The sequence below is a fragment of the Zea mays genome, chromosome 1 (assembly GCF_902167145.1).
Source record: "Zea mays cultivar B73 chromosome 1, Zm-B73-REFERENCE-NAM-5.0, whole genome shotgun sequence".
In the NCBI taxonomy this organism is placed as follows: Eukaryota; Viridiplantae; Streptophyta; class Magnoliopsida; order Poales; family Poaceae; genus Zea; species Zea mays.
This window is the reverse complement of record NC_050096.1, coordinates 248,344,313-248,416,401: the sequence shown is the minus strand read 5'-3', so window position 1 is coordinate 248,416,401 and position 72,089 is coordinate 248,344,313. Positions and strand designations below refer to the sequence as shown.

Sequence of the window (72,089 nt, the reverse complement as noted above, 5' to 3'; positions counted from 1 at the left end):
CTACTTTGGATGAGGCAAACCCTCCGGGACTTTGGCTACAATCTGAGCAAAGTCCCACTCCTATGTGACAATGAGAGTGCTATCCGAATAGCAGAAAATCCTGTTGAGCACAGCCGCACAAAGCACATTGACATCCGGCATCACTTTTTGAGAGACCACCAGCAAAAGGGAGATATCGAAGTGTTTCATGTTAGCACCGAGAACCAGCTAGCCGATATCTTCACTAAGCCTTTAGATGAAAAGACCTTTTGCAGGCTGCGTAGTGAGCTAAATGTCCTGGATTCGTGGAACTTGGATTGATTTATAGCATACATGTGTTTATGCCTTTGATCATGTTCCTTATGCATTTGTTGCTTATGTATGGCGCTCAAGTTGTACAATCACTCCCCGGACCTCACAAGTCCTTTTTGCAAGTGATGCACATATTTAGGGGGAGTTGTGTTACAACTTGACCCTTTGAGACTAACCGTTTGCTTGAGTTTGCTTGATTTAGTCTCAAAGGAGATTTGAAAGGGAAAAGGTGGACTTGGACCATGAAAGACTTCCACTGCACTTCGATGAGAGGGTAATTTATTCCAAGTTCATCTACTCTTATTGCCTTTGTATTCTTATTTGAAGATTTTGGTGAGGCAATGGGGTTAAAGGGCCAAGATTGATCCTGTTTTGGTGCTTGATGCCAAAGGGGGAGAAAATAGAGGCCAAAGCAATAGATGGATCAGCTACCACTTGAGAAATTTTTGAAAACAGTAGATTAGAGCTTTTGGTTTGTCAAAACTCTTTTATTGTCTCTTTTGTCAAAAGTTGGCCTCTTGTGGGGAGAAGTGCTGATTATGGGAAAAAGGGGGAGTTTTTGAGATTCTTGATCAATTTCTTTGGATTACCTCTCTTTATGTCTCTACAAGTGGATTTGACTTAGAGATAGGAATTTGAGTTTGATTTGCAAAAACAAACCAAGTGGTGGCAAAGAGTGATCCATATATGTCAAAATTGAATCAAAACAATTTTGAGTGTTCATTTGCATTGTTATTGCACTTGTTCTAGTTGCTTTATGTTGTGTTGGCATAAATCACCAAAAAGGGGGAGATTGAAAGGGAAATGTGCCCTTGGGCCATTTCTAAGTATTTTGGTGATTGAGTGCCAACACAAGTGCTTTTATGCTAATCTATGCAAAGTGGTGGACAAAGTGAAAATCTTGTCAAAAGGTATGTTTCTAGACTTAGTACATTGTTTTTATGGACTAATGTATTGTGTCTAAGTGCTGGAAACAGGAAAGATTGATTTGGAAATGAGATGGCTTTGTTCAGCCAAAGTCTGCTCGGTCTGGGAGCACCGGACAGTGTCCGGTGGTGCACCGGACAATGTCCGGTGCGCCAGGCTGACTTGGGCAAACAGGCTGCTCTCGGGACTTCGATGGCGGTGTACGGCTAAAATTCACCGGTCGGTCCGGTGGCGCACCGGACTGTCCGGTGAGCCGTTCACAGGCGAACTCGTCGCTCTCGTGAGATGATTAACGGCGTACGGCTAAAATTCACCGGTCTGTCCGGTGGTGCACCGAACTGTCCGGTGAGTCAACAGTCAGCCGGGGCAACGGTCGGCCGAGGATTCCGCGCGTGACGCGTGGCCGAGCCAACGGTCACATTGGTACACCGGACTGTCCGGTGTGCACCGGAAAGTGTCCGGTGCGCCAACGGCTCTCAGACTCCAACGGTCGGCTTCGCCAATTAAGGAAGGATATATGCACCGGACTGTCCGGTGCGCCAGTCGACAGAAGGCAAGATCTGCCTTCCAGGATTGCTCTCAACGGCTCCTAGCTGCCTTGGGGCTATAAAAGGGACCCCTAGGCGCATGGAGGAGAACACCAAGCATTCCTACAACATTATTAAGCACCAAGACCTCGATTCCGCGCATTTGTTTCTTTGTGATGGCATATAGAGCTCTAGTGGAGTTGTGAACTCATTGGGTTGTGTTGCGAGCTCTTGTTGCGACTTGTGTGCGTGTTCACTCTGATTCTTGTGTCTTGTGTGCGTTGCTAATCCCTCCCTTGCTCCGTGCTTCTTTGTGAACTTCAAGTGTAAGGGCGAGAGGCTCCAAGTTGTGGAGATTCCTCGCCGAACGGGATTAAGAAAAGCAAGCAAAACACCGTGGTATTCAAGTGGGTCTTTGGACCGCTTGAGAGGGGTTGATTGCAACCCTCGTCCGTTGGGACGCCACAACGTGGAGTAGGCAAGTGTTGGTCTTGGCCGAACCACGGGATAACCACTGTGCCATCTCTGTGATTGATCTCTTGTGGTTATTGTGTTTTGACTCCTCTCTAGCCACTTGGCGATTATTGTGCTAACACTTAACCAAGTTTTTGTGGCTTAAGTCTCAAGTTTTACAGGATCACCTATTCACCCCCCCTCTAGGTGCTCTCAGTCCTCAACTATGCCATACAATGCACCTTCAGTCAAGTTCTTCGGGCTTCCTTGTTGAAATTGCTATAAAGGAAGTTTATAAACATTATCTATTTATACTCAATAATAACACATTTGCATCTTTAATGACATAAATACATACGTGACTATTACTAATAATACCTTGTCAGGGTTCGTGATGTATCGTCTGTTCATTCTCATGAACTCGCATACGTAGAACCCACATAGGACCGATTCGGGTGGTTGCTTGTGGCACTACATAACGGGAGATTGGTTATTTAGTTGCAACATTGTCCTATGTACGTACATGTATGATATGTATTCATAAATTCACATACTTACTGGCCAGTTATAATGGATGTCTAGTGGCACGCCTTTTTGGACGTGTCGTACTTTCCACCTTGTAGCTTATAAAACCTAAATGCCCTGTGATCTCAAATAGAATCACCATGTTATTCTACAATTCTCATCGATATAAGTATGCATGCATAGAAAAGGCTTACAGCTCTAAGATGCCGAGGAATTTTGAATAGGCCGAAGGCTCGGTGTGCAAGGAGTCGAGCACCAGCACCTTTCCAACCTTAGGATAAATGAAGAAGCATATCCAGTGGTCCCTGTACGAATCAAACTTGTGATACATGTGTATTGAAATTATTAATTTTATTTATGCAAAATCACACTTACTTAAAGTTGTACGGGCCACTATGGATTCCCTGTCTTGAAATTGAAGCATTACGTGTCCTATATAGGTGGCGTATCTTGCTTCAAAATCCTTCTTCAGATCCTGGATACGCACCTCAATTTATTCGTCCGTTAGTCCCTGTAATGCTTCGTTGCCTTTTCCGATTCTAAAAGTGTGGTTATCCTCGCATATCTTTATTGGGTTGAGATACCCAACCCTTTTACTGGCACTAGCATTGGGATTGGTACCATAAAGGATCTCCTGCTGATCATGTTGCATTCTGCAACGCACACGTGCATGTCAGATATTGAAAATTTATACAACTCACTAATAATAACACATATATGTGGAGTATGAGTGACACTTACAATGCAAATATGGTTACAAGTTGCACGTCGAGTCGCTGAAGGTTCATCATTAACCACATGTCCTCGAATGCAACAACGACTTTTTGATTTGAACCAATAAAAGCATGGGCTGGTATATTAACACTGATGGTGTCGATGCCAACTGAAGATGCCCGCATGTACCAATCATGCAACCTTTTAATATTAGCCAGGACCTTCCTTAGTTTCTCAAAAGTGAGTAGTGGTCTGCCCGACACATATTTTTTAGGCACGTTTTTATAATATGCCTTAGTTGGCTTCTTTATCTTTGCGGCCATTGCCTCAGCCTTTTTTGCGGACTCCTCGAGATCGGCCAAATCAACAGTGTCTGACGTGAGGCTCCGTCCAATCCCTTTCAAAAAACGAGCTGTGCCAGCAGTGGATTTACTCTTCTTTTTCTTCTCGAACGGGGACACTAATTTTGGTATAGAAACTTTAGATTTCTTTGATGGTCGTGGAGATGGTTGTGGAGAAGGTGGATCCCTGAAGGGCGATGTATGTGGAAAAGACGGTGGGCCACCATGAGGATGAGGAGAAGGAGGGTTAGAAAGAGGATGAGGAGCAACATGTGAAGTTTGAGGATGTGATGATGGATGTATAATAGGAACAACAATTTGAGAAGGCGGAGACGGTTGGGCCTGCGACGACGGCTGTCGTGGTGGATCAACCAATTCGACATCCCTTCGAGGCCAAAGGATAAAATTCTTGATAGCTTGTCCAAGTGTCTCGATACCTTCGGGCCCAGGGATGTCTAGCATGTCATCCTCGTATCCTTGGATGACTGTCGTCACTTCTACCCTGCAATATTCTTCTGGAATGTCGTTTCCACGGAACTTGCATCCTGGGATCGCAAGGCCTGTGGCTACTTTCTTTGTACGCTGATTGTTAATACCATATCTTATAACTAGTGTGCATGCCACAGGCCTTGTGATGTCATCAACTGGATAGCGGACCTTATTTCCCGTTGACGCGACAGAGCTTGGGATGGTCGTACCCTCGGTGGAAGCCGGCGTTTGAGCTGCTGGAATTATTTGCATATGTGGAGTAGTCATCTGTTGAACAAACATCGCACTCGCCATCGCCAATTGCTGCATCAATTCTGGAGGAGGATTCGATAGCATTTCAGACATCAGGCCTTTGAACTCTTTCTTGGCCTCCTCCTTAAAATAATTCGCCATCTCTTCCTTGTATCAATCACATTTCTTGTACAGACCTTCCCATTGTGGTCTGAATCCTTCCTTCCATCCTTCCTTAGATGAGATTCCTCGTACACGACCAGGATGCTTAGGGTTACCGAGACCAGCCGTTAGAATGTCTCTCTCCCTTTGCGGCTTAAATGTTCCTTGGCTTTGCTTAGCTGCAATTGCATATATGTTTTTTGCCGCTTCTTCGACAGTGGGATCATCAAAAGATACACCAGACTCAGTTTCCCTTGGTTTTCTAGCACGGATCCAATTAGCTGTCCTTTCACCAAGTTCCTCAGACAGCATCAGCAACCCTGCAGCCTTCTTCTTGGCGTCTTCTTGTCTCCATTTAGGAACCTGACGCTTGTAACCACCTGTGCCAAGGTGGTGGTGGTATTTGTTCTTCTTAGATAGTTCCGAATTTGCCTCACTTAGCGATATGAAATCAGGGCTTCTCCTCTGCTCTAGAAATACTGCCCACTGACCTGCTGAGATTTTATATTTTTTCGTCGGGTCTAGGTCTTTCTTTGCAAACTTTGTATTCATCTCAGACCTCCAGTTTTGGAAATTGATTGCAAACTGCTTCATCGTGTATTTTTTCACGAGTTCTTCTGAACCTCGAGGCAAAACAAACCTCGTTATTAGCTTATTCCACATTTGATTCTTGACATCATCTGATACATCTCTCCACTGTCGGATTGTGATGTCAAGATTATCTCTAACTAAGAACCCAAGTGCATTCCAGAACTTAGGCAGTGCCTCTTCTGGAGCTAGGGGCTGAGCATTCGGGCTCACATCTGTGATTTTATATGTCTTGTTAGGAAACTTGTTTAGCCCCCTGTCACCTCTGTTCCGATCGCTCTGCTTCCTTTTCCTTGACCTCTCGGTGGTTGTCTCGGTCAATTCCGGTGCGCCTTGGGTCGGTTCCGGTGCACCTTGGGTCGGTTCCAGTGCGTCTTGGGTCGGTTCCGGTGCGTCTTGGTATCGTGCCGCAACTTTTTCGAGCATCGCACGAAATTGAGACAAGACCTCCTATTCATGTAATAAAATGCACAAGAAATCATGCATGTGTAATAGACATTGTGAAATCAGCTAATTAATTAGGTACACACACGAAATTAAGGATGTGTAATTTACCTCATGGTCTTGTGGATCATAAGTAGGGTCACGTTGCAACTCACGCGCAGCGGCCCTACCTATGCTAGTGGTAGGAAAAGGGTCGCTAGGCGTTTCATATCCTTCACTGCTGGATTGTTCTTGAGCAACACTCTTGTCCATGTGGTCGGTCCCTAATCCTTGGTCCTTGATTGGAGAACTCATTGAGCTATATATATACAAATACATATTAACACATATTAACATAAGCAATAATTAAATTCATATTAACAAATACCCTAACCCTTAACCACTAACACTAACACTAAGCCCTAACCCTAACCCCTAATATTGTGATACAGATATTATCGAGTTATGTATAGAGAGGGAGAGTCATATAGGACGTAGAGAGAGAGACATGGAGAGTCATATAGAACGTATAGAGAGGGAGAGAGGGAGAGTCGTATAGAACGTAGAGAGAGATGGAGAGTCGTATAGAACGTATAGAGAGGGAGAGTCATATAGAACGTAGAGAGAGATGGAGAGTCGTATAGAACGTATAGAGAGGGAGAGAGGAGGAGTCGTATAGGACGAGAGAGGGAGAGATGGAGAGTCGTATAGAACGTATAGGAGTCGTATAGGACGTAGAGAGAGAGATGGAGAGTCGTAGGCAGCCGCTTAATGTGCGGCCCACATGCTGTGTGAAGGGAAGGGGTGCCAACTAGGCTTGCCCGCTACTCTCCGTGTGTCCTCCTTCTCACCCGTCCGCATCTCTTTACTTAGTCTTTTTCGCGTCTCATTAAAAAACCATATCAGAGATCATGTGCTAATTCTAATCACAATTCAAGAAATAAATGCTAAACGTATCAATAGACAACAATCAAGCATCTAGTTGAGGAAATGGCGTTGTATGCATGCTTCCCTCCCTCCCTCTCCCTCTCTTTCCTCTCTCTTCCCTTTCCCTCTCTCTCCTCTCTCTCTTCCTCTCCCTCCACTCTCTTTCCTATACACTCCCTCTCCCTCCTCTCTCTTCCCTCTCTCCCTCCCTCCACTCTCTTTCCTCTCTCTTCCCTTTCCCTCTCTCCTCTCCTCTCTCTTCCCTCTCCCTCCTCTCTCTTCCCTCTCCCTCCTCTCTCTTCCCTCTCTCCTCTCCTCTCCCTCTCTCTCACTCTCTGCAGAGACGCGCGCAGGGTTTACACTCTTCCCTATTTTCCCTCTCACTCTCTCACTCTTCCTAGGCCTAGGGTTTACACACGCGCGGCGGCGGCGGCGTGCCCGAGCGATCAAAGTCGAAGAAGGGAGAGAGAGAGAGAGAGGAGAACGTACCTACGGCGCGGGGACGACGGTGGCGCACGGCGGAGAAGATCGCCGGGGCGAAATTTCGGCAGCCTGACGGCGGGAAGTGTAAAAGACTGGGCGCCAAAGACTTAGCAAAATTTTCGGCCCCGCGTGCACTCCTTTATATAGGAGATATTTCTACTGGCGGTTGACAATGACAACCGCCAGTAGAAATGCCTTCCACAGACTGTGGAGGCCATTTCTACTGGCGGTTGTCATCGAGAACCGCCAGTAGAAATGCTTCCACAGACTATGGAGGCCATTTCTACTGGCGGTTTTCGTTGTGAACCGCCAGTAGTAATATTTTTAGTATATTATTTTTTATGATATATTCATATATTAAGTATATAAATTTGTATACATATTAAATATATAAATATATATAGTATACATAATATATATATTTATATATTACTTCTCTCTCTCCCTCCTCTCTCTCCCCTCTCTCTCCTCTCCTCTCTCTCTCCTCTCCCTAGCTCCTCTCTCCCCTCTCCCTCCTCTCTCTCCCTCCTCTCTCTTCCCTCTCTCTCCCTCCTCTCTCTCCTCTCTCCCTCCTCTCTCTTCCCTCTCTCTCCCTCCTCTATCTCTCCCTCTCTCTCCTCTCTCTCTCTCCTCTCTCTCCTCTCTCTCCTTTCTCTCTTCTCTCTTCTCTCTTTCTCCTGTCTCTCTCTCCTCTCTCTCCCTCTCTCTCTCCTCTCTAGAAAGTCACTAGAATGCCCGTTCTTGCAGTGTTTAAATACTACGTCGTCTCCTCGCTTCGCGTCTCTCGTCACCATTGGTGTGAAGTTCTTTCACAAGTATCAGATCTGGTAACATCTTTCCAAGTTCTTTCACAACATGTTCTTTGAAGATGCTTGTTTCTTACTGCCTGATATATATATATTAGTCGAATAGTCCTCCCTGCTTTTATTTTACCTCGCGTTCTAGGTGATAAACCATGACCGGGAAAAAGACCACGGCTTCCTCTGACGGCGGCACTCCAAAGAAAGCCAAGGTGGTGGTGGAGGATGAGGAAGAGGCGGGGTTGGAGGATGAGGAAGAGGCGACTGTGACACTATCCGTGGAGAAGGACGCGCTGAAGAACGGGCATTCTGGATGTGCAAAGTGCTGCATCCGCACGGACGGTAAGTGCTGGACCTGCTCCGAGCGCATTGGCAACAATAGCTCTCTCTCCCTCTCCCTCTCCTCTCTAGAAAGTCACTAGAAAGTCGTGTAAAATTACATGCTTCGGTTTGTCGCTAACAATAATCAATTACATGACATGTCCTAACAATAATCAATTACATGACAACTATATAATCTAGGGAGCTATTGTTCTGCCTTGTCCATCGTGGCGTACCTAGGGCATCGAATTGCGTGGGATGCTTTGCTCAACGTTCCTTATCTTGGTTGGATGGTCTATGAAAAGAGACATGTCGTTGAACTGGTTAAAATCCTCTAAATCAGATACACCATCAACTCCTATAGCTTGTTGTTTTCCAGGAAAAACTACATGCTTCGGTTTGTCGGTGCTTTTCTTCCCATTGTTAGAAATGATCTGTTCAGCATAGAAGACCTGTGCAACACGATTAGCAAGGATCCATGGGTCATCTTTGTAACCTACCTTACTTAGATCAAGAACTCTGACCCCATAGTTGTCTACCGTGACATGTTTGTCTTCAACCCATTGACATCGGAAAACCGAGATCTGAAATGTACCATAGTCTAGTTCCCATATGTCCTCAATAAAAGCCAAAATATGTAATAATCTCACCAGTTTCATCATCTATGGCCTCGCATCGAACATCACTGTTTTGTGACATGCTCTTTTTGTCCTTGGACTTGGTACAAAATGTGAATCCACTAATGTCATAGGTTTGCCATGTTGTGACCTGGCGTGATGGTCCAGATGCCAACCCCTTGATGGTTTGTTCTTCTATTGTTTCTCCACGTGGAATGTCCTTCACCATTAGCCATGTGTTGAACCGCTACTTATGTTGCTTCATTACCCAATCAGCCGTATGCCCAGGATTTTGCTCGTGAAGCTCATTGATGTGTTGTTGGATAAATGTCTCTATTATCGCTAGCTAATGTAGGATGCTGTGATGTGCCTCAAGTACTGTATTGTAATCTGGTGGGATGAAAGATTTCCGTCCCATCCTCCCGCTTCCATACAATCTACCCTCGTGTCGTGACGGAGGCAAACCTATTGCAACATGGTCTTTTAGGATACTATTGCAGAATGGACCTCCGGACTTAATGGCCTCTTCGGTACAGTACCCCTCTATCATGGATGGCTCGGGACGAGCACAGGTTGATACATAGCCATTCAGTATTGACATGAAACGCTCGTACGTCCACATTTCATGCAAGTACATAGGACCCAATGCCTCTATTTGTGGCACCAAGTGCACCACAAGGTGCACCATAATATCAAAGAACGATGGAGGGAAACACATCTCAAACTGTGATATTGTCTCCACTGCAAATTCCTGAAGAGATGCCAACTCATCACGGTCAATTACCTTTTGTGAAATTCTGTTGAAAAAGTAGCACAACCGTGTGATTGCCATCTTTAAAAACAAAGGATTTATAGCCCTGATGGCAATAGGTAGGAATGTAGTCAGCATGACATGACAATCATGTGAGTTGTAGTTGGTGACTATCAGGTCTTTCATTGACACAATACTCCGTATGCTAGAGCAGAATCCGGATGGGACTTTCAAATTCTTAAGCCAAACACACATCGCATGTTTCTCATCTACATTGAGATTGTAGCTTGCTGCTGGGAGATGGTACTTCCTATTTTCTTGAAGAACAGGATGTAGTTCCTTTTTTATGCCTAAATTTACCAAGTCCATGCGTGAATTGAGCCCTTCTTTTGTTTTGCCCTTTATGTCTAGCAAGGTGCCAATTATGCTTTCAAACACGTTCTTCTGAACGTGCATACCATCGATCGCATGCCACACATCTAACTCTTTCCAGTAAGGCAAGTACTCAAAGAAAATAGACTTTTTCTTGAATATAGCCCCTGGAGCTGGTTTGGCATCCTTCCTTGTTTTTCCGTCTTTTGTCTTCTTCCCAAAAACAAACTTGATATTCCTGACTATTTCAAAAACTCTATGACCTCTATTGTTACCCGATGGAGCAGTAGAATGTAGTTCACCATTATTGTCAAAGTACTTATCCATCTTTCACATGCGGTACCTGTGTCCTTCCAATAAAAAGCGTCTGTGCCTCATGTACACTATCTTCTTAGATGCAGTAAGGGACACGTAAGCAGTTCCATCAATGCATATTGTGCAGCCAACCTTTCCCTTAAACTGGCCTGATAATGTGAAGAGTGCAGGGTAATCGTTGATCGTAACAAAAATAATTGCTCTCAACGTGAATGAATCTTTACGATACTCATCCAACATTTGAACACCCGTTACCCACAATATTTTCATATCCTCCATTAAGGGCTCTAAAAATACATCCATATCAACTCCAGGTTGTGTAGGTCCAGAAATAAGGATGGTTAGCAAAATGTACTTCCGTTTCTGCATCAACCATGAAGGAAGGTTGTATATGGTGAGGATCACTGGCCATGTGCTATGCTTGCTGCTCCTTTCAGCAAATGGATTCATTCCATCAGTACTCAGTGCAAACCTAACATTTCTTAGTTCATCGGCAAAGTCTCGATGGTTCTCATTGAAATCTTGCCACTGCTTCCCATCGGCTGGATGTCGAAGCTTCCCATCGTTTTTGTGCTCATCAGAAGCATGCCAGCTCATAAGTTTGGCATCCTCAGGGTTAGCGAACAAACACCTCAATCGATCGACGACGGGGAGGTACCACATCACCAAAGCAGGAATCTTTTTGAGCGCATAATAGTCTACTTCTTCTTTTTCTTTGCTCGTGGATTTTGAAGTCTTCTTTTTGGCTTTCTTTCGCTTCTTCCCTTTAGACACAGATGTAACACACTCTTCCTCTCGATAGTCTTTATTCGTCTTGTACCTACTTGCACCACACTTTGGGCAGCTCTCCAAGTCTTTATAATCATCACCTCGATAAAGGATACAGTGATTTCTACACGCGTGGATCTTCTCCACGCCCATAGTGAGTGGACTGATTAGTTTCTTTGCATAGTACGTGTTAGCAGGCACTTTGTTCTCCTTTGGAAGCATGTCTGCGACAATACTCAAGAACGCATCGAAGCCAGCATCAGACAGACCATATCTAGCTTTTAACATCAACAACTTTAACACAGACCGGAGCGTCGTTAACTCTTTGGTACAGCCCTTAGACTCGTCGTACAAAGGCTCTTCTGCTGCCTTCTTCAGGGACTCCATACCTTTCATGAAGAACATCGATGGATCTGTATGATGACGCAACATTGCCTCTAATAACTCTGTATCTTCCTCGTCCATAACATTTGGCAGAACATGGGTTCTTTCATGTTCATTTCCTTCAGCGTAACCATGATCAGTAACATTTGGCACTACATGTTCGCTCTGTGGAAGAGGTTGTTGTGTCTCGTGAACGAACTGAAAGCTGTCGTCGATGTTCGCAGGGTTTCCAGCTGTATAAGGCGAAGAGCTACCCTCTCCATGCTTTGTCGAAATTATGTAATCCTTCACAAATCCTCGGCATACCAGATGAGATATGATTTGTTCTGTGTCATCAAATACAACAGCATTTTTGCAGTCCATGCATGGACAATATATGTGCTTTGTCTTTGTTCTCCAAGCATGGTTCGTAGCGACAACAATAAACTTATGGACCTTAGATATGTATGATGGATCTAGCCTTGATAAGTTATACATCCAGGATATCCTCTCCATCATCACCTATAAAAAAAGTAACATAAAACACACAAGAACACAAATTGGCAAGAGAAACATATACCAATATTTCCTAACAACTAAATATGTCATGGATAAAGAAAATTGGCAAAAGAAACATGAACAACCTTTCTTAGCGATCTTCTTCCAAAAAATAAAGATCAAAACCTCCCCCTTGTATTTTGTGAAATCTGGCCTTCCAGTAAAAGTTGGGCTGCGCGCGAGCTACACAGTTTTTGTCGGGAAGGATGAAGGGGTATTTATACAACAAAGGTCATAGGCGGTTGGATCGATTAGGCAACCTAACTACTTAATCTCTAACACATGGTGAAACCCTAGATCCAAAATGTGGCTAAAATGGAGGAAAAACGAACAAAATTTGGCAAAAGAAACATAAGCCAAACTTTCCTAGCAACTAATAAACAAAAAATCTTAATACCCAAACCTATCTCTAACACATGGTGAAAGCCTAGTTTCAAAATGTAGTTAAAATTGAGCAAAAATTAACAATAATTGGCAATTGAAACATAATTAAACCAACCTTTCATAACAATTAATAAAAACAATCTTAATTACCAAACCTATCATCCTCCCTCTCCATACAGCACATTCACCATTCATTAAGCAACTAAATATGTGTCATGGATAAACTGATTTGAGAACTAAACATGAAAAAGGAGAGGGAATAGACAAAATCTAACCATCTTAAGCAACCTCATTTGAGGAAATAGAGAAAATAACCTAGCTATACTCTTCTCTCTCACATGTAAAACCCTAGATCCAAAATGTGGCTAAAATTGAGCAAGAATGAACAAAAATTGACAAAGAAACATAAACCAACCTTTTTTATCCACCTTCTTCCAAAAAATGAAGACCAAAACCTCCCCCTTGTATTTTGTGAAATCTGGACCTCCAAAATCGCCTCCAATGGAAGTTGGTTGCGAGCGTACAGCTCCTGTCGGGGGGAAGAAGAGGGGTATTTATAACACATAGTTCACTGGCGGTTGGCTTGAAAACCCGCCAGTGGAAAACTATTTCCACTGGCGGTTGTGTTAAGATAACCGTCGGTGGAAATAGGTTTCCACTGACGGTTCCCAAGCCGGGCCCACCTGGGTTTTTTTACTGGCGCGCGGTAACTGAAAGCGCCAGTGATAATTTATGGGTGCCGCAGGCTTTGAGCTCTTTTCTACTAGTGTATGTGCCTTTAATGGTAGGGAAATATATCTTGTATATGCACAACTTTTTACGGTAAAGAGTTCCATTGTAGTCCGTAGCAATTGAAATTTCCTTTTTCTATATATAAAAACATGATTTCATGCATTTTTTTTATTTTCTCTATGGTACAGGATACGTGGTGATGTGGCATTTGCAATAAACATGGTGGGAAATGATATGATTAGTTAGTCTATCAACTCTACCTGATGAATGATAACAATTCTTTCATTTGTTGAAATTCTTAGCTTGCTCAGTTCATAGTTCTGATTTCATGGTTCAGATGGGATACACACCAACACATGTTTGTTGTGAGAACATGATAAAGCTGTACATGTTATGTTGTCTCCTTTCACTCTTCCTTTTCCCATGCTTATATCAACTCTAATAAATAAGTTGTATTTGAAAAGATTTTATTTTAGATCACTATGATCAGAATAGATGTGAGAACTGACCTCTTTTGGTTTACTTTTAAAAGAGAAATCATATATATACATATTATTACAAACTTCCAGTAGATTGCCGTTGCAACTACGAGCAACTAACTATTTTACATATAAGACTATCTCAAATTCATTGGGTGGAGGATGAAAATTAATTTTATGTATTACGAGGCTATGCTATTCAAATATAGCACATAAATATCTTTCCTATGTGACCAACTATATATAGTATACAAATATATTCTGCATAAAACCATATTAGCTTAATAATCTATATCTAAGCTAAGATTCTCATAATTGAATTCAATTTAAAAGTATCCATACGGGGGCCTTGAGGTTTTCCATGTACCGACTAATTAATAGAGACCTTGACCAATTCCACCACCAGACAAACGATCAGTAGTACCCGTAATCAGGCTGTGTGATTAAAAAAACTTTACTGGTTCACATCAATTACGTCAATTACCGGGCATGTTCACCTTTGGTTTCACGTCTTTTTTCCCTTTACGAGAGGGACACGCCAAAAAAAAAACTGCGTGTGTCTGTGGTGGGTTGGCGGAGCATCACTATCTTGTCTCTTTTTCTATGCTCTTTTCTTATTAAAACTTGACCACACATAAAACAAGTACTAGTACCATTCAAAATAATCATGATAAGATTGTTTAAAACTCGACGTGGACTAGGAAGCTAGGGTTTTCGTAGCTGGTTACCCGTGAATCATCCCTACCCGCTGTGTGGCTGCTTTCCTTTGCCTTTGAGTGGAAAGTGCACTCAAAGCTTGTTCAAAGAGTTCTTCTTTTAAAAAGTCTTTTTTTTTTCGGTGCATGCATCACTTTCTAAAGGTGGCACGCAGGAGGCTGTACAGATGTCGAATTCTTATAGGATTGAAGTTTCTGTATCTAAGATTTTGCTTTGCGCCTCAGCAAAACATAGGTTCAAGGATATTTTTCAAATAGTCTTTTTCTGAAAAGATTGTTGGATACATGTTGAAGTTTCAACGTGTTGTAAGTTCACGACGCTTTCAGATTATATTTTGAAAGTTAATCTATTCAATCATATATTTCAAAATATATGCTTTGTCAGCATACATTTGTCTGAGTGGTGAGTGCAATATGAATGCACTCGCACCAGTGAGTATCCCAAAAGGCGAACTGAGTGGAATTCGATTGTAATTAGGGGTGACAATTGTCTCTAAATTTTATAATATAAGATTTAAGGATTGGATTAGAATCAGATCGTATTTCTATTTATTTTTGAACTAAAATTTATTTAGAATCCTACCATTTTGTAAAGAAACATTTGGATCGCGATCCATTATCACCCCTAGTTGTAAGCATGAAAACCTTGTGGCCAACTTTTCGTTTGGTAAGCACAATGCTTACTAGTCCTCCTATAGATGGTATTCGGGTGTTCAGCACAATACAACCACTGATCACTTCACTTTTCAGAGCCTTGGTTGACCAGTAAGTTGACAATTGGAAACACGTGTGAACTTTCGGGCAATGAGATTGGGTAAAATAACACAATGCCCTGCTGAATTGGTTGACATTTGTACAAGTGGAGATGGCACCAACCCAAATGTCAACCGCCAAAAAGGCACTGTGAATGCTGGTAATGATTGATTGTGTTTTGAAGCACCGCAAAGATGGTTTCCTATTTAACAGATAGGAACGAAGTTCATCGACCATTTTAGGCTTTGTTCGTTTACACCAATCCCGCTTTGGATTAGCATGGATTGGAATTAAATCCATGTCTCAATCCATGCCCCAAAATAATCCATGACTACTTAATTTTTTTTATTCGGTTAAACCCATCATGGAATATAACCCAAAGGTTTGAGAATTTTTTAAACAATGGAAGACATGGATTCTATCCATAGCCCATTAGGTATGGAACAAATCCATGAGATATTGCACAAGTTTACATTAGAATCCATGGATCAAAAGAATAACTAGCTTTGAAAGTCACATGGATTTGTTGATGGATTTAATCCCACCATGTGATTGGGTGTGAGATATGGATTCACCCAATCCATACCCGGATTAAATCCATGGTGGGATTATATCCCATGTAACCGAACAAGGCCTTATATATATGCATGCATCATCTATTTCTGGACTATTTTCAAAGTAACTTTGGCGTACAATACACTATAGTAAACTACATAGTCGATCTCTAAACTTACATCCTGATCTCTGAACTTCCAAAATGCATATCCAGATACCTAAACTTGTAAATTATATCACACTGGTCTCTAAACTTTCAACATATACATGTCGGTCCTTATACTTGTAGGGTTGTGACATCTGTGTCTCTAAACTTCGTTTTTTGATGTTATCAAAGGTTTAAATGGGACAATACAATTTTAATAAGATTATGCACCTAGATGATCTAACCATAAAAGTATATGACCAGAACGTGCATGTTGAGAGTTTATAGGGACCGGAGTGGTACAACTTCACTAGTTTAGCGACATAAATGTGCAGTTTGAAAGTTTAGAGATCGAGATGATACAACACAACAAGTCTATGGAATAGTAGTGTATTTTCTACTGTTTATATTAAGATTCCCATACAATTTTATATAATATCTGTTGACGCTTTTTTGGAGCGCCAAATACTGAAGAAGAACCGGCGGCGGTGCTCTCTGGTCAGGCGCGGACGGTCCGCGGCCTGGGGCCGGACGGTCCGCGACCTGGCGCAGGGGCTAGGGTTTCCTGCCTGACGGCCGGACGGTCCGCGCCCTGAGGCCGGACGGTCCGCGCGTGTGCAGGGGCGGCGGAAGTTCGCCGGCGGCGCCTGGATCTCGCTCCCGGGAGGGACCCCGTCGGGGAGGAGAGATCCTAGGTGGTGTCTAGGCTCGGGCCGGCCGACCTAGACTCCTCTAATCGACGTAGAGTCGAAGAGAGACGAAGAATTTGGGGATCGAGAGGCTAAACCTAAACTAGACTAGAACTACTCCTAGGATAAAATGCGAAATAGAAGTTGTATTGATTCGATTGTTGATTACAAATCGGCCGTATACCTCTCTATTTATAGAGGAGGGGGGCTGGACCCTTTACAAACTAATTTCCGAGCTTATCCCCTGATTTTAGCTAACAACCGTAGCACAAAACTCGGAACCCTAATCTGTTCTGCGCACGCGCGGACCGTCCGGCCCACAGGCGCGGACTGTCCGGACCGCGGACCGTCCGGCCTCAGGGCCGGACCGTCCGCGCGCTCAATTTGGTGCTCAACATATGCCCCCCTGCCTTTTGGTGGAGCTGAGCGAACCAAAAGCAACTAACTCGATGTTATCACATCGGTTTTCTTAGGCATCTTGCCACTTACTAGGATGGTACGCAGTGGCCTTGGTCTCGATGGTTGACTCAACGGACGTGATCCCTTTAGATTTGATCGAACTGTCAATCCCAACATCGCCGAGCGTCATACTGGTCCTGACCAATTCGTCACCTTGCCTTCCTAATTCTCTAAGTGTTCTGGCGTAGCTCCGTAGTCGACCAGGTCTTCTCCTTGCAGGTCGTCTTCCTCCATGGGCGTCGGTACGTCGTCGGAGGTGTCTTGGTGTAGTGCGGATGGTTCGGCCTCAGGGGTCGGATGGTCCGCGTCCTGTGCAGATGATCCGGCCTTTATAGCCGGACAGTCTACCATACCTGCAGAGAGATGCACAGTTGTCGTTTTATTTACTATCTTTGTGGCCGTTTGATTTTTCTCAACGGCCTTTGGTCTCCATCTCTTTTGTGGTGGCGGATACTGCGGATGCGTGTCATTGGATATTCTTTCTGCCTCTTTTTCCTGACTCTCCTTTGCTCTGAGGCGCTGTAATTTTCGCTTTTGCGATCGTGTCAGTCCCGATGGGCACCATCGGGGCATAGAGTATTTTGGATCAGCTATTTTATTGACAGTCGTACTTTCTTTTTTGTTTGTGTTGGCCGATTCACCAAAAATCATCGGCCCTTCGTTGTTTTGTTGTACGACGACATCTGTCGTTCCTATTTTAATGACATCTCCCTTTTTCGTACTGTTGGAGGTTGTAGCTGTATGCCCCCCTGCCGGATTAGTCAGCCTTTGGGGCCGAGTTGTTCGGCAATCTTGCTGGGCCTGTGCTCGTGGACCAGATTGAGGGGTTCTCAATCGGTCTTGTACTGGAGGTGTCAACCTATTGAATACAGATGTTTGGGGTGCCCCCCAAGCGGGGTACTGTGGTATCCCAAATGGGTATGGTGGCATGCCCCACATTTGATTTGGGACATATGGTGAAGGTATGTATGTGTATGGATATGGCATAGGTGGATATAGTGGTGGAGGTGTCCATGCAGGTACGTTAGGTCTTAATTGAACATTATGACCTTCCGCCCTTTCCGATTGGTGTGGTGGTCCAATCGGCCTAACCTGTCGTCGCACCTGGGTGAGTAAGCGAGGTCCCTTTGGTGGCCGGTCGCTGGGGCCAGCCTTCCTTTTCACATATTTAGACAATAATTGATCAAAGGTCGGGCTAGATTTTACCAACCGACCAGTGGCCTTGAACGTGTTAGTTTTCCACGTACCTATTTCTGGTCGTCGTGGTTTGAAGGTACGTGGTCATCGTGGCTCTTCGGAGTTGCCGGACCGTCCGCTGGAATGCTCCGGACCGTCCGGTAATGTTACGGACCGTCCGCGCCTGGGCACCGGACCGTCCGCGATGCGTAGTATGGGTTCTCGCTCATGTCCCTTTATCTGCGCTTGCCCACCATTGCTGGAGTTTGTGATGGTCACCTTCAGTGTCTCCCCTCCATCAGGAGTCTTCTCGGCCATCACTTTCCTGCAAGAAATTTTGTTGTTTTCATCGGCCTTCTGTGCGTTGCCGATGATGATTTCTTTGTCTTTGCCCTTATCGGCTGTGTTGGGCCGAATTAGGACCTTTTTGCTATTAAAGTCGATCGCATTCATTGGAAAGGGCTCCGTGTCCTCCTGAAATTTCAATCGTCCCTCGTTAATGGCCGATTGGATTTGTCGTCGAAACACATTACAATCATTAGTGGCATGGGAAAATGAGTTGTGCCACTTGCAATATGCGCGACGCTTTAGTTCGTCGGCGGGTGGGGCGGTATAATCGATCTTAATGTTACCATTTTTTAGTAATTCATCGAATATCTTATCACATTTGCCGACATTAAATGTAAACTTAACCTCCTCCTATTGTTCCTTTTGAACTAACTGCAAGGAGGAGCAAGCCGAAGATTTGGCCTGCTCGGGCCAAACTATTTCGGCAGTGTAAACTTTCTTTGGTTCATCGTCCGAACTACTTTGATTGTGTTCTACTATATGGACATTATGATTAACCGTTCTGACTAGTTCTTTGCTTCGGCTTTCACAAGCCGAAGCTCTCTGATGTAATTGTGCTAAAGTAAAGAACTGGATGCCTTCTAATCTCTCTTTTAAATAATAGCGCAATCCATCAAAGGCTATTCCCGCCAGTTGTTTATCTATTAAATGAATCTGAAAGCATCGGTTTCTCGTACCCTGGAATCTCCGGATATAATCACTAACCGATTCATCCTTTTCTTGTCGTAGGGCCACTAAGTCTACTAAATCTAGCTCATAATCACCAGAGAAGAAATGTTCATGAAATTTTTGCTCTAAGTCTCCCCATGACAAAATGGAATTAGGAGGGAGCGTGGCATACCATGTGAATGCAGTCCCTGTTAAGGATAATGAAAATAAACGCACACGGAATGCTTCGGTGTCGGCCAATTCTCCTAATTGTGTTAGGAACTGGCCTATGTGCTCACGCGTGCTCTTTCCTTGGTCACCCGAAAACTTTGCAAACTCGGGTATCCTGGTTCCCTGTGGGTATGGGTGGTGATCAAATCGGCTGTCATAAGGCTTCCGATATGATTGCCCCCCAGGGACCATGCTTACTCCGAGCTTATCTCGGAATGCCCCGGCTATTTCTTCCCTCACTATACCAATGGCAGCCGGTGCAAGACTACCGGCTCTCTGGTCAAACATAGGTGGGGTTGGTTGCATGTTAGTATGTTGTCGTTCCCCCCATTGGTTTGAGCTACGTGGTGCATTTCCATTTGCCCTATATGGGTCATAGGTTTGATCGTTTCTTTCCGGCCTCCTGGGTGGGGCCGGAAAGCTTTCCTGGGCTCTGGATCTTGAATTAATGGGCTGGTGCATTGCATAGTGTGATGGGAAGTGCTGCTGGGACGGGTGAGGATTTAGGTAATAATCCTCCTCAAAAGATTCATGCGCGGACTGTCCGGATATGTACCCGGACCGTCCGTGGTTATATGCGGACCGTCCGTCGTTGTATGCGGACCGTCCGACTGGGTAGTTTGGGTTCTGTGCCGTGTGTGGTGGCTCGGGCGCATATCTAGGTAACTCATTAGAAATAGGCCCGACTGTTGCTGGCCCGGACGGTCCGCTCACGTGCGAACGGTCCGGGCATGTGCAGATCGACTGATTTGCTGCCGATTTGCGGTTGCTTAGGGTATGTGTCCATCGGCATCCCATAAAGGGGTTGTGACTGGTCGTGACAACCTGTAGCCGATGTATTACGCGTGTTACCCCCTACTCAACCTCGTGCGAAGGAAAATTTGCGATATTAGATTTATCAAATGCACGTACTAGTCTTTTAAAATCGCTTTGCATACCCCCTATGATGTTCTGCATTTGTTCACGTTGCTCTTCTACATAATTTCTAAGGGATTGTAGCTCGTTGGTATTACTTACATTGGGGATATCTGGTGTGGGTTGGAGCGAAGCCGGATCCGTCGCCCGATGTCGGACGACCTTGTTGTTCCTGTCCACTTTGAAGTCAGCCAGGAACTTCGCCTTTGCTTCTTGGATCAGCTGCTCCTGGCGCTCCTCGAATAGGAGCTGTTCTTCAGCCGGCAAGGCTTCCCATGTCGGTGTGATGATATTGCTGGTGAAAACCTCAGAGCTATCTTTTGAACCGGCCATTTAGGGACGATTTGATAGGTCTATATGTGTTTTTCCCCAGCGGAGTCGCCAAAAAGTATGTTGACGCTTTTTTGGAGCGCCAAATACTGAAGAAGAACCGGCGGCGGTGCTATCTGGTCAGGCGCGGACGGTCCGCGACCTGGCGCAGGGGCTAGGGTTTCCTGCCTGACGGTCGGACGGTCCGCGCCCTGAGGTCGGACGGTCCGCGCGTGTGCAGGGGCGGCGGAAGTTCGCCGGCGGCGCCTGGATCTCGCTCCCGGGAGGGACCCCGTCGGGGAGGAGAGATCCTAGGTGGTGTCTAGGCTCGGGCCGGCCGACCTAGACTCCTCTAATCGACGTAGAGTCGAAGAGAGACGAAGAATTTGGGGATCGAGAGGCTAAACCTAAACTAGACTAGAACTACTCCTAGGATAAAATGCGAAATAGAAGTTGTATTGATTCGATTGTTGATTACAAATCGGCCGTATACCTCTCTATTTATAGAGGAGGGGGGCTGGACCCTTTACAAACTAATTTCCGAGCTTATCCCCTGATTTTAGCTAACAACCGTAGCACAAAACTCGGAACCCTAATCTGTTCTGCGCACGCGCGGACCGTCCGGCCCACAGGCGCGGACTGTCCGGACCGCGGACCGTCCGGCCTCAGGGCCGGACCGTCCGCGCGCTCAATTTGGTGCTCAACAATATCAACCATTTATATAATTTTCCTCTTATTTATATGTATTGAAAGTCGTATTGTGCTCCTTATTCTTTACCACGTTCTTCTGCCTGCAGATTGGCCCATTGATGCGTGCGTGTATATCCTCACGATTGTATCGCTTTTTCAAGTGTGAAAACATTGAAAGTTGAGATACATACTTGTTGGGCGTTTCTCACTCTTACCAAAAGAGTAAAATGTGTGAACGGTCTTTAAACTTGGCACTCTATCATTTATTAGTCCCTAAACTTAGAAAACAAAAAGGTATTTAAACTTAATTGGTCCGTACAAAATCGTACATAACCGAATTTGTTTAAACCGGATGCTAATATGGTCTGCTACGTTGGAGGGCACTAATAAAAGTTTAGCGACCCAAGTGAAATATCATACCAAGTTCGAGTATCTAAATAACATAACAAGCCAAATTCAGGGGTTGTGCGTACCAGGTGGCGCCCGACAGGTGTGGGGCGGCTCAAACATGATGTGTCACGTCGTCATTAAGTTTGAACAAAACCGGTTTTGACGTTTTTGCACAGATTGACAAAGTTTTAAGGACCCGTTTTTTCTGGTTTTCTAAGTTTAGGACCCAAGTCACATAGAGTGGCAAGTTTAAAGACCGCTGGTGCATTTTACTCTTACCAAAAGTCCAAAACTAAGATTACAAGTGGATTTTGAAAACTCTCGAAAATGCTCTAACACTAAGTTAATTAGTAAACATCTCTATTTTCATATGTCCCTCTCCCATATCTCTTTTGCCCCCTCCCCCACATCCCTCTCATAAATCTATGTGCTAGATCTGTATTTCTCCGTTTCTTTTGCATGTCGTTTTCCTTATTGGTTGGACTTCTTTTGTAGCAGTGATCTGGCAGCAGTATGCAAAGCATAATGTATCCAGCTTTGGCTTTTAAGGTCAGTGGGGCAACTGCACAAGCAGTTGCATGTCACTTTCCCTCCTTTGGTGTTTAAGGAATATATTGCGTATATTTTCAGGTTTGTTCAAATGTTCATATATATCCTCTTCAATATATGTGCGTTGCAGTGGTTTAATACTAATCTTGGTTTAAAATTTCGCACCAGAGCACTCCAACATAAATATATGGAGGGAAAAATACGGACATCCAAACAAGGCTTTCATAGTCCAATTATTATCCCAGCCAATAAAAGAGCAAAAAAGGAACTCTGTTAGCCAGATTCGATGCTTATCCTGATGCAAGAATAAAGTAGACAAATATAATTAAGGTATACTAGTAGAATATATTCTGAATCTAGTGGACTGGTACATAATAAATGCACATATATATGAACAAAAAATAGAATACTTTGTTATAGAATCGACTTTGACAACAAGTTGCTGAAGAGTGAAATACCTGAAGCAATACATTCCTTCCCCTAATGTTATTTATCTACACCCAGGGACCTCTTATTGATCTCCTGGTCTTTCTCAAACCCATATAGCTAATTAATTCTATGTACATCCTGCGTGCCGCCTATATTACAAGTCCACTTACACATACGCTAGCTAAGTTTCCCACTCAGCATATAGATAGATATTACAATCCTATGATGATTTATATAAAAACAAAATTCAGTACGTACTGTCAGGCTGATCAGCTCATGTTCAGTTCAGAAGTTCAGATGAGAAGGAACGCTGCATGAGGAAATTCCTGCTGCTGCTGATGGATGTACTTGAAGAAGAATCAAGACCCCTCCTGGAAGGCCACGGAGCGCGTGAGCGCAACGGGGTTCGCGTGAAGGAGCGGCGAGCTTGTCATCATGGCCTTCTTGGTGGCCTCGCCGCGCTTGGGCTCGAACACCGTCCCGAGCTGCTTGCTGTGCCCACCGGCGTGGTCGTCTGCTGCGTCCTGCTGCTTCGTCTGGTCGCCTTTGATCCCGACGAGGGACCAGATTGAGCTCCTGGCCACCTCGTCCACGTCGTCTATCCGGATGCTCTTGGGCGCCCACACCTTGGCGTTGCCGCCGTTTCTCCCATCGTCACCCTCCCGGTCCCGGGGGCGCTTGCCCAGCGCGTGGGATGATGAGTCGTCAGCTGCCCCGGATGACGAGACGACTGAAGGAGCACTGGTGGTGGTGGGCGACGACGACGACGACGGGTGCTGCACCGGCCATGGCAGGCTCCAAGCTCCGGGAACCATGCAGCCCCAGTAGGCCGGTGCGGCCGGGTAGATCGGAATCGCGATGCCCTGGGGGAAGTACGCCGCCGGAGCTGGGGCGCAGCTGTACGGCGGCCACACGGTTGCCCCGCTGCTGTTCATGCTTGCTGGGCCTGGGTGCTGCTGCACTGACCCGTCGTCTGCGTTTGCTGCAGCTTCGTCTACAGAAGACCTGCTGCCGTTGCCGTCCCTGCTGCTCGATCCTTCGCTGCAAGGGCGGCCCGCGTCGCCGGCGCTCCTGACCGGGGCCAGCTGGTGGCTCAGCTGCTCGGCGAGGTCCAGGTCCAAGCGGGCAGCAGGAGGCGCGCCGCCATGGCCCCCGAAGCTGAGCACCGTGGCGTTGGTCGCCCGGACCCTCTGGAAGAAGTGCGAGGCGGCGGCGTTCTTGTTCTTGCGGCGGCCGGCCCCCACGGGCACGTTGCGCATGGCGCCACCGGCCGTCCAGTACCGCTGGCAGTTCTTGCAGAAGTGGCGCGGCTGGTTGACGTTGTAGTTGTTGAAGTAGCAGAACTTGGTGTCCATGCTGTTGCAGCGCGGGCACGGCAGCACCTTGTCGGGCTTCTTCAGCTTCTCCCTCTGGCCGGCAGCATCGCCGTCGCCGTCGCCGTTGCAGGGCCTCTGTTGCGTCTCCGTGGGGTCCTCGGCGTCCACGACCTCCGGCTGCGGGGACGGGTCGGAGGTGTCCGTGTGCGCGGGCGCGGGCGCGGTCTCCAGGCCATGGGAATCCTGATCCTGCTCGGTCCACCTGTTGCTCTTGCTCTGCTGAAGATCCTAGTAGAAAGATAAAATTTCATTTGATCAGCTCCCGTACGTACATGTCGGAAAACAGTTGTAAAATTTGGGATTTCATACGCCTTAATTGCACACAAGGCTACAGATCTACCGGTTGTGTTGTATCATAAACAAGAGAAGTAAAACAATTAATTAAATGAACTGAAGACAGCAGGAAAACAATTAATTAACACAGCAAACAAGATTATTTATGTATAAAATCGTCCAACCTTGGCGTCGCCGCACTCCGGCACGGGGATGGTCATCCCGAAGAGCTTGATGAGAAAGTCCCCTCCTCCTGCTGCTGCTCCTCCTCCTCCGTGGCACTCGGCCACCATCTTCTTCTCACTCGGATCCAAACAAACAGAAAGCTCCGGGCCTGCTGCTTTCTTCTCTTCGGCAAGCTGCTGCAAGCCAACGACGAACGAAGCAGCACGCTAGGCAACAGACGGCCGAGCTCACTTCACTTGTAGCCGGAACCGGAAGAGACGAGGAGGCCGGCAAAAAAGGGCAAACAAACGAACGGATGATATCTGCTCTGGCCTGGCCGTGGGCGGCAGGGGAGGGTATAAGAGGGGAAGAAGGTGGGTGGGGGCCACGGCGAGGGGCGCACAGCCACAAGCTCGTCTTGTGGCCTCCGGGCTGCGTTATTTGATTCTCCTCCTCGCTCGCCCTTCGCCTTTTTCGCCCCGCGCGTCGCCGTCGTCGGACACCTGGCTGTGCCTTCCCACGCTGCCACGATCGTTTCCTCTTTCTCTTTTCTTTTTCTGCCCACAACCACAACACAACGTGCACTGCAGAGCGAGGACGTGTGTAGTGTAGGCAGCGGTTTCGCTAAAGCTCCCCCTAGGTTGTATATATGTTATAGCAGTTGTAATGCTATGGGAGCTGGAGGCGGTGAGTGAAAAATTAGTGGCCTCGTTAGATTGCTCACGGATAGTGATGCCACCTGTTTGGTTCACGGGTGCCACCTGTTTGGTTCCACCTGTTTGGTTCGAAGCCCGACACTATTTTAGCCCAGCACGAAATCGGCCCGACACAGTGGACATTGGGCTCGGGCCGGCCGGCACGGCGACCGTGCTGTGTTTGGGCTCCATGGTCGGCACGCCGTGCTCGGCCCGGGTCGGCACGCCATGCTCGGCCCGGCTCGACACGGGATAACAAGTGGCACGAAAGCCATCCCGACTCCCCTGCTCCCCCTCTGCATATACGCGGCACAGTCCACACCCGACTCCCCCGACACCCCCATACTCCCTCATTGCATCCGTTGTGGAAACCCTAAATCCCTCTCCCTCCTCTTCTGGCGGACGGTGAAATCGCCTCTCCAGGCTCAACTGCCCGACGACGGCGACGACCGACGCGTGATGGTTGCCAGCGACTGCTTGTTTGGACATCTATAATATCGAATCTCCTCTCTTTCCCCTCATCTCCTCTCATCCCCTTCCATACTCTCACATCCCGAACCCTAATCCCCATCCTAGCTTCCTCTTAGCCCAACGACGGTGCTCCTCCTCCTCGCGGTGGTGCTCGCAACCACTCGGGCGTCTCAAGTGCTCCTGCTACATAGGTGAGTTCTTACTCTTTGTATCGTGCTCCTCCTCCTCCTCGCATTGTTGTTCTTTTCCAGATCTTCTTGTTCTTTGTAGGTATCATTCTTGTGAAGGTGCCGCTTAGACGTCGAGGGACCAAAGTCGCTGAAGAGGAGCTGGACAGACAGTGGGGGTTTCGCTGGTCTAGCTTTCTATGGCATGGACGATGATATTGATCCGGCCGTTGTGGAGGAGGAGTACCGGCTCAAAGACCATAACGAATAAGAGGATGCTCTGGCCTTGTTTGGTGGCAGTGCTGCCATCAACATCGATGATGCCCCCCTCTTCCTTGTGTCGGTGGTCAGACAACCACAGGACACCGACCGGCACAAGCACTGCTACCACAAGTTCTAGTAAGCATCCTCCCAGATCTAAAGTGTGGAACGACTTTGATGAACTGACCCACATCGTCAATGGTAAGAGGGTAAGGTATGGCGATGTTTGCAGGTACTGTAAGGTTACTTTAAGTGGTAAATCTAGTTCTGGAACTGGTCACCTGCTTCGTCATAACTGCTCTGCTAAGAAAGAACAATAGTGTGTGGGTATAGTTCAATTCTTGCTTAAGTACAATTCTGATGGATCCTTGAAACATTGGGAGTATTCTCCTTCTGTTGCAAGGAATGAACTTTTGGTTAATAGCTAAAGAGGACCTACCTCTATGGTTTGGAGCGTATGATGCTTTTCAGGAGTACATTACTAATGCCCATAATCCTAAATTTATCAAATGTTCTAGACAAACCACTGCTAGAGACATGGTGAAGCTTATATAATGAGCGTGTGGTTAAATTGATCGAAACTTTTAAAACCTCTATTTTATTTGTTGCTCTTACATCTTACATTTGGAATGGTAAGGCTAAAGAGGGTTATCTATCTGTAGTTGCTCATTTTGTTAATTCCAATTGGGAGTTAGAAAAGAGATTGATTGGTCTTAGGTTAATTGATGAATCACATACTGGTAGAAATATTGTTGAACATATTGCAATAGTGGTTGATGAGTATTGCTTGAACAATAATTTTTTGCTATAACTCCTTAAAATGCTTCATCAAATATAACTGCTATGTCCTTTCTGAAACCATTGTTTTCTGGTTACCTTGGCCTTGTTTTTCCTGAACCATTTGATGAAAGTGCTTATGATTCTGATGATCCTCATGATTTGTCTACAATTTTTTTACATCAGCATTGTGCTTGCCACATAATTAACTTGATTGACAAGTCTTGTTTAACAATCTTAAAGCCTTATCTTGATGATTTTAGAAAAGCTATCAATTTTTTAAACTCTTCAAACCAAAGAATTGGTGCTTATAAGAGCTATTGTCTCAGTATGGGTGTTACACCTAAAAAGTTTGGTGTTGATACTAATGTTAGATGGAATTCAACATTTTTCATGCTTAAGCACCTTGTTCCACATAGAAGCACTTTTTCTGTCTTTATCCAAACCCAATATCCTTTGCAAGATGGCAGTCCTTCTTTACTCACTACTAATCATTGGACTGTTGTAGATAAAGTGTTATCTTTTCTACAGTTATTCTATGATTCTACTGTTGCACTATCTGTGTTTATTACCTTACTTCACCTTTAATGTTGCATAAAATTTTAAAGATTGCTAGACATCTCAACACTTATGAAAATGATGAACTGCTAAGACAAGCTGTAATTCCTATGAAAGATAAATTTTTAAAATACTGGAGACAAATACCCTTGTTGTATGCCTTTGCTTTCATTCTAGATCCTAGGGCCAAAATGAGAGGTTTCCATAAAATCCTTCTTCGTTTGTCTGCACTAACTGGTACATACTACTGTAGGCTTCCACAAAAGGTGAGATCTCAGTTAACCAATACTTTTTAGTTGTATGAATCAAAGTTTGGTGATGTGCTTTTGCAGGCACAACACCATATGTCCAGTGCTAATCAAGGTAAGAATAAAATGGCTTGGGATGACATCTATGGTGATGATGATTTTGATGTTGAGTCATATGCTTCCCAATATGGTGTAAGATCAGGATCAGGTAATATTGCTCCCTCTTCTGCTACCTTTGCAACTGCAGCCTCTATCTCAGTGTTATCTTCATATCTGGACAATGATATTGTCTCACATTTCAATGAAGACTTCAACATCTTGAGTTGGTGGCATGAACATAAACTTACCTTTCATATTATTTCTCTCCTTGCTAAAGATGTCATGACTGTTCCTGCTTCAACTATATCTTCTGAATCAACTTTTAGTCTTGTTGGCAGAGTGATTGAGGAGCGCCGCCGCCGGCTCACAAGTGATATGGTGGAGATTTTGTCATGTATAAAGGATTGGGAATTAGCAAACTCACATATGCAACACAATGTGGAGAAGGACACCAAAGAGATGGAAGTTATCCATGAAAGTATGATCCTTGAAGATGACGCCTCTGTTTGAAAGTTTGTTTGGACTGTAATTGTGGACTATAATTGTGGACTGTAATGAACATTAATACTTTAATTTGGAGCTAGTTGTACTCTTTTTTCCTTTCTAGGGATTTCTCACGAGGTGAGTATTTATCTAGAAAGGTTTTTAACGGGGGTAGCATTGCACATCAGCTCCAAACCAAATTAAATATCTATTTTGCTGAAGTATTAATGTTATGCTTTGAAATATGGATTTGTAATTGTGATGTGGACTTGTAGTTGTAATTGTGATATGGACTTGTAGTTGTATGGTGACTTGTATATGAATCTGGATTATGTAATGTGAATCTGGACTTGTATTGCATTTTCTAATGTGAATCTAGACTTGTATAGCCTTTTTCGGGCTATTGGGCGGCCCGACACTATCTGGCCCATCGTGCCCACGGCATGGCACGAAAAAGGCTTGATCGTGCCGGGCCTAGGCTGAGGAGACGGCACGACGTGCTGGCCTGGCCCGACACGACACATTGACCGTGCCGTGCCCATTCTAGTCCATTTGTGTCGTGCCCACAACAGGCCCGAGCCGGGCCGGGTCGGGCGACATGTTTGGACATATATACTCACGGACGCACCAGATTTAAAGTGCTCATGTGAGCACAGAGGCTCCATGAGCACAAGATACGTTCCCGTCTTATATGTCTTAAATGTTTGCTAGATACTCTACATAATCATGCACTGAAAATCTCTTATCAGTACAAAACCGCGGTGTACAGTTCTTGTTCTTGCGATGCTTTTGGATGTCATGGCCCAAAAGTCATTACAACTGAAGTTTTTAAAAAAACATCTTTTCAAACCTAGAACCTCAATCAACTCCTTCTTAGGGCTTGTTTGGAAGTTAGAGGATTGGAAGGGTTAAAACTCCTTACTATTCAAAATATAGTACCAGGATTTTAGCCCCTACAAATCCCAATCTCCCAAGCGAGCCCTCAAAACCTGACTCAATCATCAACCGCGCATCACCATAGGCTCTGATCGCGAGTCCACAAAGGCCATAGGCTCATTTTTATCTCTTTTCCACCGATGGATAACTTCAACAACTAAATGGATAGCCTCGAAGAATAAGAACATCAAATTCGTTTGTTAAACCCCATAACCATCCTCAGCCAATCCAAGTTATCTTTGCTTACCCTTGGTCAAACCGATGGCTGACTTAGCCAAAATTCTGAAAAGTAGTCACCCAAGAAGTGACTACTGAGTCTTCAGTGGTTTTTATAATCCTTACATGTTTGTGGCCCTGGCGTTTGGCAGACAAACATTTTGCCTCTCGGTCCGCTTTTATCAAAATCATTTTTATGAAAACCACCAAAATCAACATGAATACATAATCTATCGAGTCGTTGCGACAAGTGAAATCCACTACTTCCTAAGTCCTAAACTGCGCAAACCCCTTCATTTTTGTCCTCACGCAAGCCCACAATATCTAGATTCTCGTGACAACTAGATTATCCAGGAATCCAAATTCTCGAAAATAGATCTAGAAAAAATTTGTCCCAAATAGACCATTTATAAAAGTAGTGATGGCAACAGGGGGCGAGGGCGAGTGAGTGCTCCCTGTCCTTGCCTTGATCCTCAAAATCCATTCCCCACCCCCGCTCCAAAACACTTAACGGAGAGGATTTCATCCCCGTCCACATCCCCGCTGGGGACCCGATGCCCACGGGAAACCCGTGTTGATAAGTTGTTGAGTACAAATATTATGATATACACAAATAAACAAGGTGTAAAAGAGAAGAGAGTAAATGACAACACTAACGTTGAAATCATTGTATATGAGACAAAGTAGTGTAAACGAAGCATGTATATAGGATGCATGGGTTTACTCACCTCCCTCTTTCCTTTATTGCATAAAATAAAGACCGAGAACACAAATAGCTTACCAGACCTTCAGAATATTATACCTTTAAAGGTCTCTTAAATAGACTTAGGCACTCGAAGACAACAGATTTTTGGATGCTCTTACATATGAGGGTATAGGCTTAGGGCATACAAGTAACTGACCCTTTGTAGCGGTGATATTGTACACCTATTTATAGTATCAAGTTTATAGACATCTTATCTCAAAATTACAAAAATACACACTCCTCTATATGAAGACTCTATACGACTGGAGATGGGCAATTATATCCTTTCGTAGGGAAGAGGTGTTGTGTATGTATTTTTGTCCTCCTTCATAGCCTCCTAGTTGTTGCATCCGAAGGTGGTTCAATCATGTTTACATCTCATGTCTTGCTCCTCCTTTGGCTTGTCGTTTACTGATAGAGAGCTAGCCGAAGCTTCTGATTCAATCATATAGCTCGAAAGTGTCTACCTTAAAACATAATAAAAGAACAACTTTCATGAAATGTGGACTTCGTTTAAAAGCCTTATCCTTAACAGTAGACCCTCGCGAGATTAATTCGTTTAATATAATGAGCTCAAACCACAAAAACTCAACTAAGGGCTTTGAGCTGCGAAGGTCCAAAAACACCTTCATTTGAGTTTGTTATTAAAAATGGACACTTACTGAATGCACCATCTATTGAGGAAAATAGAAGGGAGAGAACAGGGTCCACCATGCAGTGGATAAGGATCATGACACCCCTCGTCTTCTATGTCATTGCCGCTTTATAAGAATGCCTTGGTCATTGACATCATGATAACATTTACTTCCTTGGTTGAAGTAGGTGTTGCACGTATGATTTCGTTATTTATTGTATATTGATTGTAGAAGTTATGTCCCATTTATTTTCTACAAGGTCATATTTCGTTGAGAGAGCCTATTTCCACATTATGATGAGTTCTATGATCGTTGAAGCCAAGGGGACTAATTGATAACAACCTAACGGTCTTTGTGAACTTGTTAGTATTATCTTGAATAAAAAATGCTTAGGAAATTTGCTTCCCTCCTATGACTATGGTAATGATACAATACCTATGACTTCACATTTGAATAGATTTTTTTGTACCCAATTTTTATTTAACTTTTATCCTTTTTTACCTTTCACACTTTTTATGTGTCTTGGACATGACTATCTAAGTGTTGATTCAACTATGGAACTGCCAGTCAAAATCCTGGACTCGAGGCACGTGGACCCGGTCTGGTGGCGCACCAGACCGGTCCGGTGCCCCCGAAAGAAGCTGAGTTTGGCATGTTTTTGCAATGAAGGAGAAACAACTATGAGGTCTTTTGGGGCTATAAAAGGACTCCCATGGCGACCTCCTTCAGTACCCAAGCACTCAAAGAGCATACACAACTCCGGCACCTGCCACGACACTGTTTAATGATTCTAATCAGATCCTAGAGTTGTTTTGAGTTGTTTTCTTGTGACACTTGTGCTTGCGCTCTTGTGATCTTCTTTTGTGCATTGTGTTGCTGTGTTTTGCTATTGTGCGTGTACTCTCTCCCTTTCTTGTGCTCAAGCTTGAAACTTTGATTTGTGTACGGCTACCAGAGACTCCAATTTATGGAGATTCCTTACGAAAGAGATTCATATTGATAAGGAAGACTGTGGCACTCAAGTTTGATCTTTGGATCACTTGAGAGGGGTTGAGTGCAACCCTTCTCCGCTGGGACACCATAACATGGAGTAGGCAAGCATATTAGGCTTGACCGAACCACGAGAAAAATCATCGTGTATTGTGTGCTCATTTGTTTGTGATTTTTCTCCATCTTCCTAAGTTTATCAAATTCACTTGTGATATTGCTTTTAATCTATTCTATATCTTGAAAGAGAAGTCGAGTGAAGAGGACTTGCTTACTTCTTCTCTCTAATTGGACTTGGCTTAGTTTGCACTAACTCTCATTTCTAGACCAAATTTTGTGTTTTAGTGTTAATTTTGCAGGATCACCTATTCACCCCCCTCTAGATGCTCTCAATTGGTATCAGAGTCGGTCTCTTCTATTGGGTCTAACCGTCCGAAGAGATGGACTCCAAAGGCAAGGGGAAGGTGTCCGACGAGAAGGAGAAGATCCCCCTCGACGATGACCCCAAGGGAGACAAGACTGTCGACTCAGGATTGAGCAAGAAGAAGGAGGGGAAGAAAAAGAAGTGCATAAAGAAGATCATCTACTACGAGAGCGACACTTCTTCCTCTTTGCAAAAGGACTCCTCCTCCTCCTCCAAGAAAAAAATGGTTAAACAAAACTACACTAAAACATCTTTTAATTATTCTCACATTCCGTACAATTCCAATGCTCATTTACTTTCTATTCCTCTCGGCAAGCCTCCTCAAAAATGCATTTTTTGAATGATTAAACTGATTTTTTTACCATAATAACCTGAAACATGGAATTCGCGTGCCCAAGATTAATATGCCCAAGAACACAAAAATGGCAATAAAACATAGAATCTGCCCAAGGACATGGAATTATTTGCTCTCTTGCAGTATATAAAAAATTATCGATGTTGCATAGTTTTCGATGTAACTTCCACTAGTACAAAAAAAGCTCTATGCATGTGGTGATGTATAACTTTTACACACGGTTTTGGTTACCGAGCGCCATTGAAAATAAATTGGTTGTCCAGACTCAAGAATCGCCAGTGGAAACACTTTTCCACTGGCGGTTCCTTAAAAAAGTCGCCAGTATAAATCGTGCATTTCTACTGGCGATTTTCTTAAAGAACCACCAGTACAAATATGATTTCTATTGGCTGTCCCTAAATGAAACCACATGTAGAAAACATTTGAAATCGATTTTTTTTGTATTTTCAAATGACCACCTATGAAAAAACCATCGAAATAAAAAGTTATACATCTCTAAAAGTTATGAACCTTTGTAGTTGATAAATTTTTTTATTTGGGATATCAAAATTGCATCTGAATTTGACAAATTTTAAAATGCAAATTTTGCAAACGAACTCGGATAGAAAAAGTACCAAAATAAAAGTTGTATAACAATCAATTCGTTTACAACTTTGTAGTTGTCAACTTTTTTATTTGAATTCATTTACAGCCTCAAACACTCAATTTGTACTTGGTTTGTTCTAATATGTGGGCAACAAATCTGCAATAAAAACATAAGTAAGCGATAGGTGTAGCGGTGTAGGAGGCTTCGCGCGAGGGTGAAGGAGGGGTTGAAGTGCCACCAGTCGTGTAGCGCACAAATTTTGTGTAAATGCCGCACACAGTTAGGTGGGGTCTTTCCTAATTAAAATAATTTTTTGCTATTTTTAAAACACAGTTTATGTGTTTGCGGGTTTATTACCTCAACTGCTAGTAGAAATTAATTTACACTAACGGTTGTCTTGACTGAATCACTAGTAGAAAATAGATTTCCACTAGCGGGGTGTGAAAAGAAGTTTTTTTACTGGCCCCTACCGTACCGACGGTGGTTCTAAAAAAATGTGAATAAAAATAGGGTAACAACCTCCGATGCGGTGCTTCTTTGTACCAGTGATCTGACTTTGGTTACACCATTATTCTTGCAAAAACATAACTTAATTTTGGCACGCAAAGTTACCCTTTTTCAGAAAGAAATCAGCAAGAAATTTGACTAAGTACCCTCTCTGTCCCAAAATAGTATTCGTTTTTAGCTCTGTTTTTATATCTGTATTGACCTAGCCGATGATATATATATATATATATATATATATAGATAGATAGATATAGTATTTAGAGCCCTGAGCTCTATTTAACTACAGGAAGCTCTGACCAGGTGTGCAGACCGCACGGACCCTTTTTGACTTATTGTACCTACCTGTGCTTACGCTAAATTATAATACGAGTTATGCTGATGTGTGTATCAGTTTATGCAAATATAGTCTGCGCATATTACGTGAATCGGACCCACGATCCTGCCCACGCCGTCGCTATAAAAACACCCCCACGCCGCCAGGGATTAGGTTTTAGCGGCGGCGGCGGTTCCCTCGGGAGTGCGAGCAGACGCCCGTGAGCAGGAGAGCCCCGGCCGCCGCGGCGCTCTCCAGCCGGCGGATTGGCGGTCGTGGAGGGGGCGCGAGGAGGAGCCTCAGCGTCTGCGGCGGTACAGCTTCAGGAGGCACCGGTCGGGGCGCGGCGGAGTGGGCGGCGGTGGTGCTGTTCATGGTGCTGGCGGTCGTGGTGCTGCTGGGCGCCGTGGCCGTCCTTGTGGTGGTGCTGCTGCTGCAGCCCCGCGTGCCGTACGTGGCGGTGCGGGCGGGCTGGCGGTGCTCCGCGCCTACCCTTTCCGCGTGCCCTCCAGGGGCGTCCTCCCGCTGGCGTACGTGGCGCGCGCGCAGGGCGCCCCGCTGGGCGACGCCGGCAGCGCCGCCATGGAGGCCGCGCTCCGCGACGGTGTGGTGCTGTTCCGGGTGGATGGGGAGGCCCAGACGCGATGGAAGGTCGTGGGGATCGTCGGCGTCGACCAGTGGACGCGCCTGGCGTGCCAGCTCCGCTTCTTCTGGCCCAATGGCACCGTGCTCCCCTTCAGATGCATCTCCAAGTCCAAGTTATTGTTCTTCTGACTGCCGTGCCCTCTGTATTGTCTAGTGGCTACTCTTCTGACCTCAGTTCCATGGCCGGGCGTGAGCGTGACGGATCAAGATTCAGGAACAGCAAATGGCTTCATCGTTTTCTTTCTTGTCTTGGGTTCGTTCAGTTATTAATTCACCCCCATGTCGCATGTATAGGTCGGCAAAAAAAGATTTTGTCTTGGGTTCTTTCTTATTGTATTTTACGCTTCCACTAAAAAGCAAGTGCCACATTCGTCGTTTTAAAACAGATCATTGATTTACGCTAAAATTCGTATCCATTTACGCTGTTTCGGATCACGTCTTACGCTTAAATCCACCTGACCTAGAACCCGAGCACGATCGGAGCGCAATTTTGACGTCGTAATTTAGGTCACATTCGTTGTTACGAAATAGATTGATGATGTACGATAAAATTTGTACCCATTTACGCTGTTTGGTTCACGTTTTACGCTGAAATTTGACCAAGCCAAAATCCGTGCACAATCGAACGTGATCAATCTACGCTGTTTTAGCTAATATAGGATTTACGCTAAATTTCGTATTCATTTACGATGTTTTAGCTCACGTTTTACGCCGGAATCTGCCCTAGCCAGAACCCGCGTACGATTGGGTGCACGCGATTTTTACGCCATAATTTTGGGCTTCGTTTGCTGTTACAAAATAGATATATGATTTACGCTAAATTTCGTACTCATTTACGATGTTTTAGCTCACGTTTTACGCTGGAATCCGCCCGAGCAGAACCCGCGAACTGCGGCTGTAAATTAAAATTTATTTCCTTCTACTAATGCTCCTCGAACCGTAACTGTCCCTTTATTTACGCGATTATGCAGCACGTCTTTTCTTATATCAAACCGGTCAAAATTTATATAATGCATGGTTTATGCTATCATGTTACACATCGTTATGCAGTCGTAAACGGTGTGCACATGGTAATATTCGTTTCCGTGAGTCAAGGTACAAAAGATCCCTTCTATGCATGATTTATGCGTGCGTATTTTTTCCTCCTGTAACTGCGCCTTTATTTACGCGCACGAAGAGCACGTCTTTCCTTATCTTAAAACTGGTGGGAGATTTTAAATGTTTGCATGGTTTACGCTATCATGTATTACATCGTTATGCAGTCGTAACCGGCAAGCACATGCAAATATTCGTTCCCGTGATTCGTGGCATAAAAGGTTCCATTTATGCATGAGTTATGCACATTTGTACATATATTTATGCGTGTGTATATCACATGTCGCGTCTCAGCCGGAATACGTGGCTATCCTATGCATGGCTGACGCAAGCTGGCGTCCAGTGGGCCGAACGCGACCCGATCGGCCTCCTGGCTGGGGCTTCGTCCACTAACGGAAGCCCAGGGCTTCCATTACCTCTTCCCTATATATATATATACCCATGCGTTGCTACGAAATCACTGCGAGGAAATGCATACAACCTCGTAGGGTGGCTGCAATGTCAGTTGCAAAGGGAGTGGCGGAAGAGTTTGGTTGTCGGCTGGGAGAGGAAGTTGGTTATGATATCCGTTTCGAGGACTGTACGGGTCCGGACACAGTGATTAAGTACATGACTGATGGTATGCTTCTGCGTGAAATTCTTGTTGATGAGAACCTTTCCCAGTATTCTGTTATCAGGCTTGATGAAGCCCATGAAAGGACCATTCACACTGATGTGCTCTTTGGTTTGCTGAAACAACTTATTAAGCGCAGATCTGATGTGAGGCTTATTGTTACTTCTGCCACCCTTGATGCTGAGAAGTTCTCAGGATATTTCTTTAACTGTAACATCTTCACAATTCTTGGAAGAACATTCCGAGTAGAGATATTGTACACTAAACAACCTGAAAGTGATTACTTGGATGCAGCATTGATTACTGTGCTGCAGATTCACTTGACAGCCAGAAGGAGACATCCTTGTTTTCCTGACAGGGCAGGAGGAAATCGATCATGCCTGCCAGTGTCTTTATGAGACAATGAAGGGGCTGGGCAGGGATGTTCCTGAGCTCATAATCCTGCCTCGCAACCTCTAGACAAGGATCTTCGCCACAGCTGCACTACGCAACATCCTAGTGTTACCACTGTCTACTTACCTAGCTAGCAGCAGCTAAATGCCGAACAGGCTAATGTATCGGTCGATGTCCCCGACATACGGCGCAATAGCCGCTTTAGCGTCAGGCAGTCTCATGTCCATAGGCCAGCGCGCAGCGTCCCCGGCCTCCCACTATTTATTTGCCTCCTCCACCCATACATTAGATCTCGATTCGGCCTATCGTCAAACAGCAACACAACATGGTTCTAGCAGAAATACATTTAAATAAAGTATATATAAAATACGAAACTATTCTAGTTGGACGAAAAGGTTATCTTTATTTTAACATGAGACTATGGAAGGTTGAACCTTCTCATGAAGATATTCAAGACCTTTTGCAGCATCAACAACAATTTTGACTTTGCATCCAATCAAGAGCAGGACCAGGTTGTGCACCTGCAACACCTTTTCTTCCTGTTGAAAGAAAAAAACAAGTTAAAAACAACTTTGTGTTTTCATTCATGGTTATTTTTGTTTTATCTCCAAATGCTGCATATTAGCTAAGTGGCTAGATGCATACCATGCAAAATATCATGTAGAGATCCCATCTTAGCTAATTCGTAAGCTAGTAGACGTTGATCTCCTTGGATACAATAACCAAGCATGTCCACAAAGTTTTCATGCTTCAATCTTGAAACAACGGATACCTATATCCAAATTAGGAAATGGGAAAAGGGAAATTGTTCAATATTAAGCATAAACAATATACAAAACATTATCAGAGAATTGATAATTTTGCAAAAACAATTTTATTGCAGTTAATAAGAGTTGTAGAGTATAATACAATTAAGTATTGGGTATCAGGGTATCACTACCGGAATCAGCTCCTTTGCCGTGTGTCTCCGACACACGGCAAAGGCAAATTTACACTCGGCAAATGCTTTGCCGAGTGTAACACTCGGCAAAGAACGCTCGGTGAACTGTACATCGGCAACAGCCTCTTTGCCGAGTACTATTTGTCGGGCACTCGGCAAGCACTCGGCAAAGACTTTGCCGAGTGCCAAACGGCACTCGGCAAAGAAAAGTCACCGTCACGACGCCAAGTAACGGTGACGGATCCTTTGCCGAGTGCCGTCTGTGGCACTCGGCAAAGAGGTCAATGTTGCCGAGTGTTTGCTCGAGAGGCCCTCGGCAAAGACTGACCCAGTGGGCCCCACAGCCAGTCCCTGTGTCGAGAGCTCTAGTAGGCACTCGGCAAAGGTGGCTTCTTTGCCGAGTGTCTGTTGGACAGGTACTCGACAAAGAACCCTGCAGTGGGCCCCTTTGCCAGTCCCTTTGCCGAGTGCCTTGGCAATGGCACTCGGCAAACATGTCTTTGCCGGTTCCCAGGTTTCCTTCTTTGCCGAGTGCCATTGTCAGCACTCGACAAAGATGGCTTTACCGGTTCCCAGGCTGCCTTCTTTGCCGAGTGTCATGGTCATAGCACTCGGCAAAGCTACCCTTTGCCGAGTGTTACACTCGGCAAAGTGACCAGAATGTCCCTTTTTTATTTGCTTTTGTTGTTCCATCTAAACAAACAAAAGATATATATGATTCACATCACAGAATGAACACATTTATCATGAACACCATATATATCACAAAGTCTCACTAAAGTCTCACAAATATAAGTAAGGATCATCACAAAACAGATATAAGTCTGCGTCATCACTAACATCACCAAGTATCTCACAAGATAAAGTTTAACTAACATCACCAACACTCATAAAGGTAAGTCTGGATCATCACAAAACAGATCATCAACGAGGTGGGCATCTGGACTGGTTCGGCGAAGGGCTGGACGAAGCATGAGGGTTGTTCGACGCCGCCGATTGACCCTGCACAGAGAAGAGATTGTATGTGTGAGAACATATGAATAAATATCATGCAGTACTAAAATTTTGACACTCACAGGAGTAGTGAACTCTGTAGGGTCAGCTGCAGGGAACAACGGAGGTGGTGGAGCATGACCCTGTGCGGCGCCAAGGCTCTGCATGTACGCGAACATCTCCGCCATCCTCTTCTCTAGCTCCTCACGTTGCCTCCTCTCATCATCTAGCTGAGTCTGTAATATTTCGCCCTAATGTTACGATAATGCAAAGAACATATATATAAAAATCAATGAACGATGAATAGATAAGGAATAACCTGGAGTTGCTGGATACGATGCTGTGAGGTGTCCTGCCGAGGTCGTATGGCTGGGCTCGCGCTCGTGCTCCTTGCTCGCACCTGAGAGAGAGTGGGAGTGGAGGACGAGTCAATTGCCCCGTCGGCAATCCAGTACCGCCCATGCCTCTTGCCTCCTCCGACCCTCATGAGGACATCTCCGTCGATGTCCTCGGTCCTCGGATCGTAATCTGGCCCATGGACCTCCTTGGCCATGGCGGTGTACTCATTGAGTCGGCTGTGGATGGCGGGGTTGGTGTACGCCTCGGGCCCGTCATCCGGGTTGTAGGTGACGTCGGACGTCGCCTTCCCCTTATGGGCCATGGCATATGCCGAGAACGTGGAGCAAGGCGCGCCACCATGTGCCGCCGACTGCGAGAAAACCAACGATATGGTTAGAAATCATGTCTAATCGAAAGTTATATACCTAAATAAAAAAGAGCGCGTACCCATGCTTCCACGTATTTGCCCAGGCTGCGGCTGCCTTGATGGTGGGAGGGACCTTGCATCAGCAAACGCCGTTCCCGGCTAGCGTTGTGCGCCTCGTCCCACTCAGCCGAGCACCACCTCTGCACCATCTTCTCCCAGCACTCAGGATGCGCGGCGCACCAATGAGGAATCATCTAAAAAAATATAAGTACACCGCATATCAGAAGATAAGAATAAGCATATTTAGTACCAATAATAAAGTTTTGTATTTACCTGCAAGTACTGGTCCGCAGTCAATGACATGGTTCGGGCGTCCTTCTTGTTCACCTTCTCCCCAAGGACGGAGCCATGGTAAGTGACGATGGCCTGGATGCGCGCCTCGTAGTGCATGTCCACGACGAGCTTCTTACAGCACGTCGTAGACACCACATCCGCCCTGGCCTCGTATCCAGCATCGCACCTGAAGAAATCCTACATACAAAGACGATGTATCCATACATTATTTCAAGAATATGCAACAAATGCGACTTATTAAACAATATACTGCGAGGAAGACTTACCCACAGCTCTTGCTTCACCCGCTCCGCCTTGTTGTTGAATTGTCTGCCATCCCGATCTACTGCATCGGGGGCGACGGCGTAGTGGTCGAAGGTGTATGCTGGGCTCGTCAATCCGGCGTACTCGACAAGTCCAGGGAAGTGTTCCCGGCATAGAAGGCCGAGGATGCCATTGGGGTTGCGGCCGTGACCCCCTGCAGTCTCCAAAACCATCCAAGACCTGTCGAAGTGATTAAGATGAAGTATTAGTTTCTATTATTAATTTGAACATATAATATGAAAAAGCAGCAACAACATCTAAAGTTACCTACCTCTCTCCATCGGGTCGTATCAGCGGACGTCTGTCACGAAGTATGGGTCGCTTAGGTAGGCTCGCGGGACCTCGCAGGTAGATACTCCTCGAACCTGAGGAGCCAGAACCTGAGATGTCCTGCTGAGCGGCGTCATCGTCGTCGTCCTGCTGTGCCGCATCGTCGTCGTCCTGCTGTGCCGCATCGACAGCGGCTTGCTGCTCCACCTGCTGCTGTACGGCGTCGTCCTGCTGCGCCTCCTCCTCCGTCCTACAGGTGCTCCTCCTCCCCCTCCCCCTCCCCCTCCTCGTCCTCGTCCCACCGCCCACCATCTTTGTCCAACAACCTGCAATTAAGAGTAAACAATTAAGCACAGATAAAAAAATATGTATTTAGAAACATATGCAAAATAAATGAAATATAGCATTACATCGATTAAAAATAATCTTCATATGTGTCCGGGTTAGCCGGATCATAAGTGTCATCATCACTATCAACCATTTCATAGTCAACATCATCTGAAGGCGCAATTTCGTCATTGGCATTGCCTTCAAGTATTTCTAAGTCATTCTCATTTTGCACCTCATCATCCTCGTCATCAACAACCATTTCAATATCTACTTCCATTCCAATCGCTTCGGTTAAGTCTATCTCAAATTGCCCTTCGAGCCCATCTTCTTGGAAGAACTCTCCGTCATATGTGTCCGGGTCTAAGTTATAATCTTCATCGTTTGGAACAGGTAATTTAGCGTGCGGTGATACCTTATACACAACATCCCAACCCTTAAGATGTTGTTTCGTTTGGCACGCATATGGAAGATAATACACTTGTGTGGCCTGTTGGGCCACAATATAGACATCGTCTCCTAGTAAGGTGGAATCCTGGTAAGGTGGAATCCTGTCGAATCCTGTCAATATAGACAAGGGACTAGGCTAGCTCCTTTAGCAGGTTCGCCATATGCCCGTTCCACGAAAGCATCGGTCTTCCTAATCCATTCTGGGGTGACATCATTACGTCGAACGCGGCCCGTGTACATCCACTCACGGTCCTCCATCCTCTAACATATATAACCGAGTATAGTTTAATATAGACATGTAATGCATGTACACTACGTTCCTACCTTCTAATAGGTGAGGATAGGTCCTAATCCCACCCGCGGTTGCGTAGATGGAGTTAGTTTCCATGCTCTACTCCGATCCGAGATAGAATTTCGGCAGCACCTCCCCGCTGTTCTCCGGATACACGTCCTGGCAGGGAGAGTGTACTGTCCGGAGAACAACAGGGAGGTGACGCCGAAACTCTTTCTCGGACCGGAGTAGAGCATGGAAACTAACACCATCTACGCAACCGCGGGCTGTCCAAAGATCTGCATATCTACACCGTATCTCTTTCGAACGGGAGACGCCTAACTGGGTTACGTGATCTACGACCATGATGCGGAAATAGAGGTTATACCTAGGGTGGCGGTGGAGTCAGGCTAGTGGGGCTGTGGCGGGTCGGTGCAGTGGCGACGCGACGCGGTGCAGGCAGACCCGCAGCGGCTAGGAAGACCTCTGTAAAAAATACATGCCTGTCAACAAAAAATTCACATCACCGGCACTCGATTCCAAGTCTGACTTTTATTTGATAATTGATATGTGTGTGCGTGCCTATATATAAAACATAGTAGAAGAGTTCAGCATAGAGCATCTATCTCCTTTCCTGGTAGATTGAGAAAAGTGAATAGGGACACGTGCCTTGATCAGTAGATTGAAAAAAACACTCTCCTTTATACATATGCAGGGACCTTAACGTACATTTTGAGAGGGAATGATTTATACTTTCTAAACCTACTTGGCCTCTAATATGTGTAAATGTGCACTAAAGTTTTACAAAGGAAAACTTTAGACCTCTACCATGAAAGAGTTATGCAGCGTAGTTTCCAATCATATATATATATATATACACACTAGCATAACAAGTTAAATTACAAATGTAAGCATGTAACCTACAAAAGCATCAATGAGATAGAAATGATGTAGACCCACATCGAGGACGACGATTTTAATCGAGGTATCGAGAAGCTCATGGTTTTTCCTAATCTTCATTGGAGCCCCTAGCAAGGATGCCCATGCGAGGGACAAGCTCTCGACCAAGTAGCTCTATTGATAGCCCACATTCCTTCCCTATGCGCAAGTGAGTCTTCATGGTAGTCTTCTTTCGGATCTCTTTCCATTATCTTTATTATCATGTATTTGACCAATACGTTGTTGGTCACACATTTCATTTTGTACACGCTCAATGACCTCACCACATTTCATAGGATCTTATAGGACTACAAGCCCTAGTGTACAAGCAATGGTACATGGAAGCACTAGGTGGCAAGGGTATGGAAATCTCACTAAGCAGCAGGCCTAAACTTAGGGCAAGTGCTAAATAGTTGTGAGGATCTAGATGGCTAGAGAGGTGTGAATAGCCAAAAAAATTCTTCTACAAATTTGACAACACTAAATCAAGCGGTTAATACAATAGAAAATCCTAATAAAACACTACAAGCACTCGCTCTAGTTCATTCGAGCAAGGTCACTATACAATTCTAGTAGCTAGTTGATTCCATCCTAATCGCTCCACCAAACAAATCTACTAGCTATACAACTACAATAAAAAGCTAAGAAAAGAAGCAACTAACAACTAGTTACTCTGGTGCTACTAATAAAAAGAGAACTACTTCTACAAAGTTACACAAGCAACAAGCACAACACAAGTACTAATAAAAATGTAAAGACAAGGGTAGTGCTTATACCAAACCAGGCAAGAGATATGAACACCAATCGATTTTTTCTCTGAAGGCTTGGTTGCTTGTCAACAACTAAACCATGTTACAATGGGTCTTATGGTAAATGATTCATACACTCACTAGGGCGCGGGCGGACGGGCGGGCGCCGGTGAGGGCGCGGGCGCGGGCGCTGGCGAGGGCGGCCGCGGCGGGCGCGGGCGTGGGCGGACGCGGCCGGCGACGGCACGGCGGGCGGCGAGCCGGCGATGGCGCGGAGCGGCGGCGGGCGCGCAGGGAGGCGGCGGTGGGCGCGATAGAGAGGAGACAGCGAGAGCAGAGAAAGGACGAGGAAGAAAGCCGCGGGCGAGTATATTCGCCTTCTTTGCCGAGTGCCCGTGATCTGGCACTCGGCAAAGTTTTTTTTTAATTTTTAAAATAAACTTTGCCGAGTGCCAGATCGGTGGCACTCGGCAAAGGATCCTTTGCCGAGTGTCTATCATCTGACACTCGGCAAAGATTAACTTACACATCTTTGCCGAGTGCCACCCTGGGGGCACTCGGCAAAGAAGTCTTTGCCGAGTGTCTTCTTTGGACACTCGGCAAAGTACATTTTTATTTTTTTTTATTTTGCCAACCAAAATTTTTGTGGTATGTTCCTACACTATATAGACCTACATGTACTATTTTGGGACAATTATAACAGTGTTTTCTATAGCTAGTACATTTAGTTTGTTTATTTGAATTTCTTCGGAAAATTCAGATTTGAACTGCAGGTCACTTGAAACTTGGAAAACCGTGCATGCAAAAATAATATCCATGCTACATAGCACAAGTTACGACCGATTTCAGGAGCGGACCGGAAACTTTGAGCACCATGCTCACTCAACATGGCCGTGAACTTGCCATACAGCTGTTTAAAAAATTTATAAAACACAAACAAACTTAGAAAATCATGAAACTTGTCCACATGTCATGATATCATATGTAGAGTCTGTGATAAAAAATTTAGAATGTTTGGAGAAAGTTGTGAGACACTATGTGTAGAAACCTAAGAGAACCACACATGAAATCATAGAGTTTCAATGTGGATCTCTTAGGTTTGTACACATAGTGCGTTACAGCTTTCTCGAAACTTTTTCAAATTTTTATCACAGCCTCTACATATGATATCATGACACGTGGACAGGGTTCATGATTTTCTGACTTTGTTTCTGTTTTATACAATTTTTAAACACCTGGATGGCAAGTTTACGGTCATGTTGAGTGAGCATGGTGCTCGAAGTTTCCGGTTCGCTCCTGAAATCGGTCGTAACTTGTGCTATGTAGCATGGATATCATTTTTGCATTCACGGTTTTCCAAGTTTCGAGTGACCTGCAGTTCAAATCTGAATTTTCCGAAGAAATTCAAATAAACAAACTAAATGTACTAGCTATAGAAAAAACTGTTATAATTGTCCCAAAATGGTACATGTAGGTCTACATAGTGTAGAAACATACCACAAAAATTTTGGTGACCAAAATAAAAAAAATAAAAAAAATGCTTTGCCGAGTGTCTACAGAGGACACTCGGCAAAAACTATGTTTGCCGAGTGCCAGATATTTGACACTCGGCAAAGACTGACGGCCGTCAGTTGTAGACGGCCGCTAACGGCCCTTTGCCGAGAGCCATGTTTGCCGAATGCTTGACCCTCGACAAAGAAGTCTTTGCCGAGTGCTCGGCTGTGCCGAGTGTCCTACACTCGGTAAACTAGCTCTTTACCGAGCGCAGGACGTTGCTGAGTGCGGCACTCGGCAAAGCCTGCTTTGCCGAGTGCCCGATAAAAAGCACTCGGCAAAGCCACCGGCACTCGGCAAAGGCGCGAATTCCGGTAGTGTCTGGGCAAACCACAAACCATACCTGTGCTAGAAATTCATTATCAGGCTCAGGATCTGCTGAAGTATCAAGCTTCTTGACAGCCACATGTTGTTCGTTTTCCAGAACAGCATAATATACTCTTCCATATGACCCCTTACCAACCAAAGCCTTGGACCCAAAATCATCCGTCTTTTCCCTCAATTCATCTAATGACAATGCAGGTACTTCAATGGAAGGCGGTTTTGCAGGATCACTGTTTGCATTTAAAACCGTTTCCTGAAAGGCATGTGTTGAATATGGCAATATGCTTATGATCTCAGCAGCAGAAGCATGGAATGCAGAGAGAAAAGGCGCAGAACAATTGTAGGCATGCCATGTAAACCCATCTAAAGTAAGAAGCGCCTAATTACAAGGTAACTGAACCACCTAAAAGTTCAATCAGCATGACATTCTAACTAATCCGTGTCCTCATCTGTACCAAACATGCTACCTGAAATGCCTTGCGTAAGCTCAAATTTACCTGGCTTTGCATTGAGAAGATTACAGCTAGATTTATATTTTTCTCTGTCTTTATTTCTCAGACTATTAAGTCATTCGAACGACAAGAACAAAAGTTCAATCTAACTGTTAAATATTATTCCAGTCAATTCTACTTAGTTATCTCTTGATATAAGGATGTATAATTCTGATTCTAGTTTAAAAAAACATTGATCCGCTGGGGAAATGGTAATATTTACAAATCCAAATAAGCACTTATTCCCCTAATGGATATCAATGATCTAGGCTATGAGCTCATCTCCACAAAAAATCGGCAACCTTGAGAACAAATAGTACTACGCACACTATTCTGTTCACATTGACCCAAATTGATAATTCTGATTCTAGTTTCAAAAAACATTGATCCACGGAAGCAATAATACCAACTATCGGCAAAAAGGAGTCAGGGGCAAATCCCTAGAAAAATCGCTAAAATAAAATAAGGCACACAACAAACATTAAATGGTTAGTTTCATACAGGCCAGTATGCTCACCTCGCTCTCCAAAGATATCACTATTGTACTCCTATTCCAAAGTAGTAGCTAAGGCGAAGGGGGAACCAGGTGAACTGACCATGTTAAGCAACATCAGTAGCCCTCCCGTCAGCATCCTACACAATGAAAAAACATTAGTAAAAGAATAAAGCACATCTGTCACCAAACACATCTGTAATATGTTTTTCAAAAGATCAAAGAAAGAGATATGAAAACAAAACATTGATAAGCACAACAAAGCTTTAAACATGCCTGGTGCACATCAAAGCTAGAGTTGATGCTAGCACCATTGACTTTTTTGCCCTGTCCATAAAGCCTATGGACGGATGGACCCATCCCGTTGTGGCATACAACAATCACACTCATGTTCTTTGGAAAATCAAGTTCGAGTGATTACAAATGTTCTAGAAGAAATCCATGAGATAAACCAAGGATATTGTTGATCTTCTCGACACTCACAGTATAAATAAATTCTTGTGAAGCTTGTGCAATTTCCTTCATCCGATCTGTTGGTGTGGTTGGCATTGTAAGGAGCACCTGCAATCAATCACCAAAATATGAATGGTATATGGCTGATACTCAAGATATCTATTCTGTTGATTGGTCCACCATAATTATAAGCAAATCTATTCTGTTGTGGTACCAAACCGAAGTTACACAAAGAAATAAAAAATGGCCCTGGCATACCTATCCTGAATTTAGTGGAATGGACAAACCCTGTTGGCATGTGTGAGCCCAAGTAGCTAGACACGCTTTAGCTGCACAAAAGATAAGAGATGTCAACTTCCATTGATACAAATATGTTTGTTTTTATTGGTCATTATTAATTAACCCCCATTTTCCAACACTACACTCAAAATCAAGGCATCTACCATCACTTGCAAATTCAGCCACAAGCCCACAACTTGCTTTAACATGTTCCAGATGTGTTGGGAGCATGGAACAATTCCAGAAGGTTTTAAAATACTGCTAGGTGAATTTTACAATGCAAACAACAGTCAACCATGATCTTGACAGACTCTTGACACAGATAAACAACACAAACTAAAATGAGAACCTAATAAGTTGGGAGTGAATTCATATCCAATGCTACCCTCCTGCTGCTCCATTCCAGAACAACATCGTGCGGAGCTGACTATTAGATGCGCAGAGTAACCATTGATCTAAGATGGAGTAACTAATGAGCAGAAGTGATACCGAATTCACCCCATCCCTGGGAGCATCTGAAGGGGATCGATCATTTGGATGACAGTTTGGTGTTACTGCTGTTGTAGCATAATCCGGTCTAGCGAATACATTAAACTACTACTTCTGTACTGTAATGATACATTAAACTACTACTTCTGTGCATGCCTTTGTGGTTCAATATTGACGACACGACCAATAGTTCAGTAAGACAAAACTGATCTGTTGCTCTTCCAATTTGTGCCAACCCAAACTAAGCTCATCCTAACTAAGCGCATAGACTAAACATCAACGAACAGTTTACAGCTTTCTTTTTTGTTGTTGATTTCGTGGCAAATAGCTTGTGTTTATTTTTTATTCTTTTAAGTGGATAGAATTAGTAGAAAAGGAAACAAGAACAGTTGAGGCTGAATGAAAACGAACAGTCTCTCTCAAAATGTTGTGCTTAGGTTATCTACTTGCTGATTGGTACTGATTTTTGGAAATCAAGTGCTCCTTAGACCAACAAACACTGGAGTCTATAGAACCTGACGACATGTTGTGCCTGATTGGAGTCAACAATACTGGCATCCCAAACAATCAGGATGATGATCCTCCTAGAACTTGTTTCTCCAAGGGAAAATGTTGGTGAATGAACTGCTATACCGGCTTAGGCGGATTGTTTTGCTGGTAGCTAATATTGAACACATAGACCAAATCATACAACCAAATCACAAGGCATATAGAGAAGGTGGGGGGAAAACAGACCTCCTGAAAAGCGGCGAGGAGCTCAACCAAATCCAGACGGGGCACGACGCTTTGGTGGTGGCAAAGTAATCCTCGTTGTCATTCTCGATGTCTGCCGAGATGGGGGATTAATAGACTGTTCGTTGAGCTCAACCTAGAAGACCTCCTTCTGTGGCTTGCCTGTGTTTTCCCTTTGTATTAATATATAGCATCGGCCAGATGGGGGATTGAAGGGCACCGTCGATGGGAAGAGACTACCGAGGATGGTAAGATAGCGCCTAGGATGGAAGGGGCTAGTGGTTTCGGCTTGGATTTCGTCCACCTCCACGGCTTCCATCCTGGCCACAGCCGAGGATGGAAGGATGGGCGTGCTGGTGCGGTGGGGGGAGAGGGAGGTAAGTGTCGCAGCCCCGTCATGTGGACACGGCTTGGACATGGCTGGAGGTGCGCGTAGGCACGACGAGATGTGCGTGGGGGAGGAGGTGGCGGGGGCATGATGAGGCTACGATGGACGCCCTTTCTCACGCTGAGGTCGGCGGAGGGGAGCATGTCGGGGGTGCGCGGGGAAGAAGATCATGAACATGTGGATGCTCTAGGCGTCGATGCCCTTACCATGGTGAGCATGGCGACAGGGGAGCGATCATCCATATTGATGATGGATTGATGGAGGCGGAAAAGGCTGTCGAGGGAGAGCGTGGTCACGACATCAGCGGCGGCGGGACCTCCCGCATCGTCGACAACGGATCTGGCGCCGGGGTGGTGAGGAAGGACACTGAACTTTGTCGGCAACAGAACTGGCGCGGGGGTGGTCACGACATCGCCGGCAACGGATCTATCAAGGGAGAGCATGCTCATATGGATTCGTCAATGGATCTGATGCAGGAGGATCTGTCAACGGAACTGCCGCTACCTCTGTGGCCTTGCTGCTCCCAGATCCCATCACGGGAGGGGGAGCGAGGTTGCGGATGACGACGAGGGGAGGGGGTGCGCGACGGGGGTTGACAACGGACGCGGGTACGACGACGACGGAGGTAGCAGCAGGCATATTGGCGAGGGATGTGAAGGAGAGGAGGAAGGGAAGGAGTCCGGTACCGACGATGGAGGCGAGGAGAGGGAGGGTGGAGCAGAGGAAGGTGGGAGGAGGATGCTTTTCTTCCATGGATCGGGCGTCGGTGGCGATGGACTCATGAGTCGTGGGGGCGAATATCTCGGTACATCGCGTGTGGGGCGGGGAGGACGGCGGCTGTCACGCCAGCGGGCATCGCGCGAGGGGGGCACGGGCGAGCGAGCAGGGGCATGGTGATGCCTCCGTGCACGCCCTCCTTGCGCTCTTAAGTAGTATAGATAGAACACATTCACCATGTATTGTATGAATCTATTAAAAAGCCAAGACGAATTTTATTTTAGAATAATTTTAGAATAGAGGGAGTGTTGTATGAATCTCTAGAATACATCGTATGTTACATGTACAGGAAAGGCGCTTGCGATTTAATTGGAAGGAGGGAGCGCGTGTCTATATATATATAGGGAAGAGGTAATGGAAGCCCTGGGCTTCCGTTAGTGGACGAAGCCTCAGCCAGGAGGCTGATCGGGTCGCGTTCGGCCCAATGGACGCCAGCTTGCGTCAGCCATGCATAGGATAGCAACGTATCCCGGCTGAGACGCTGCAACCAATATACGCACGCATAAAGGTATATGGAAATGTGCATAACTCATGCATAAATGGAAAAGTTTCTGCCACGAATCACGGGAACGAATATTTGCATGTGCATACCGGTTTACGATTGCATACCGCTGTGAGACATGATAGCGTAAACCATGCAACATTTAAAATCTCCCACCAGTTTGAGATAAGGAAATACGTGCTCTTCGTGCGCGTAAATAAAGGCGCAGTTACGGGAGGAAACAAATACAAGGTTAGCTCATCCACGTCTTTATCTCAGGTATTGGAGGCGGTTAGCGGCGGCGGAAGTTAGAGGTAGTGCCGGCGGCGAGAAAATGTCTAGCACCGGAGCTGGCGATGACATGCCACTTGTAGCATCTGTAAATACGCCAGCAGGTACGTCTATTTCAATGGACATGCATCCTGTAGCGTCTGCGATCGCCCCATACACAGAGGGTGTCTCCGTTACTCCCCCGGCAGCATTGAGGGCACCTGGACATATCGATGAGCACACAAAAACGGCAGATGTGGTCGGCGCAGAGAAGCACATCCCCATGAGACATATTGGGCCGCATGAATAGGACACACCTCATATTCTTCAAAGCCATGTAAGTTCTCCCAAATATGATACTCTTATTCTCTTACATACTTCTTTGTAATGTTGTACATATACTATGTTAAATTTAGACGCTATTGAATAGTAAATGTTAAATTTCTGTGCGCAGCCGGACAATATTGATATAAGATTGATACCTAAAGTCGGTATGACATTTAGTAACGTGGACGAGGCGTATAATTTTTATAGTCAATATGCATACGAGGTTGGATTTCCGTTGAAGAAATATAGGGAGCGGAAGAATTGTAAATGGTTGAATTGTTCAATGGAAGGAAAGAATGCTAAAAGGGTAGCTGGAAATCCAAGGATACGTAACACATGTTCGAAACGAACACAGTGCAAGGCTGGGATGAAACTTTAAAAAATCTACGATGATGCTAAAGAGAATGTTATTTCCGTTCGGATTGATCTGGTAAACTATGAGCATAATCATGAATTTTTGAAGAAAGATACAGAAAAAGGGCAATTGCAATGCAACAAAACACATGATCGTGAATATATGGAGTTCCTTAGTGTGATGCAAGAAAGCAGGATTCCACAACATTGCATTATGGATTTCGTTACAGAAATGCATGGTGGCCCAGAAAACGTTCCAATAACCGTGCAGGACATGAGTAACCTGTAAGTGTATTATGCATTGACAATAATTGTATTTTATATTACAGAAACAATCGTAATGTGTTGAGTTAGATATAGTGCATAATCATTACATTTTTTGACAGGAAAAAAGCATGGCAAAGGGAAAGAAATGCAAATGATGTGTCAAAGCTGTTATCATTTTTTTCATTATGCAAGAAAGATAATCCACAATTTTTTCAGACTTTCAATTGGACAAAGAAGGGAAAATTTTAAGCATATTTTGGTCCCATGCTAGCCAGCAAGCCGAGTACATTGATTTTGGTGATGCAGTTACATTTGATACTACACATAAGACTAATATGTACGATAAACCATTAGGCATGTTTGTTGGCTCGAACCACCACCTACAATGCACAATATTTGGGTTTGCTTTACTAGGAGACGAGACAGTTGATACATTCGAGTGGGTCTTCAATACGTTCAAAACATGCATGGGATGTGACGGACCATGAGTGATGTTGACAGGTATGTTGTAATAAATGACTCGTAATTATTATGGCACGTACTATATGATATCATATTGGCTTGCATAATGTTATGTAAATTTATCTATTTCAGATCAAGACCCTGCTATGCCAATCGCACTAGGCAGAGTATTCCCAAACACAATACATCGATTGTGTTTGTGGCATGTGCAAAACGGATATATGCCCCACTTGAATGAATTGTATGCAAGATTTGAGGAGATGGATTTCAAAACAAGGTTCCAATCTATAATACATCATCCATTGAATGAAATGGAGTTCGAGGCTGCCTGGTAAATGATGCTAGATGATTTCCAGCTACACGAGAACAACACCCTTGCCAGATTATATGAAATACGCAAAGATTGGGTACCTGCATTTTTCAAAGGAGACTATTGTGGTCTTATGGTCTCTACACAACGAAGAGAGAGCATGAACAAGTTGGTGAAGAGTGCCCACGTGGATGCAAACACACCGCTTCATCAATTTGCAAAGCAAATGATGAAGCTCCTGCATAGTAGGAAGATGAAAGAGGCTAAAGAGGCACTAGGATGCATGGTAAGTGAAAAAAATAATAAACATACGTTTTATGCTATTAAAAACAAAACGGTATTAATACTATATTGTGTAATTTGCAGGGTCAAAAGGATACAACTACATTGTATATGTTTGAAATAAGAGTTGCAAGGGCATACACTAGAGCTGTGATGACAAGGTTCCAGGAGACAGTAAAATATGCAACTGCATACCGAATAGACCGTGATACAGAGGGTGATGAACATGATTGGGTGGTGAAACATACTACAAGATCAAATAAAATTGTTTGGGGTCAACACCAATTCAAAATAAGAGCTGATGTGGATGCCGGAAAGTATTCATGTGAGTGCAAGCATTGGGAGCATACAGGTATTTTATACTAAACGATTATTTCTATATAAAATTCTAAATTATTACGAATACATAGCTGTTTGCGATTAATATATGACATAATGTATGTTTAATCAATTATAGGTCTATTTTGTGTTCATCTTGTACGCGCTTTCATGCATCTACAAATTGAAAGGATCCCGAGTGAGTATATTTTGCAACGATACACATACTCCGCGCATCAAGATGTGGCTTTTTCAAGAGACGATAGGAATTTGAAAGGAAAAGATGGAGAAACTAGATCATATAGACAGAAGATGTTGCTTAAAAAAGCAATGAAAGTAGTACACCATGCGAGTCTGTCTAAAGCTGGGAATGATAAAGCCCTAGAGATGATGGACGAATTATTAGGGTTATTGATGCGTGTGGAGCCTGATATAGGTACTGGTGAGAGTTGTGGCACAAGTGCTTGCGATGACATCCAGGTACGCACATCGTGTTGTTATGAATTTTGCATAATTACTTGTCGATAATGATCCATGTTTGTAATGATGATATAGGTCGAAGCGTATGAAACAGACGAAATGGCTATAGACAACTTACGCAAATTAGATGATGGGAACGAGGTATGGAACAAATCTTTATAATGTATTACATATGCTGCTCTATAACATTTGTGTCTTCACTGGACTTTGCTTTATTTCACATGAAATTTTAATGGGGTCTAATACAAATGAATGCAATACTAAGGATGATCAATGTAATATGCCGATATTAACATTGGAACATAACACTGACATTCGGCTGGTTGATAGTAGTTCTACGGATGTGGAAGCTAGAAAGGTAATAACATTGCTACAATATATGATGACATACGTGAATATAAAAACTGACTTAATATCTTTGTTTTGTAGAAACTGGAATTTCATATGGAAGGTGTAAACTTAGGAAGACCAGATAAGGCCAAGCCTAAGGGAAGAACAATCAAAAGTAGTGAGCAACAAGTTTTTAAATTGGGTGCGAAAGGAGCTAAGAAGATGAGCAGGAAGTGCCAGAAATGTGGCATAGCTGATGGTCACAACAGCCGTACGTGTTTAACTATCGAGGATAATAGGGTTCGATTGGCTAACCTATCTGGACGTAAGCGAGGACGGCCTCCTGGTTCAAGGAACAAAATCATAGCTGCAGCCCCACAATGGAATGAGACATCAACGTCGAAAAAACGAACGGTGGATGTCGGAGATGATGATTCATCTGGTAGAGAGTAGAAGACCATAAGATAAAAATATATCTGGATGTAAATGTGATTCCTGTGTTTATTTCACAAATTCCAGAAAGTATCATAAATATACTTGCAAACTGGCATAAATGTATGTGTCATTTGTCATAAGCTATTAACAGGTCTGTAGCAAACTGAGTGTACATAGACTTAGCATACATGTATGTGAAAAAATGCATAACACTGCGTTGTGTGATGCATAAGATGATTAGACTATGAACCATGACTGTGCAAAAAAATGAGCCTGTTTCAAGTATATAACACTGATAATTGTATCATACACTTGAGACAAAACTAGAATAATGTATGGGCATAGAATGATGACTATTGTATCATAAGTGTATGGGCAAACATGCATGAGACCAGCAATAATTATATCGTAAACTTCAGACAAAACAGGCATACTTCGAGGTTATTGACAGCACAAAATTGTACAGGAATTTGGCAGAATCAAATGCAAGAAACACACATTACTATCAAACACATTTGGTACAATATTCCAGTTTAGAGGTTAGCTAATCCCCAAAGTTGTCATTGACATAAACTAAGAAACGTCTACGGTCTTTGCCCATATTATACACACATGACTGATCTAAAGTTTAGGGAACCATTGTATACAAAATTTATTACATGTCCAAACTAAGCTACATCCATTAGACCTTGAATTTTTGGATGTCTTCGAGCAGCGATAATGCTTTGTTCTTCGGGTGGAATGTGATATAATGCAGCACAAGAGACCGTATCTCACTAGTGTTGCCCTGAAATACAATAACATTGAGTTAGCTATACCTCTGTTCCATATGTTGCCTTGTGCCAACTATAGAATTAACTGGTAAATTTGTACGTAATGCTTCTATGTCTGACCACAAAGATCCTTCGTCGCATTGATAAAATAGAATGTAACCCGTAACATAAAACCCACAGTCATTGGATCCTGCTGCCATGTTAGGACAATTTGGGCACAAGTCAATTGTGAAGTTACCAAATTTGGGAAAGCATGTCCTGGGCCGTACATGTTGTATTGCTTTGTTTAATCTACTCATAATAACCTTAGCCCATGGTAACTTTCTGCCACCTGAGCCCAAATGTGCAAAATGATAGTCCTTCCATGTAGTTCCACCAAGTGTTGGCCCATATGGGTTGGAATCTAAAATATGAATGCACTTCTTGACCTTATTGACAACATACAATGTCCAATGCCCCCTGCTTACCATGGGGACCATGATCTGACCGTGTAAAAAAGCATAAAATGAACAGTGTAAATTACAAAAGCATAACAATGTGATATGTTCCATTAAAAAGAAATTATGTTTGGATTATGAAATACGATTGTTACCGCTTTGCATTGGTCCAATTCATCTGTCTCGGGCAATGAATTGTCTAGGAGTGTGTGGAGTACAGATTCATCAAAAGGTTGAGGGTTGCGACTGTGTCGTTCCTGTTCCTCAAAGTTGAGTAGTGACTGCAATAAATGATATAAATAGAGTGAGTATACTTGGGTTTATCCAATTTGTATATGAATATGGTGTATGTATGTTACGATAATTTACCCCAACATTAACATCAAGAATCAAACTGTTCGAACTCATGGAAGTCTGCTGATTTTTTGCATCATCAAAAACACATTGGATGAAACACTGCATGAATACATTGTCGAGACACTTCCCATCGGCAAAAGATTCATATATATCAGAACATGTCGCTGAATATTCACCATAATCTATTATGGTCCTGGGGAATTTTTTATATCAATTAGAGAGGTCGCGTAAAACTACCAGCATATAAACAGATTTTGATTTAGTATGTACTTCATACCTACTGGTGTCAGATTGCAGACCACACAAATATTCACATAGAGCTAACACAGTTTGCATCTCCGAATCAAGAGAAGCCTGGCCAACCTGTGGAGTGTTTGTAGCTGGATCGGTTTCAACAGAAACCTAAAAATATATATGAAAATATACATAAAAATCTGTGAACAATTTTGACAACTATAAAGAAAATGAAAATTACTGAGCTGACATAAAGTGGAATAAACTTATGTGGAATCAAGTGTCATAAACTGGCATAAAATTATTGAGCTGACATTACTGATACAAATCAAGAGTCATAAATATGCTTGCAAACTGGCATTAATGTATGTGTAATTTATCATAAGCAGCTAACAGTTATGTAAAAACTGAATGCACATCTACTTAGCATACATGTATGTGTAAATATGCATAACACTGATTTTATGATGCATAAACTAGTTAGACTGTGAAGCATGACTGTACAAAATCTGTTAACAGTTTTGACAACTACAATGAAAATGAAAATTACTGAGCTGACATGTTCAGATGGAGTCTGATCAAAGCATGGACCACTGTCGGGCATGTCTGTTTCTGCCGCTTGTTGGACGCCGCCAGTAGACTAACAATCATGGTATAAATGGATTAGAAATTTAGTAAACTACTACTAATAATATATAAAAACCACGAGGGGGTGTACTCATACCTTGATTTGCGGAGTCGCATCAAATATCGGCGCGTCAGGTTCCATATGTGGTGTTGCTTTAGGAGTGACGTTTGTGTTGGTCGGCATGTTCTTGCCACCGTCACCATGTTTACCCTGAAAAAATTGTAATGATTATATGCTATTTAAAGAAAACGATGAATACAACCCTAGAATGAAAAATACAATTAATAAGAAAAACATTACCACTGTGGTTGTAGGTGTTTTGTTCTGTTTCGTTATATTTGTATGAACCAGTGGATCAATATCAGCTTCATCGGGGCAACTTTCTAATAGTACACGAATATGTTGTTGCCTTAACAGTAATTCATGTACCTGTGTCTGTAAACTGCATATCCTGCTGGGAAACTGGAGTAGACATATCAGGTACAGTTGGGGGGTCGGACACGTACATCCTTCTGTACGTGTCATGTAAAAAAAACATTGTTTAAAATAATGGCATCAAAACGATATCGACAAATGATTGCATAACTTTTTTATATTGACCTAAAGACATTAAACTGACTAACGTGCTGTCTGGGGAAGAATATCATCTGATTTTGAAGTTGTTTTCTGCACATCATAACCATCTTCATTGTCCCCCGACTCAGCACGGGGGACCTCATCAATTAACTCGCCAAAAACATCAGATATATTGTATTGTTTCTCAACAATCTGCTGAAGAGTCTGTTTAATAACTGAACACGCCTTACCAACCTCTGTATCAAAATGTGACAACTTCTCTATGAAACCCAGGCGGTGGCGGGATGGAAGCTGATTCAGCTTGCTTGATATCAAATCCCTGATGAGCGGGAGTTCGATGTGAATTGAGTGCTGTCCAGATGGGTCAGAACGAGGTACATCAAAAGTGTTTGTCTTGGTCTTATGCTGTTGTAAATTGAAAATTATTAAGTAAATATATAGCATATCACTGAATATTATGTTGAAATTCTATGACAAAAAAATATATAAATAGAATCATGCCTTGAATTGTGCTTCAACGGGTGGTACAGCTGTGTAGCAGGTCTCTGTGGAGCTTCAGAACTAAAAAAAGGCGTGAAAGATGGAGTAAAACTTATACACACATATTAAATTGATAAATGAGATTCATATGTTTAATGGACAATGCAAAAAAGCATCATAAATATGCTTACAAACGGGCATAAAGGTATGTGAATGTTATCATATGCATGTAAAAAAATGATTGACACATAAAAAAATACCGAACAATGTCCAAATGCTTCTTCTCCTTTGCGTATCTTGCCCTTGTCAGCTCTTGTCAGGGCTTGAATAATATTCCTATCAAAATATTTGATTCGTGGTGTTCCACGTTTGTTCTGAGGTGCCGCTGAGTCATAAAGATGATCCAAATAATACAGCTGCAAAAATCATAACATGAGTCATTATGAGACATAACAAAAGCATAATCTACGTGTATATGGATTTTGCATACAAGATTATGGCTACATATAACAGACAAAAAAGGATATGCTTACAAGAATGACGATGGAACATCCGTAAATGGTTGTAGAAACGTTCGTAACGCTCCTAGTATGCCACTTCTTGGCAGCTTGGCATAAATCATTGAAAATAAGCTGGCACCAGTCCATCTGGTGGAAACGATCCATCTCCTCGGTTAAAAGAACCTCATGGTTGGTTATCAAGAAAAAGGATCTGATGCTTAAATCATCGTTAGACCCTTTCCTCAGACGATCTTGAAGAGCTGCAACCCCAAAATCTTCTTTCGATAAACCAAGTTCAGCTCTTAAATTGTTGGCAGCAACAGCTTCATCGATGCACAATGCAGTTTCTCCACCAGCATTTGGTAACCCCAAAATTAGGTGCACCGTATCCTTTGTAATTTTCAGCTCCTTCCCTGGGCCGGCTCGAATTGTCATGTCATTATGGTCGAGCTTTTCCATCAGCCAAGCTAAATGTGATCTGATGCCGAGTGTGTCCAGTCTCATGTCAAGAATACTGGAAAATCCCCTCCGTGCAATTGCTTGGCGCTGTCTGTCATTTAATATCTGGATGCTTACTAATACATCTTGGGGGTTGCATCTCACGTTAAGCCTCTGCTGAAAAAAAGTATACAATGAATATCGTAAACATTTACATCTGCATAATCGCAACTCAATGTTTAACTCAAACCTCAACACAACATGATTTCACGCATAAAATGATATATTGCCATAGACCATAAATCTCTAACCTGTCGAGGGGGGCACTACTTTCCTCCGCTTTGTGACTACCTTCTTCAAGACTTTCCCAGGACTGTCGTCCAAGTTACGCTTCTTGGATAATGGCATAAAGTCATCATCCTCATCAGCAGCCTGCCTTGTTTCGTGTCTAACAGTCTCCGCTGGAACACGGGGTATGTCAACGCTGAAGCACTCTTGAGTAGACTGGATTATAATCCGTTTTGGATTAGAAGGAGGTCGGTCTACGTTCTTCATGTCTGATGTTCCTGCCAAATGAAACAACACATATACATAAAATACGTAAAGGATCAATAAAAAGATAAGCGCAAGTCAATTCAGTTCAGTTCATGACCATGCATTCCATTAGATCCCAACAAATCATGCAGCATCACTACTAAATTGTAAATTGCATAATTCTGTCAACAAAGCAGCATAACACAGTATTGTAAATTGCATAAACGTGTGAGACTAAATGGATCAATAAAAAAATCTGCTCATATGCGACATCCAATTAATGTATAACCTGGTTATTTCGTGCGTGCTGACCCAAATTGAACAGCAATATGTTTATGGCATAACATATTGATGTATGTATCATACTTCTGTCAACAAAGCAGCATAACAGAGTATTGTAAACTGCATAAACGTGTGATAGATTGCATAGTATAAATTTGTGTCTCCGTTTAACTATAAATTTATACTGAATTGGTTTTTGATAAATCAAGCAATTGGCAAAATAATAAGGTAAAACCTATTTACGATTCAGATTGTAAGAGTTAAAGGTTGATGACTTACCGGAGTGTGGATGTGCCTGGAGGCCAGCCGAATTCGGGACCCAACTGCAGGGGACAACCCAAGGCGACGCGCGGCTGTGTCAAATGCGTAGGGGACTCGACGTTGGGGACGGAGCTCGCGACGGCGTAGGGGACTCGGCGTTCGGCCGCCGCGGTGGAGAAGATCGAGGTCTCGGTCTCTGCGGAGGAGAAGAACGAAGGGGCGGCACAACCGCCTCCGCGATTCCGGGTCCCTTCCCGGAGACGAAGAATAAGGCGACGGCGTGTATGCGGCGGAGAAGGCGAGTCCGGGTCTCTGCGGTGGTGAAGGAGAATGCGACGGCGGTGGAACGACGGGGGGAGAATATCTGTGTATTCGGCGGGCGCGGTGGACAAGAAGCTCACGGCGGCGATTAGTCTAGGGTTCGACGGGCGCGGAGGAGAAGCAGCAGACGACGGCGGATTTGGCTAGGGTTCGGCCGCCGCGAGAGTTACGGGAGAGATGAGCTGAAAAAATGAGTGCTCGGTTCCTGGATTCGTGGGCCCGATAGACGTAAGCTGCCCAGATTGCGGGGACATGATCTTTTCGTGGGCCCGGATGCCGCGAAACATGCGCACACCAAAATTGTGTAAAACGTAACAAGATTGAGCATAACGCGTAGTTATAATTGACGTAACTAGGTGGTACAGTGAGCCAAAAAAGCGTGTGCGCCTGGTCGGTACGGTGCGGTCAGCGCACCTGGTCGGTTTCTGGTCGGGGCTTCCATTAGTTAGAGAGAGCCCAGGGCTCTAAATACTATATATATATATCTATATATATATATATTATGAGCCCTGGGCTCTCAATAACTGTAGAGAGCCCCGACCACAAACACCAATAAATTCAGGGCTTCCATTAGTTCGTCCCTATATATATAAATATATATATATATTGTATATTAGGAGCCCTGGGCTTCCAATAACTAAAGGAAGCCCGGGCCAGACAGTGCAATCCGGTCGAGCCGGACCAGGTCCAGACGTCTATAAAAGAAAATCCGTAGTGCTAGGGATCAGTTTTTCACGCCCCATCTCGATTCATTAGCGACGACGGTTGCCCGATAGTGCGTGCGGCGGTGGACCCCGACCAGTGGCTGCGGTGGCCGCGGCTCCCCAACCTCGACATGCGGTGGCGGCGGTTCCCAGGGCGGCGGTGGCGGCCCCCGATCCAGAGGGCGAGCGGCGGCAGCGCCCTTGTGCGGTGGCGGCGCTTCCCAGGCCGGCGGTGGCGGCCTCCGATCCAGAGGGCGAGCGGCGGCAGCGCCCTTGTGCGGTGGCAGCGGTTCCCAGGCCGGTGGCCGCAATTCCATTACCTCGACGCGCGGTGGCGGAGGTTCCTCGATCCGCAGCAGGGCCCTTGTGCGGGAAGGCGGCAGCGTCCCTGAAGCTCCGAGGAGGTGGCACTTCCAAGGCCGGCGAGCAAGCGACGCCCGTCGACGTGCGAGTAGCGACAGCGACGCGTGAGACGCGATGTTCGAGCGAGCGACGTCACGGAAGGCGCGAGATGCGCGCAGCGATAATCACGCATGACATCCTCCGATCCGGCGCAGTTTTCTTTTCGATTATTGTGTTTTATGCATACCACATGTACTATTTACGCTAAAAACTGTACGATTTTATGCTTGAACACGGAGTTCGTATATCAGTTTACTGCATGCACATTGGAAAGACAATTCCTTAATTTATGATGTTCGTAATTTGCGCGCATGCAATGGAAACTCCCACGATTTTGCCATAATTTTTGGATCTGTATAAAAATAGAAACCGCATGCATGCGGCTGCCATGTTTTTAGGATCTGTCATAAAAATAGGATCGTAATAACAACCTACTAGAGCTATCAACCTCTCATTGACTCGGTATTTACGCTTATAATTGAGAGATTTTATGCTCAAAACTTAAGGTTTTTATGCTTCACCCGGATATGCGTCCACCAGTGAACAACATGCCAGTTTTTTTACGCAGTGTAATGAATTGCATAAATAACTACACCGTGTAGTATAATTTGTTTCAATATACATTATAAACTAGTTCTAATACGTTTAGCTGCATGACTGTTGGAGGGATCGTATATTTATGAAGGAAATAAAACATTAAATGCGATTTTTTGTTTCTATGCATGCAATTCATTTCCTTTTATTGCATATTCTTTCCATCATAAATTCGTGTGCATGCAGCTGGTAACAGATTTTTATGTAGTATACCCAATTGCATAATTATCTACACAGTGTAGCATATTTAGTATCACTATATATCATAAAATAATAATTACGAGTCTAGCTGCATTGCTGTTGCAGCGATCCTAAATTTATGGAGGAAATAAAGCATTTAAAATAGAAACGGTCACACATATCTTTTCTAAATTTACGCGCATGCAAGGGAACATGTTTGACTCATGCATGCATTTTACCATAATTTTTGGATATGTATAACTGCATGCATGCGACTGCCATGTTTTCGGATCTGCCATAAAAATAGGATCGTAATAACAACCTATTAGAGCTATCAACCCCTCACATTGGCTCGGTATATATGCTTATAATTGAGGGATTTTTATGCTCAAAACTTAAGGTTATTACGCTCTAACCCGGAGGTGCGTCCACCAGTGAACAACATGCCAGATTTTTTACGCAGTGTAACGAATTGCATAATACCTACACCATATAATATAATTTGTATTAGTATATATCATAAACTAGATTTAATGTGTTTAGCTGCATGGCTGTTGGAGGGATCTTATATTTATGAAGGAAATAAAACATTAAATACTATTTTTTGTTTCTATGCGTGTAATTCATTTCCTTTCATTGCACATTATTTTCATCATAAATTCATGTGCATGCAGCTGGTAACAGATTTTTACGCAGTATATCGAATTGCATAATTATTTACACAATGTAGCATATTTAGTCTCAATATATATCATAAAATGGTCCTTACGCGTCTAGCTGCATGACTGTTACAACGATCCTAAATTTATGGAGGAATTAAAGGATTTAAAAATAGAAACTGCCGCACATATCTTTCTTAAATTTATGCGCGTGCATTGGATCGTGTTTGACTCATACATGTATTCCTTTTTTGCGCTAACAGACGTGGGGCAGGTGACGCACACGATAGCCTGGTTTGGCGCGCTGGTTGAACCAGTTTGCAGGGGTGGTCGGCTTGGGCTTCCTTTAACTATTGGAAGCCCAGGGCTCCCGTTATATGTGCCTTATATATATATATATATATATATATATATATATATATATATATATATATATATATATATATACTGTATTTATATATTACACCTGGGTGCATTCATTATAGAGAATGCACCCAGGCCGAACCTACGCGCCAGGAGCACCTGGTCCGAGCCAACCGCCCCACCCAGGCCGAACCGACGTTTCGTCTTCGTCCCTCCCGCACGCTCCCGACAGAATGCTACAATTTTCGAACTAGACCAGCAGTTGCATCTAGTTATATAGAAGTTGCAATCACACCAGACCAGCAGTTGCAATCACACCAGACCAGTAGTTGCAATCATATTTTTTAACAAAATTTCCCAGAGTTATTCAGTACTTGCAATCACATCAGAGCAACTCAGCAGTTGCAATCACACCACACCAGTAGTTGCAATTACAACACACCAGCAGTTGCAATCATTTTGTTTACATTTTTTAACAGATATTTGGGTAGAATTATACAGCAGTTGCAATCACACCTAATGTGGGGTTCAATCACACCACACCAGCAGTTGCAATTACACCTCTTTATCCTCACACTAAAACCAGCCAACTTTGCATAGTCAAGGTAAAAGAGGTAGACTTCTTCACTTGTATCAAATGTTTGCCGCACCCTGAGGACAAACACATCAAGTATGTTTGCATCCTACAGAACAACACGCAATCATGAGTTTGCAATTAGCGGATACCCATAGTTGCAATCAACAAGCAACAAACGTTGCAACTGGAGTAACAACACAACATGCAATGGTAATCAAGGAGTAAAAACAGAGACTCAAGTTTACAATTAGAGGATACTCGCGGCAGGAGGCAGGGAGGCGCGCGTACAGAAGGGCTGGGGGCGTGCTCTTATGGGGAGACGTGCTCGGGGTGTTATTGCACCCTGGGTGCATTCAATATAGAGAATGCACCCAGGTGCATTTTAGTGCTGTCGTGTATATATATATATATATATATATATATATATATATATATATATATATATATATATATATATATATATATATATATATATATAGATATATATATATAAATAAATATATAATATGCACATCCATTCGCTAGGAACATGTTTTGCTGCTCTCTTGCCTTGCTTATTAATTTGGAAACCCATTGCGTGGACATGGTTCATTCTTTGCTGAATTGCGCCGACTCGTACGTGGCTATCTTTGAACCTCATCAGTTTGTTATATGTATCGTCCACACAGGAAAAAGGTCGTCCCGGGCGTGTCGTGTCAACAGAAACCTAGGACTTATCCTTGCACTATTCCTAACTGGAGAAATGAACACACAGAAAGGATCGGAGAGAGGGGGGATGATTTTAATTGCCCATCGTGTACGCTGATTGCTCATTTCCATTGTTTACGTCGGTTGCGTCCAGCAGTCACGCAAGGACTTCGTTACGCACACCTCTTTCTCTCTCCCACACACACACACGCATGAAGAACTTGTGTGTGGCTGTGGTTCAACGACACTGCCCGGCCGTTTACTTGTGCATGTGTTTGGTTTCTTTCTGTTGAAGCCTACTATACATCGATAGATGCATGATACTTCCGTGCAAGCTTAGCTCGCCTTTGCAGTACAGATCACCGTCTCTTGGTTTCAAGCTGACGTAATCCCACGGTACATAGATGGCTATGCTATGGTCTGGTGTGCCTCATGACGTACGTAGCTGCTGTGTGGTTAGTTGAACGATTGGTTATGGTTGTTTTCCAAGGTATTTATATTATAAATAAAGAAAATGTTACAAAACTCGGCTCGTTACATAAAAACTCGATTATTAAACACAAAAGAGCATGGGTGTATAAGTATGAACTGTTCTAGTTCTATTTTAGACGTGTTCGTTTACACCAATCCAACTCTAGATTAGCATGGATTGGAATTAAATCTATGTCCCAAAATAATCCAAGTCTACTCAATTTTTTATTCGGTTAAACCCATCATTGATTATAACTCAAGGGTTTGGAAATTTTTTAAACTACAAAAGACATAGATTATATCCCTAACTTATTATGTATGGAACAAATCCATGAAGATATTGTACACGTTTATATTACAATCTATGATCAAAAGAATGACTAGCTTTGAGAGATGCATGGATTAAATGATGGATTTAATCTTACAATGGGATTAAGTGTGAAGTATGGATTAAATCCATGGTGCAATGTTATCCCTTGTTTGAACAAGGCCTTAAAAAGGTTTAGATGTTGTGGGAAAAGGTGGGTGGATAGAGAAAGGAATTCGTCGTCTTTCGCTTTGCTTCAATTCCTTCCTACTCACCATCCAAGGAAGTCCATAAAGTGTCCATATGGACTTCGACCACCAGGTTGATGCGTATGTCAGAATTAGAGAGCGAGACAACGAAGGACACAAAATGATTCTCTAGGCTATTAAATACTGATATCTAATCTCTAATATATTAAAACACCAGTTTCGACGGTCCTCCCACGTCATTTTTTCTTTACAAATACCTTCTGAAATTCTACGAATCAACCCGCTATCCTAGGCACTTCTTTGTCCCGCCTTCCTCTAGGCCCACACCATCTTCGTCCCCAACCTCTCTCCCTACGCCGCCTCCCCGCACCCTTTCTCCCCATGCCGCCTACGCCACGCCTCCACTCGTCCGAATCTCCTCACAACATCCCTCCCCACTTTGCTGCTCCACATGTCACCTCTTTGTGACCTCCTTCCCCAAGCCGCCTCCACCACGCCTCTATTAACATGGAGCTTGCAACTGACCCGAGCGCCCCAGAAATCTCGCAACCCCTCCGCTCGCCATGAACCCACCTATAATCGCAGGAGCTCCAACCGCGACCACCATCCTCGCCCGCAGGCGCTCCAACTGTGGCTTCCCAAAATTCACGTCGTGCTCCGATCTTGATGTGTTTGCTCCAACCGCGTCCGTGCATGCTGCGATCGCCATCCTCGCTCGCCCGCTGTCTACGCATTTTGCGCTCACCCAACAACCTTATCGCGCCCTCCACCCTTGTCAGCCCGTGTTCGACGCATGCACCAACCTTATCGCGTCTGCCATCCTCGCTTGCCTATGTTCCCAACCGCCGTCCTGCCAGCCTTATGCACCTCGTCCCACGGTAGCCACGAGATGGAGCAGCAGCGCTTCCAACATCCTATTCTTGAGACCCTACACCTCATAACATATCGTCTTGATCTCCTCCGCCTCACAGCATACCATCTGGTGAGTCTCCAACTAACCTAAACGTGATGGTGGCACCTTCTATTTTGACATGAAATTAGTTCTAGCACCTTGCTAATTGTGGTTGTACATCGATCTGGTGAAGCTACCTGTGCGTAGATATTTTTTATTGCTATCCAGATATTTTTTTTGTTTTTCCCTTTTGTTTTTTCTTGCTTCAATTTTTGGAAGGGGCATCAATTTTTTAGTACAATTGTCTATGGCTTGATGCCATTCTCAATTACTTATTCTGCAGAAAAGTTACAGTAAGTGGTGAATTTAACACATGATGCTATTTGTTGCAGAGATTTAGTGATACTCCTTATCATCTTGATAGAAATTCATTTATGCATTTTTTGTGATGTACACAACTCCTGCTAGTTAGAAAATAGAAACACATGACATTTTGGTTAAGGTTATCTCCTGCTCCTATGTGAACCACAAAATATTTCATGTTGCTAACATGTATTTGCTACGAATGTATTCATCATTTTAGATAACTAAAATGTTCATATAAACAAAAGTAGTAATTTGGATAGTTGTTGATATAACCAAAGTTGTGAATAATATGGATTACTTTTACAAATACACCATGAAATTCTACGAATCAACCTGCTATCCTACGCACTTCTCTGTCCCGCCTCCCTTCGAGCCCACACCATCTTCGTCCCCAACCAACTCCCCACGCCGCCTCCCCGCGCCTCCCCATGAAATTCTGTATTGGATGTTACCAGATAATTTATAAGATAGAGATCGATAATATATGGTATTTTTTATGTAATCGTTGTACACTAATATTTTGTTGAATATTTGTTTGTCGTTGCAACGCACGGGCAGTTGACTAGTATATATATACACGAGTCTAGATCTTAAAGAAATGAGGTAAAAAGGCACCCTTTAGGATTAATTCCTAATTATCAATAAATATTGCATTAATTATAACTTATATCCACAACATAAACTGCATTATCTTTAGGCAATGGTTATTGATTCGAAAAGAATCAACACCACATAACTTCAATATGTAATTTATCAACATATCAAGCTATACACATTCATGTGAAGCCTCATACTATACAATATTAGAATGATTGGTGGAAGTGACCATTAGTGTCTATTTAAAGACTTCCATAAAACGGTGTTTCCACATGTACATTAATATCTAGGATTTGGAGAACTTATAGATAACCAGAAACATTATATCCAACATTATAATACATAACAATCCTAATATCTCATCTCAATCACTAAAGCATAAAGAAACCTTCCTCTTTATAGATGTCGAACAACCATATGATACCTTCATATTAAATCATTCAATATGATTTGGATACAGACAACTTCTATAGATTTCTTAGAGAATACTATTGGACCATGAAGACAAAAACATATTTTGATTTAATCCATATCTTCCATTTCAATCTCTACCTTATATTACCATGTGTTATAAACATGTGTTCATTACTAAAGATGTCAATGTTGACCATTATCGGACACTATGAAATCCAACCAAGGATTTCAAAAAAGACCTACGTGTAATCGATTTGTAAAATTTATTGTACCATATTCGACATACCTCACTATAGTAGCCATGATATACCTGACAGGTTTTAGTGCAAGAAATCATTCAATGATTTTTCCTTTGTCGTGGACATACCTCAATGTAAGGAAAATGGACCCCGACCCATTTGACTAAGTGATTTTGGTGTTTGATGGTCAACATAACCAGTGGACTAATGATTGTGCAAGTGTTTGTGTTTTGTAGTTCATAGGATGTGAAGTGGATTTGACCAGGCTCTAAGGATGCAACACATCAAAAGAAGACCAAAAAGACTTATAAATACTCAATACAAGTCCAATACACAATATCAAAAGAGCCCAAGAAAAGAAGATATAAGATTGAAGAAATGGGTTGTCGACTGGTTCACTGGACTAGTCAAGTATGCATTGGATTGGTTACGTAGAGAGCCTTGCAAAGCGGCTCTCAGCAACCTAGACAGTCTGGTGGTGCACCGAACCGCGGTCCAATGGCTAGTTGTTGAAGGACCGATGAGGTGACCAAAGGGGGATGAATGTGAGCCACTAAAAATCTTCTTCGGGAACAACACCGTGATTGTGATCCCAATTTTCACACAATCCCCACAAGATGAACGAAATTGTGTAACACAGTAGTATTCAGTCTAGTGTCGACTAAATATGCCAAACTACTACACAGGGAACTGCCAATTCCTAGAAAATCTAAGAGTCAAAATCGTAAGGAAGAGGGTGCGGCAATGCCGGCCTTCTGCGTAGCAGTGCCGGGCACCGAAGTGGTAGTGTCGAGCAATGAAAAATGCCCAGAACTACCTCTAACTTTGCAGACAGTTTGCGTAGAGAGAAAGAAGTCTATTTGTGAAGTATGAGTTCGAGCAATTCAAAAATCCATGCGCAGATGCAAAATCCCGTGCGTGGTAGGGTTTTGTTGGGGTTTTCTCAAATGAACTCAAAACGAGATCAACTCGGAACACGGCCAAGAACTGCACCACCTAGGCGTATGCAGTGATCTTAAGAGTTTATCTCCACACAAATCAATCCCCAACATCACCTCTGCCACAAGAACATGAAGGTTCTCCTCAAATCCACAAGAAGAAAGAAAAGGAAGAACATAAGAGCAAATCGAACCAAGAACTTCAGCGAAAACAAAATCTGAGTTTGATTCAACAAAACCTGTGGGTGGAACCAGCCACCCTTCCTCGGATTACACTGTGGAGATTACAAAAACGCAGATGCAGTCAAAATTATCTGAGGATCTGTGGCAGGAGCAAAACTAGATAGAAAACTAGTTCTCTCTCTTAGGTGGATATCTAAATTAATGCTCAAAGAGATGCGGCTGCTAAGATAGCTATAACACCAACCCTACCTCTCTATTACTAGAGGGTTATTTGCCTAGACTAAACTACCCCTATTTGCATAGAGCCTATCCACTACTCCATGGGAAAAATGGACCAACTCCTGGGTTTTTGATCCTATGGCCACACAATCCACATGAAGTTGATTCCCCTTGATGCAACCTTCATTGTGATGCCACATGCTGCCACTAGTTCCAGTCGGAACCGCCACTGCTGAGTTTTGAGGCCAAATTCGGTTGAAAACCCACCATTCGTAGCGCAGGGTGGTTTTTCAAGGTTTAACCTCCAAACCATCATGAGTATCGCATCGCGTGCGCGTCCCCCACGTCCTAGACACGTGTCCTGCCAGTTCTCGACCGCGTCGGCAACATGGCCCGCTCTACCATGTCCTCGGGCTAGTGCATGCCCCAGGTGTCAATCACCATGGCTAGTCACCGGACGACTCCGATCCCTCACTCAAGTCCCAGCGCTTGTCCTTCACCCTTCCTGGTCCATTGGCACAAACCCACATGACCTTCACCTTCGCAGTTAACCACTGTACTTGCGGTGACTCGACCAGATTTATAAGAGATCAAGTATGAAAACAAACTATGTGATAGTGTTTTCACACACTTGAACCCATATAAACATAGGGGTCTAATGAAACCGCAAAGGATCTCAAACTTTTCCTTCACAACCAAGATTGTAATAGCTTAACATTCACTACATCACGTGATACAACATTCCATAGAAAATAAAGTAGATCAAAGTAAAATAGAGTTACTACAACTTAGTCGACACGATGTCCCAAATGTGACATCATAAGTAGCATCACCATTGTGATAAGTTTTAGTGGAATCATTTGTTCAAGTAGCTCCCACAACACATGTGGGGTTTTCAAAATACTGTGCCAACACTAGGGTTGTCAACCCACCAAAAGCATGAGAGAAGAATGGAGAAACCATGCCCATAACTTAGTCATCTCTCGCAGCCGGGTATAAGCAGTGCTCGCAATATTCGTAAAACATCTGGCCATTTGCAACAACATTGGGGATAGAACCCTGAGTACTACAATGTACCCAGCTAGACTGACCCGTCCAAAACCAGGAAATAAGAAAGTGAAGACACCAAGGATCATGCAAAGCTTTATCAGGAGTTGGCTCTTTGCTTTGTAAGAGTAAATGAGGTTAATGTAATTAGTAACAGCATAAAGGGGGTATCAAATTTATTAATCGACTTTTAGCAATTCAGTATTAATACCTATTCCGCTGCAAAACTACATTTGCACCTAATTATCTAAATGACCATTACCAAATTCACTAGGAGTCTAATTATGACTTTAGTGATGAATCAAGCTAAGAAATACTAATGATGGTTAACCATACAAGAGTAACCCTACCCTTGATTTTAATCATTAATGTCATCATCCATAATCCCTATCATCCTTCTCATGGTGATCATTGTTCTTACTACGATGAGATAGATCAAGTCAAGTGCTCACTATCTAGGAGCGATGGCGATTCAAATCGATTACTGACCAGCTGGAGGGGTACTCCTAACACAAACCACATCCACAGTACTTCATGAGATACGATCACCACCATACGTATTCCATAAGCATCCCGACTACACATCGTGAATTCCACAGGGACCACCATATCCAGGGACTGCTTGACTACCAGAGGGTCAGGGCGTAGCATACACCATGGGTCATCTCGTTGTGTCCTCGTCACTGCTCACCCACACTAATAGGTGCACCGCAAGGTTGAATTCAGCTATAATAGTACTCTGGCTTCGTGGTCGGAACGAGTTATTTGGCCAGCTAAGTGCTTAGGCATAAATTCAACATGACTCGAGGGATCACAACGGTACGATCCTTAATCAACATAGGCAGGATCACTCTAGCCTACTTTCCCCATAATACTCCGCCTGGTCTCAATTTAACCTTCACACTATCATGGCAATTACCCAATGACTTTACCCCCATTCAAATACAAGGTAACCGCCTATATCTCGCAGATGACAGGAAATCACCTGACTTCTACCATCTAAGCAGGCCTAAGCAATTTAAGCATACTTAACTAACCATGTAAAAAGGATAGGATAAACAAAGGTAATCAAGGATAAATGCAGAAATTGTTTCCAAACAACTCCTACAACCTAATGCAACAAACATAGGAAGGTGGTAACTAAATTAATTATTGCAATCCATAGAAATTATATGTCGGGGCTCGCCTTTCTCGAAGAAACTAGGGTGGCGATCAGGGCACTCCTAGGCTTCGGCTTCAGGCTCACCCTCTTCAGCGAGAACTTCCGAACGTAACAGACGGAATGATTTGCCCGAGCAGGCGGTGTCGGTGTTTTGGGTCCGACCGCACACCCGGGGTTGCCCCTCAAGGTGTTTTAGGAGTAGGACGGTGTCGCCGACTGTAGCAAAATGGTTCGTGCCAGATGCACGAGGGACAATGGACAGTGTTTACAGGTTCGGGCCGCTTAGAGATGCGTAACACCCTACGTCCTGGTGAGTATGCTTTGTGTAATGGGTTACAAGGTAGCTCTCTAAAGCGAGAACGTGGAGAGTTGAGGTGGATGGCTGAATGATGGGATCGATCCTTTTGAAGGGGTGCCCCCTAGGCCTTATATATTCGACCATGGGGCAATACACGTGGATATGATAACAATGTGCACCTAAAAGATAGTGAACTATTTGAGTCTATCTTCCTATGATTCTGCCGACCTATCCTCGCCTGGTTCCGTTGCATGGGGCTCCAGCGCGGGAAAGTCGGATCCTTGTTGTGGTCGCTTGCTCAACGCTGTGGGCCATCCGGGCTTGCACCAATCCGGCCTTACGTCAACCTGCTTTACTGATTGTCCCTTCCCAGGCCCACGAAGGAATGGCCTTACGATTTATTGGGCCCTTGGGCCTCTCGTGAGGTCTTTTACCCTTCTAGTGGACTCGGGGGATATCTGTCCCCCACAAGCCCCCGATCTTCGGGCTGATTTTGAGATAATCAGCCCAAAGATCCTAGGTCCAGCTTGCAGTCTTTATTTATGATAAGAGATGCTTTCCAATCAGTCCGGTAAAAATGATTTTTTACTGTCTCCTTCTGCTTAAATCACTCGTAGACTGGAGCCTTGCTTCATGTTTGTGCCTTAGAGGTCGACATTTCTTTTTGTGGGACCCTGGACTTCATTGGGTGCACCGGAGTAGATTTTGGAAAACAATCTGCTCGAAGGTCTTCATCAGAAATTATTTTTATTTTACTCTTGTACTTTGGTTAAGGGCCAGCCTTGTCTTTAATCTTGTTCTATGCCTTAGAAGTCGGCACTATCTTGGCTTGGAATGGTATTTCATGGGGTGCACCGAAGGTGCACCCAATGGGTGTAGCCCCCGAGCTTCGAGTGGATTTTTGAGGATAATCCACTCGAAGGTCTTCCTTTCGTGTCTTTTTGTTGAAGGTTATCTTTTTCTGCCTTAGAAGTCGGCATTATGTCATCCACATTATGCTTTAGAGGTCAGCATTATGTCATCAATATTATGCTTCAGAGGTCAGCATGTATTTTGTCTTTTGCAGCCGAGTTCGTGATCCGCCCATATCTTGCTAGGTGGTGCAATTTATTTGCTCTGCGACTGGTTGGACATTTGATGGACGTTCCCTGTCTAGTCTTCACGTCGCTTCTGTCGGTCAGATTTTGTACTTCCCCGGCTATATTTGGCTTTCCTCTGATCCTTACTGATATCTCATTTTTGTCTTGAGGTATTCATTGCATGCCCTGCACGGATGTGACAGTTTTGAAAAATATACTAATAATTCCTGGGCGTCCCCCCAATGGGTGTGGACAAGGAACGGCTTGGTACGCTGAGTGTTTTAGTCGGCTGCTTCTGAGTAGTAATGTGATGCGACGGCGGGCGTAATCATATCATCCATGTTGTTGACTGGAGTCCCAAAGGGTGTTGCGTTGCGTGAAACGGCGTCGGCCGCCTGACGTGTCTTCATACGGGTTGAAGTGTGTATTGAATGCTTCGTGACTGTTCAGTGACCGTGGTTGGAGGTGAGCGGTTGCCTTCTTCTTCTATAAATAGTGCCTTTGCCTCTCTGGTTTT

At 43.9% G+C, this 72,089-nt stretch overlaps 1 protein-coding gene and 1 pseudogene across 1 annotated transcript; both read right to left on the bottom strand.

Moving 5' to 3' along the window:
- Positions 1-22,505: 22,505 nt before the first annotated feature.
- Positions 22,506-24,690, bottom strand: LOC100275567 (uncharacterized). Its single transcript, NM_001371655.1, has 2 exons — positions 24,378-24,690; positions 22,506-24,147 (listed from the first exon to the last, which is right to left on the bottom strand). Exons 1-2 carry the CDS (start codon positions 24,483-24,485, stop codon positions 22,903-22,905), a joined length of 1,353 nt encoding a protein of 450 aa, NP_001358584.1. The 5' UTR covers positions 24,486-24,690; the 3' UTR covers positions 22,506-22,902.
- Positions 24,691-36,973: 12,283 nt separating this feature from the next.
- On the bottom strand, positions 36,974-48,101 carry LOC111590102 (PTI1-like tyrosine-protein kinase 3; annotated as a pseudogene).
- Positions 48,102-72,089: the final 23,988 nt, after the last annotated feature.

Coding starts and splice junctions, on each gene's coding strand:
- LOC100275567 (NM_001371655.1), bottom strand. CDS start 24,485: ATGGTGGCCGAGTGCCACGGAGGAGGAGGAGCAGCAGCAGGAGGAGGG. Junction 24,148..24,377: donor CGGAGTGCGGCGACGCCAAG/GTTGGACGATTT, acceptor TCTTTCTACTAG/GATCTTCAGCAGAGCAAGAG.